Source organism: Nicotiana tomentosiformis, chromosome 1, assembly GCF_000390325.3.
Source record: "Nicotiana tomentosiformis chromosome 1, ASM39032v3, whole genome shotgun sequence".
NCBI classification, from domain to species: Eukaryota; Viridiplantae; Streptophyta; class Magnoliopsida; order Solanales; family Solanaceae; genus Nicotiana; species Nicotiana tomentosiformis.
In genome coordinates, this window is record NC_090812.1 from 49,134,177 (window position 1) to 49,206,265 (window position 72,089).

Sequence of the window (72,089 nt, forward strand, 5' to 3'; positions counted from 1 at the left end):
TAGGGAGAACTTATCATAACTTGGCTAGATGCGTACAAGTGTTGTTGTATATTAAATAATACATCACATACCAAATTTTATTTTGACAGTTTTGTTCCCATAACCAATGGTTTAGATCATAGGCATACAATTTCTGCTAAATCAACTTGGATTTAAACCAATATTATCAAGATAAATCATCATAATTTATATTCTGGAACCGTGCTCTAATAATTTGAGCAATCAATCTTGCAAAAGCCAAACTGCAAGTTGATAACAAATCCATATGTAATCATAGAATAGATGCATATAGTAAAATCATATAATAGTAAACGGTTCGCGTGGCAGGTGACTGAGCCCATATATTTATCACCTTTTATTCGTTCCAGAAATCAAGGGATTCAATCCCAACCTTAACTGGTATATCATGAGAATAAGCAGCACAAGAGAATTCTTGAAGAATCTTATATTTCTTCAATATATGCCAATGTAATTCTCAATTAATTTTTTGCATCATAATTGAACCGAGATGGTCAACTGGTCATACCAACTAATATTTGTTTCAGTAAACCTCTAGTTTACTTGTGACATGTGATTCCATCATCATGCTTATATTTGTGTAGTAAAAATAGAAAGAAAATTAGGTAATTTTCATATTTACCCGTTATGATTATAGAAATATGAAGATATTCAATATTCATTTCATCTATAGTCTCAATATGCCAACCACTTTGACTTATACATTTGAAACTCAAAAGTTTCTTTTGAGAGTTTACAATATCAATGTCGTGAATAATTTTATTCATCCGGATAGTAACAAATTAATTTTTCCGGAGCTCTTAACAATGTTTGTACTACAAGATCTTTTGTCATACCATTTATATGGTAAATGTCTCCTTCACGGAGAAAATTATATCATAATAAATTATCATGGTCAAAATCATCATAAACAAAATTATTTCTTGCTTTAATTTGCCTTTAATAACCTTTTATAAGGCACAACACAATATTTTTTGGCGTATCACATGTACGCGACCAATGGCATATTCATGTAACCACATAAAAATATTTATTCTCTTTATTTCACCCAAACCTCCCTTAGAGATGAGTTGTGCGGTATTCATTTAATCATGCATTGTATGTCTTTATTCATTACTTTTATCACATATTGCTACATTCACCTTTAAAAATAGGTCTACATTCTCAATGCTCATCACATGTCACATTCGCTTCAAGGAATGGATCATAATCAGCGGCGTGTTTTATTATTTTTCATACCAATTTGATGGTAAACATTGCCTTCACATTTTGAAGGACTATTTTGAGAATCCTCATTATTCTACTCATAGTGATTATTATTATTATTTTGATCTTTGGAACGTCCATGTTCATTATTCAACCACGCGTCTTCATTTAGACTAATTATGCGCCGCTACCACATTCACTTCAAGAATGGAACTTGTCTTCATTTAGACTGATTATGCGCCGCTACCACATTCACTTCAAGAACGGAGCAAATCAAGTAGGACAATATTCATGCCTTTTCATGAAAAATATATTATTTTTCTTTAGTCATCATTATATCATCAATATGGTATAGTGGGACACAGACCTAATGTCCTACCAATATAAAGACATGTTAGGCCATACTGAATTGGGATTCAAACCCAACTCCTATCATCATGGAGCATCAAGACTCGATCTTGATGTCTTACCCTTATGGTGCATTGTGACTTGAACTCATTGAAGTTGATATCATTAATAGTAAAGCACAAAAATAATTTCAAATACGAAGGAAATGCTTACCTTTTGAGTTAAACTCTTCATAATGTCATTTGGATATAATTCTCAACAATAGATTTTCGTTTACTCAGATCAGCTAAGTAATTAGTGTCAAACAGATATATGAAAATAAAAAATAATATTGAAAATTTACATGTGGTCTTTGCTGCAATAAGCTTACTTCAAGATGAAAGTGATATGACCAGAACATTAAAGAAAAATGATGTATCAAATAGAATAATATAGTACTACTAGTTACCATGCACTTTTGTGGAAACTAAGTATTATACTCTCTAGAAAAACAAAGAGATATAGCAGAACCTTTAGGTTAATCAGGGAATCAAAAAAAAAAAAATAGGGGACAAATCTCTGTCTACTATCTACTACTATATGCTTTCCATATAGAAATGATTCAACATATTAATTTGATAAGAACTATCATCAATGAAAATTTTGGTGTAGTACATACTTCATGTACTAATATTTTATCTTATTAAAATAAAATAGTTACGATTATTATTATTATTATTATTATTATTATTATTATTATTATTATTATTATTATTATTATTATTATTATTATTATTATTATATTATATTTGATAGTAAACTAATGTATAATCATTATACTAGGCATAGTAAAATCGTATTATAAGGTAAAACCATAAGCATACATAATAAAGTATAATTTTAATTTTGTAGATTATTTAGTATACCGCATGCCACCTATTATTTAGTTCATGAAAATTTAACAAGGTGACATCCTTAGCAGCCACATAAAAACTAATTTTCTAATAACCAGACCATTGCTTATTCTAAATAGTGGTACAAACTTATCTGATTTAAAGCTCGAACTTGTTGCTGTAGCATAAAGATGTGTCTGTAACATTACATACCTTTTTGAATAAAATCTGGATAGTGTTGACAATAGATCATCGAGATATACCTTACCAAAAGTGGAATTCAACCTCGAGGTTAGAGACTTCGCGCTGATAATGTGTTATAAAATATAGCTCAAAGTAACAATATAGAACAACGAAAAATAAGCTAAGAGATATAGAGAGAAAGAGAGGAGAAATTCTTATTTCTTCTTCAATTGTGTGTTTCTTCCTATCTATTACAAGACCTTTATATAGGCATGAAAAGTGAAGAAAAAAATATGTCATTGAATATGTCATTAAGCATTTGAAAAGATCATGGAGGAAGAGTAGACAGAGTTACCCAATATTTGCATGGACGGTAGATAGCAAGTATTGGTAAAATAGTCAGAGTGCATGTAAACTAGCTCGAATACTATCATCATAAACCATGATACCCTCCATATCAAAATAATTATATGTAAGAAGTTTTCTTGCGCTGAATAAATCTTAAGTCCACAATTTTCTTATGATTTTTTGTGTTGTATAATGTGTTTAGAAACATAGAAACATTTTTTACCACAAATAGAAAGGAATATGTGGATATTCATGTTCCAAATGAATGAAAGTTGAATTCCAACTTTTAGGTAATGAACTTAGAAGAGTATCTACGTTAATACAAGTAAAAATAATGTCGAACGATCTAGTCGTCTTTTTGGACCCACTAAAGTTAATGTAGACAGTGCTATCAAGCAAAGGAAGCAAGTGTTTGTAATTAGTCTTGAACATTACTTTTGAGAATAATAAAATTTACAAAGAATTAGGCTATTGCCATAATAATACCTCTACCTCGTGTCGACCTCATGGTTGAAATAAATGGAGTCAACTGTGAAGAGAAAAACTTGGATACTGGAGGATACTTTGTTCATAGGTTTAGTGATTACTTTGTATTTTCGTTCACGAGATTGATACAATCAAATATTCAATGATATATAACATTAATCAAGTGGATGAGAATGAGAAACCGAGATGGTTAAATTGCCTGAGCAGTGTCTCTTGTCTTTGTTTCATTGAACCACCACTATGTGCTAAAAAAAAATCCAAGATTATATTTTATAATGAGTCTTTTATGCAGCCTATATTAATCAACCCAATTGGGAAGTTCTGTATGTTGTACAACACGAAAAACACTAGTGGAGGCTCAAAGGCCTCTGGGTTATTTGTTTCCAGTTTCAACTACAAATATATGTCCAAATGGGTAAAACAATCTCTCTGCCGTTGCTTACGAAAATGTTTCTTAGCTTTGACACCGGACTCAACAACTTAAAGATCTTGGAGTTGAACTGTGAATGCTGTAACTCTGGAAAATGGCAAACCTTTTTTTTTCTTCTGCTTTACTCACTTTCTTGTACTAATAGTAATCGCAAGTAAGTAACTAATTATATTTTGGAAGTGTGGACCAATCTCCATATCAGAGAAACTTATCCCTTGCGGCATAATGTATCTTTCTTCAACACACTAACCTTACACTCTTGAAAATGACACTTTTAAATAGACATTACATGCAATGTTCATTATTTTACAACCTACTAGTGTAAGAGTATTTACTAGACCGCGATAAAATGTCTCAGAACGCCTTAGGCCGTATAACACAACTCAATTATTCTATGACCTCACATGATTTACAAGGTAAGCAACGAATAATGGTCTACAAATTGTACTAAATTCAAGCACATATCTATGACAGACAGGAAAAGGGAAAAAAGGGTTCCAATTCACTGAAGATAATCAGACGTGGGATATCCAGCACCAGGTGGGGGATAATTGGCTGGTGGGTAACCATAAGGCTGCTGTTGTGGAGGTGGGTAACCCTGAGGCTGCTGCTGTGGTGGTGGGTAACCCTGAGGCTGCTGTTGTGGTGGTGGGTAACCATGGCGTTGCTGTGTTGGTGGATAAGCCTGGGGCTGTGCAGGTGGATATCCCACTGAAGGGGGAACAGGCTGATCTAACCGAGACATTTGTTGAGCAGGTGGCACTGCCATTGGCCGTGGTCCAAATTTTCCATCTCTTTTGTCCATTTCAACCTTGTGCTGTGTCTGAATAGAATTATGATGACCAAGAGTGAGTGCAAGCCAACATATACTAGTGCAAAAAAAAAAAAAAAAAAGAACGGAAAATGATCTCAACTTATAATACATTCACAGACACCAGTAACTGATGTTATGACTAAAGTTTTACAAGCATAATTAGTTCCATCAATAGTCATGATCAGATATTTACTCAAAAAAGAAGATTTTCATACGTTGTATGATAAACTCTGCCTATGTGAGTTTTGCAAAGCATAGCTGGTCCTAAGTTTGATAAATGTTTTGGCTTGGAGGCTAATTGACTATTTCAATGGAACTCTTTTTTTAAGAAGATAAGATAATTTGACTATTTCAATGGAACTATGCTCATGCTAATGATTTCCCAGATGAAGAATGTGTTCAAGTTATCACAAACCTGCATACAGCTGCAAACCCTGCCGATAGAAGAGAAAAGTAAATGAAGATGAAAATAGAACTCGGAACAAAAAATGTTTTTGATACTTAAAACCATGCGTCTTACGTGCAGTAAACAAAGTCCGACAGACAGTTCAGAAGCTGAGCAGCATCTTGAATTTCTTCACTTCCTGTGAGACAAGCAATAATGCTACATATACATGCTAACTGCTGTAGGCAAAACATGAATCCCTACAACAAGAGGCAATGTAAATTAGATAAAGAGTTTTAAGTTTTCTGGATTGACGGTGTAAAAACTATTTATAGAGTCAGGTCATTTATGAGGTAATCCTTGATAACTCCATGATAAGTAGTATTAGTTTGTAACTTGATAAAAATGATAGCTTACATGCTATAATAGGTGAAACTAACTAATATGTCATTTAAAAAATATTTACATTTGCAAATAACTTAAATCCTTAGATAAAATGATGAGCATGTCACAAGAATAGACAAGTGGGAGGAGAGATGGAGAAGAGTTGAAATTACTATTATGCAATTATCGCATTTCGTTGTCTGCAGATTGAACTCATCTTGCAACATAAAGCGTGTCGAAGCAACAGAATTTGCAAAGCAAAGAAAAACCTGACAACAAAAGCATGTTTGAGAAACAAATTAGGAGAAAATAAAGATACAGGCTCAGAGATTTTCAGGAAAAATATCTAAATATCTGCCTGACAATGAAGAGATATATCATATAATCCTGAAATTGATGAAGAATTTCGAGGATCAACAGAATAAAACCAGACCTCCGTACAAAGGCAGAATTCAGGGCAGTGACTTTCTCCACATCTGCCGCTACAAGGCATATAGCCTCCACAACATGTATATCTATAAAAGAAAGAGTCTTTAACTGATATAGGTACTTCAAGACACAGCAACTTTTACAAACAAACAAAAAACAAAACAATTACCTAGACATATCATTGTATAGAGCTCGTTTGCGGAGGATGTATGATGCACATGGGGCGCTATAGCATTCAAAGTAAAGAAAGAATCAGTTTTGAGTAGTAGCACCACCAGTTAGACGAAAGTTCATACTACCACTTTGTGCGCAAAACAAACAAGAAACCAAGGAAAATCTTGTGACCTTCAAGTTTCTGAGCAATATTCTCTCTTTCATTAGTGATAGCAGGGGATATGGAAGAGCAATTTCACTGGATGAGCCAAGCAATCAACTGGATTTCTAAACCATCAAGAAGGAATTAAGTAATTTGAAGTAGATCGGACTTAAGTGACTCTTCCAGACTGAGACTTTTATCCACTTTCATACCGACAGTAGGCATTTTGATAAAACCATTACATTATCAGTTTGAGTTGATAACATTTCTCGTTAGTTGTCACTCACTAAGAATCTTCCCGACATATTGCATGAAGAAAATAAACTTCAAAGAACTGTTATGCAACAACTACTATGTAGTTTTCGGAAAGAAAGCTAACCGAACTCAGAGATTGATACGTAGTATTTGTAGAATTTGGAACGAAAGCTAACTGAACTCAGACGTCTGAACATTGTCACAGCATTCATTGATTTAAAATCTTCGATCCTCCTTTGTTCAAAAGGGTACGACAATTAATTAATTTTTGTCTGTTATCTAACAGAGACAAACTTAAGAGTCGGATATCAAAATTCAGAAATTTGATATTCTCAATAAGACAAAAGAAGTGGAACTTCCACCTTCTTGTACTGAATAAAGCACCAGCAATTGTCCAAAGAAGTCGCACTCTTTAGAGATAGACAAAACTTAAAATGATTCACACTAACATGATTCACTAACCAGTACTAGGAAAGGCTAGCAGCTTAAAATTATAACAATAAACCAAAAGAAATAGACAATGTATACTGAAGGCACCTTTGTCTCCTCGATATAAATTTTAAAAACATTTTTTTATAATAGGTCCAGATCCTTTGTTAGTGAATGTAGTCAGTCCACTGCTGAAGTAAAATCCTAGATCTGCGTCTGCAAAAATGACCTTACATGCCACAGAAGAAAGGTAAAGAACTAAAATAAACATAATTTTCAAAAGGATTGCTTGACAAGCTTCAATTTTCAATTCTATTTACCACATTCCCTCTAAATAGTCTTAATTTGATGTTTTCCAAGTTACAAGCAATCATAATAACAAACACCAGTTCTAGTTATTCAGCAAACAAACAAGCTATAGAAATTAAGCTCAAACCTCATAATTCATAATCATAATCCATAAAATAAATGAGTGAACATAATAGAAGCACTCACCACCAAAGCGAGAAACAGCAAACTGCAAAAGGCACAAAACACAGAGATCAGTGTAAGTCGAACGCTATAATGCTATATATACCACAAAAGAACTCAAAAGTCGAGCCCAAGAAAAGGAAAATCCAAGTGAAGGGAGACTATACAAAGAGGATCAGACTGAGTGGCACGCATGAGATCAGTGTGCCAGTGATTCGGATAGTTCTGACGTAACTTCATCTTCTCCATTTGATCCGCCATTTTCCCGTACACTAAAAACACGCACTGATTGTGAAAGACTTTAAAATAAAGTACGTGCGTTTTCTTGACGAAATTGGAAAAAAGAGAAGGAAGAGGAATGTTCTGTGTATGGACTATGGACTATGGAGTCAGAGGAGAACATTATTGAGTACTCCTATTATACATGTGGAGCGATACAGATATTTCCGATGTCCATTGTACACGTGGAGTTTTCTGATTGGTGACTCTGGACGCTCGCATTTTCTGCTGTATTTAATGTACACCTACCGCATTCCAATTTCCACTGCAACTGGTTTAGCTACTTTTATTAATTTAATTTACTTCCTTTTTAATCAATTTAAAAAAGAATGTTTAGCTACTTTTATTAATTTAATTTACTTCCTTTTTAATCAATTTAAAAAAGAATGTTTCCTTTTAGTACTATATATATATTTAATAAGTTTTTACTTCAATATTTTAATATACTCTTTATATTTTAATCTAAGTGTTTTATTTTTATTTTTAGTCTTTTTTTATTCTTTTTTTTTTTAGAAGAATGTCTCTTTCTATACTTGGATCAATGTATCTATGAACCCTAAAAAAATCTCGAAGGATAATTGTCTAATCCTAACATTCTATATGGCTGGTTCAAAACCACAAGATCCATAGGATATTTTGGTACATAATAATCACTAGATTCAACATTATTCTTTATTTTCTTAAAATGCGTGTTTAGTCAAACTAAGACACTTAAATTAAATAAAAAAGGACCATGGTGAAATCCATCTAGGTAAATCCACAACGTGAGCCTATCGTCCTGCACTTACCTTACCCACAACCTTTAGCAAGGGAGAAGAGAAAAGGCAAACAAATAAAAGGAAAAGTACAAAGAGAAATCAAAGAATCTATTGCAGAGCTTTAGTTTCGGAACTGAATTTGAAGTGAGAAAACGACTTGAGAATCAAAGGAATATACAAAAGCAAGATACCTACATTTTCTTTGAGCAAGCGGTGAGCCTACAAATATGTTACGAAATGCTTTGAGGTCAGAGATCAAGATTCTTAAGAAGGAGTGAAGTAGATTCTCGAATTCCAAGCATGACAAATTTCGAAAACGATATATTCAAAGGTCAAGTTTGCTGAGAACTCAGCCAAATTTCAGATTTGTGGTAGGTTCGAATCCACAATGCCTGTCTAATTCACACATTACGTTGCACTTTTACTACTAGACTAAACCGTTAGGGCAATTTTTTGGCTAATAATCGAGAGCTCCCGAGGCGCTTCTAACAAATTCGCTTAATTTTTTATTTTATTTTGTGGTTTAACTCCCATCAGCTTATTTCGCCGTTTCCTATACATATCACGGCAAACACATTTTTCTGAAGCGTCAACTTATGTGTTCAATTTCATATCTCTGGAAAGAGTGAATCACTTTCTGAGACTTGTATACACGAGACCTATAGTTAATTTTTTAAAAAAGAAATTAGAAAAGCAAAAACAGGTCGCAGTTGAAAGGCGAGACCTACAGGAAAATACGTTTTACACTAGTCGTGAATGAAGAGGTTTTGAGTTTGGGGGGTGGGGGGGGGTGGGGGCGTTTCCTTTTATATGTCGAATCCCGTATAACAAGCGAGCTCTTTACTCTCAAATTAAGAATGATAGTTATACATAGGAATAAATATCAAGATTTCTAGGAAGCTCGCACTGGCCAGCCCATCCTGTTCCAACCACTACTACTCTCTTCTTCTATGGTTCTGATTCATTCTCTTTAACTGCTTCTTCAATTCTGCATATGCCATTACATCTCCCGTACTGAAACAAGTAACAATCAACAGAGAAGTATAAGTAGCAAAATTCTCAACAAAATATGACAGAAAAAGATCAGTCTCTAAAAGAACCACAACATACATTCACTAAACATCAATTCTTTAAGTGAGTCCTAGCCGAGATTGTAATTTAGTAGATCAGAAGTTCAGAACTGATTATAAGTGCATTATCCTGTTGTGAATTCTATAAACATAAATCACCTCATATGAACAATAAGAAATGTAGACAATGAAGTAAAATACGGATAACATAAATCACCTCATATTAACAACTGCTTAAATGAAATCTCATTATTTGTCGACATTTGTCAAGCCAGGCTAAACTCTACTCCCACTTTTGAATCCATCAGGACACAATTTCCTTTTGTAAAGCATCCAATTTATTTGAGCTATAATCCACAAAATTTGATATAAAAAAATCTCCAAGAGTTGACATTATTTTAGTACAACTTTACACCTATTAGACCAACATTTGTAGTCTTAGCAACATATGATTCATTCATCTTTCTTTTGTTAAATCATACTAATGAGTTTCGGAATGGACATAGACACAGCTAAACAAAAAACGCCTACCAACTGAATAACATTTCTAAATAGTTAGCCAAATCCATATTAAGATTCAAAAGATATCTTCTTTTGTTCTAGAAGGAAAATTGTCAAAACGCTCAACTACCTTGTTAGTTGTCTATTTATTTGATACTTAACGTGAAAGGAACAGTTCTTTTCCGATCTTTAACTTCTTCGGGCTTGTGCATAGAGGGCCTTCCAACTTGTATTACAAACTTCAAGGCAAGGTGAAAAATGAGGACATATATGTTCCAGTGTCAAGAACTTCAGAAGTTCTCCTTTATTACAAAAAGCAAGAACCCAAACGGATGAGAGGGGAAAAAATGGAAATCAAAATAAGCATCAATAATGCACATTGACAGAATTCACACCTTACTGCAGAAAATGGTATTAGAAAAAGAACAAAGACGTGATAAATCAGCAAGCAAAACAAAAGTCACAAAATTTGGAACGAAAACTGAAGAGATGAAAAAAAAAGAATAAGGAGATTGGCTACAGAGAGCTCTGCAGAGATATGTGTAATCCCACATCTTCTTACTGTCATTTCTTAAGTGAATAGGCTCTAATTGGGTTGTCTGAAAAGAGTATAAGACTGACAAAAAATTCAGAATTTGTTGATGCATTTTTTAGGACTGTAAAATAATCTGAAACCTCTCGGACATTCCTTATTAATTTTATACTTATCTGATAAGGTAATGTAAATTCAAAAGTAGCCAACTTTAAGAGACAAAAAACTGAAGAAGTTTAATGTGTATGGAACCTAAGAATGAAGAGCATTTCCCAATCATATAAATCAACCATCTAAGCCACATCACATATACTTGAACACAGGAAAATTTCAAATGACAACTAATTGCAAGTGACAGTATCAGTTTCTAATAATACTGTCAAGTAAATTTAGTACAACTGGATAATACACACACATTCGCGCGGAAACATAGACCAAGTAGTTCTATCAAGTAAATACAGTACATAACTTGCAGGATAATACTATATATAACCGTATATAAAGTTAGAACAGCTAGCATACAGTATTTCCTTTGACACAAATTATCAAACAACAACTATACAGGTTCCAATTAAGAAAAAAGCAAGTGTGCGAAGCTTACAGTAACGAATTTTAGTCGTCATTATCATCAGGTTCGTCAAGCTTTTGACCAAAGCCTTTAGGTCCAGCTCTAGCAGATCTAGCTACAATTTTGCCCTTGCGACCACTACTCTTCTTTTTCTTAGCTACCTCTTCTTTCTCAAACTTCTCTTTCTCCCTTTTCTGCAAGAAATCTGTAACCGCTATGTAGATTACCTGTATCAACACAAAGAAAATGCACAATTAACAACAACGTCCATAATTTCACCTCTATTAAAGAAAAAGAAACTTAAATAAATTACCCCAATAGTGAGAATGGATAAGCCAACGAAAGCAACGAAAAGAAGAGCTGATATGATGGTTGACACTCCATCATCGCTGGTGGAAGAAACTATTTGCTCGGTAGTTTCAGCTGTAGAAACTATTTGCTCGGTAGTCTCAGCTGGGTTTGCTTCTGATAGCAAGAAATTTCCCGAAATAGCGGAAATTTTCCAACAACTTCGGACATTGGTTTTGGAGGAAATTAATGGTAGATTGTGAATCTTGTGGGGGTGGAACTTTCTAACTTGTGAAATTTGAAAGACATTTTTGGAAAAGAAAAGAGATGCTTTAGGCTTAGCAAGAAAGGAGAGAGATAAGGATGTAGCAGTAGCAGTAGCAGCCATATCTGTCTCTCATCCCAAAATACTTCATTCATTCTTGATATGCATACAATCTAGTGTGGGGACCGGGTAACATAATGATTTTTTTTATAAATATTTTTTTACTTCTGTTTTCATTTACCTAATATGTGTACGATCAAATTATAGAAATTATAATTTAAAATAAGTCATAAAAATTTATATGATTATAAATTATTTCCGATGAGAATTTTAAAGTTAATTATTTTTAATATAAAAACATAATATTCTTTTTTAAACATACTAAAAAAAAAGTATGTCATATGTATTGGTACATAAAAATATGTCATGTATTGGCGCGCGCGCATATATATATATATATATGAGAAAATATGAAAAACTTCAATTATAAAGGAGTTAAAGATAAAACTTCACAAATCTCTTAAATTTGCAAACATATGAGAACATGCTTAATACGCTATTGCTAGAAAACAGGGGCGGCTTAACAATATTTGAGGCCTAAAGTCATGTTGGTAAGAGATCTTAAACTTTTTTAAAAAAAAATAAATCACACATATACGTGATATATATATATATATATATTTGAATTCTATTTTTTTTAATATTTTGAGATATAAAATTATTAATAACTTTTTATAATCGATCTCTCCTAAAAATATTTTGGACAATATTAAAATAGTTTTTAACTCTTTTATTTTAGCTTTGAACAACTTGATTCATATTTTTCGTGGCATATTTAAATTCTAATAAATGAATAAAAGATAATATATAACTATGAAGTAAGAATAAAATGAGATGATAATAATATTTGAAAGTTTTAATAATAGAATTTAATTCAAGAAAAATGATGATTTGACTTCAAGATATTTTTTTGTCGATAACACAAAATGCTTGAAACTTCACGAAAATACAAAAAAGAATGCACGATATATGATATCAATAGTACTTTTAAGCTATGTGACTTTTCGAATAATACTACTCCTACTAAGTTATCAGACTTAAACCCGAAAAAGCAAGAAACAGAATATATAAGAGTATAAAGTTATGCGAGCGATTAACTCTTGGACAAACCATCTTAAAAGTATTTTTAAGCTAATAGCCGGCAAAATTACAAGTACCCAAGTTTTCTATTTTTCTCAAACTTGTTCTTTTTCAGCTTATACTTTCATACCGGAAGTTATTATTACTCCTTATATCTGGTATTCATATTTAAAAGGAAAAAAATTAATGTATATTACGAGATCAACAAAAGTTATAACTACAATCCATCCAAATTAATAATATAACTAACTTTATTTGAATTTATAAATATAAATTAATGCTATTTCCCATAATTGGAGTATCAATTTGTTAAGTATACTAAATTCACACAACAAAAAAAGAAACTAATCTTTCATTTTCAGACATAATTAATAATTAATTGAGATTACTTTTCTTCTCCAACTTTGTCCCCTCATCTTTTTCCCACTAGCGTGTCTATTACACCATCCTATGACTCATCGACCTCCACGAGGCGCGTGAACTTACTCACATCCTTCTTGCCAAGGAAATGGTGGCGTGTTTATTTGACGTAATAAAATAATGCAGAGTCTTTTTTTAGTCCAATTTCAATTAAACACTAGTCAACCCACAAATCCAAGAACATACTCCAAAAATTCAACAAACGCCAATTTAATACTACTCATTTATTTTGTACTACAATTTATTTATTATATACCCAAAATTCTGATTCACTGAACTCCATTATAAAAATCTAATTTTTTTTCTTTCCTAATGTATATTTATAGGAGAATGATTCAATAAAAACATCCTTATTCTTTGTACTAAGAATGAGGAAAACAAACATGTTTATGATTCTGGGTCATTCTTATTCGAATCTTTGTCTAGTAGTATTTGTAGTAGTGTTTACAGCTACTTGTTTTAGTTCACAACAAGTGGAAGGTGGGGATGATGATGGTCGGCACAACAGTGTCACTCTTTCTAGTTTCACATATGCAACAACTCTGCTCAAACCTTATGAATGGCGATACATTAGTGGTAATTTATTGCATCATTTGATTAAAGTTTGTTTTTCTCCCTCTTTCCCTGAGGGATTTTGCTTCTTTCTTCTTTTTTAGTTTTTGGAGGGTGGGGGTGTTTGATGGGGCACGAGAGGGATTGTGGTAGGTGATTTGAAGTTTCATTTTGACGAATTTGGAATACTGGGTTTTGATTCTTTTAGTGTTCTTGACATCTTACCATGATATTTAAGCCTTATTTGGGTGGTTTTCTGAACTTGCTGCTATATCTTGTATTCATCGATACAAGAATAGATTAATGCAACGACACATGTACGAAAGCAATATTCCGAGTTGCTTATTCTGTTTTTGTTCTTGTTGTGTCGTTGTTGTAACTGATTGATGGTCTGTGGATAATTTGTTTCACTGACGTATAAGTTGCTTTGATGTGATGCTTGTTCTGATTCAACAATCTGGTCATGTTTATCTATTCCTGTTAATATCTCCTTAGTCATGAGCTGCTTGCTTTTTTATTCAGCAGTTGCGGGTTTAGCTTGGTCTTTGCCTTGAGTGCTTTCTAATGTTTAACTATGAACATTTTATCTATCTTGGTTGTGTTTGTGAAGAGAATATCAGTATTTACATCTATGTAGATATTTGAGAAATGTTGTTTTTTACAGGCATATTAGTGCTTTCTTATTTTGTTAGTCTCTCAGTTTTTCAAATCTTTCCTAGCTGGATTTCCTCATTTGATGGCTATCTTTTGATAAGTCACTTTCGTTCAGTTTTGATTGCATCACAGATAATTGTGTGAGGAAGTGTTAAGTACAAAGTAACATGTGTAGCAAGGGTTTCTTTCTATTTTCATTAATGGCTTACTGGTTTTGGTTTCCATGCCTTTCTGCAGTGGACTTACCACCATGGTTCTCTTCAGTGACTATTGATTTGGAATCCAATGTTGGCCTTGTAAGTTCACGGCCAATACCTTTGTCATTGAAGTTTTTCTTATAACTTTACAACTTTGTTAACTCTTCTTGTTTGTGCTAAATATATGATAATGTAATTTGCTCCTTTTGTGCACTACAATTTTCTCCCTTTACTTCCTTGATATTGGTATTTAAGAATTTTTCCCGCCTGACCATACCATGCTTTTAATCCCAATTTTTATCCTTTTACAATCTTTAATTCCTGAATCTAACTGCAAGCAGGACCTGAAAAAAATAGGAAAAGCAAGTACTTTGCCGATGATCTGCTTCCGAGAAGGAAGTCCACCCCTTCCAGATGTTTATAACACTTCTCTTACAGGTTTAGGTATGATCTTTTAACTGACCCTTCTCATTTGACATACCAAATTATGTGGTTGTGATGATTTTGTAGCAGGATGTAACCGCAAACTAGTAAACTTATTTTTTTCTCTGTAGTGATAGATCATATCTTGAATAGTTCCTTTGGAGGGTCACAAGACCTTCAAATTGTTGAGAAGTGCTATCCCATGCAAAAAAATATATTCTTGAAGTTGACAAATGAGCAGGTTTATTCTTAATTTTCTAATATTATTGGTGTAGTTTATTATTTGTGTTATACTTGCTTTTATCATCTGACAGATAAAATTCTCTTCAATGGTGGTCTTATGCATGTTTACTTGGGTTTGAATAAGCTTTTTCACAGATTTCTCCAGGAATATGGTATTTTGGTCTATTTAACGGCATCGGCCCTATAAGGACACAGTCAAAAATGGTACTCGCTCTAACTTATTTATATTCCATGTTTTAGCCAGAATCCTTTTGCGCTTCTTTCTTATGGACACAAGTATTCGAGTTTTCAACATATGATCAAGTAGGCATTTTTTCTTTGTTTGAATACTCTTCTGATATATCTGAAAATTTTCTCTGGGCGTCTCTATGTGATCAATTAATACCCTGTATTTGTAAATTTCCTGTAAAAATGAAGAGTTAGGCTATTTCTCTCCTATTTACTACGTCGATGAAGAATCAAATTATCACTATGTTTATTCCTTTTTCTACTTCGCCAGAGGGGAAGTAAAAGATGAAAGGTCTACTACTCGTCTTGTTTGGCTATATATTAAAGGATAGGTTGAATTGAAAAAGGAGAGTTAACATGATTGATCTCGTTTGGGATTATATGAAACTGGTGAAAAAGATTTGCTGGTGGAAGAAAATATGGAAATGGTAGAGGTGAGGACGTTGTAGTTTATGTTGCTAATAAAGGAGCCACAGCTGCTATGTTAAAAACGGGCTAAGCAATCTGCCAAATCTGTGAAATGTAAAAATACATGGGTAACGAAGAGTTCCGCCTGAGAGAGAATCCTGTGTTCTTTCCCTTTGGGCTGGTCATGGGTGAGGAGGGATTTGATACATACTGAAAATTATTTGCTTAAAAAGGTAGCAGTTGTGTTTTAAGTTCGCTGTGCTGTTCACTTGTGTGATGAAGATTATTGTTCCTTCATCATAACAATGAGAAATACTATTCTAGCCATAAACCTGGAGGTTCTAAGATCTCATACTATTGTCCCTTGGAGCCTAGCTTACCACTACGAAAGAAGAACCATTGAAGTCCTAATACCCATTATTTCAATGGCGTAATATCTTAGGCTCTTAGCTAGCTAATTTCCATTCATTGATTTCTTTTTGCAGATTAATCGAGGACATTCTTACTCATTCAGTGGTAATATAACTGTGGAAGGGTGTACAAATTCAGCTGTGTTGGGCAAATTCTGCAACCAAACAATTAGTTTACTCTCATGTTTGGACACCTATATATCGTCTGAAAGTGGAATAGGTAGTCGATCTTACAACACAACTGCAGAGAATGTGATGCCCTGTGGAGGTACCGAGGAGAGTTGTCTTGACGTTGCTGGGTCAAAAGTCTACTCCTTGGATGTAGTGAGTATCGCGGAGGAGCTAATAATCACAGCATTAAATATCACATTCACTCAATCACAGCGGTCTAATGGAACCATCAGCGGCAGTGGAATTTCCCTTATGTGCTATGTTCGGCATGGGGCTATACCGCTGCCACAAGTGTATGATTATTCTGCTGATATAAACAGATCCCCGTTGGTCATACCTTTACCTAGACTTGGTCGTTGGTATATTAAAATTCAGCAAGCAAACCTGTCAGAAAGCATGGTGGTAATCCAAGAAATGAACACTACAATATGTTATTCATTGGAATGGCAAGTACTTCGGTGTCCTGCAGATAATGCTGGATTGAACTGTACATCAGTGAAATACACACTTCAGGTGAACTTTTAATGAGCTTGGGCTGCTTCCATCTTTCTCAAATCTTTTCATTAATTCCATATACTTGTTTACTTGCAAATTAATATTGAACATTATGCATTGTTTTTTTGACAAGGAATATTGAACATTATGCATGGTCATGTGTCATGTTCATTATGGTTTTGGATAACTGAGTTTCCTGCTTAATAAAAGAAAATGATATGCTAGATGTACAGTTCGCATTTTCTCTTCTAATGCAAACTGCACAGGTCAAAGATGACCTGATTAGTTTTGTCAATCTTTCCATGTCTCTTTCTTTTTTTTTTTGAATTCTTGAAGCAGTAGCAGGAGTGCAGAACTGTCCATTGACAACCTCATACTGGTTCTGTGCAGACGTTTCTGAGGAAAAACCCATCTGTCGCTTTTGAATCCTATTATCTACCAATCAATGGAGAAGTTTCCTCAGACTCTGCTAATTTCCCTTTGGGACCTCTTTTAAGTAATTCCTCTGATGAGGATATGAGGGATTACGCTTGGACCTTTTTCCTTCTGGACATCCCCTATGCCGCTGCTGGCGGAAATATCCATGTCCGCCTTACATCAGATGCAAAGATAAGTGGGGAAATATATGCCAGATATGGTGGATTGCCGTCTCTTAGTAACTGGGATTACTTCTATGCAAATAGCACAAGCAACAGCAATGGTTCCATGTTTTTTAAGATATATGATGCAAGTGAGAAGTCCATCAGCTTTTATATCATTTATGCTAGAGGAGGAACGTGGAGTTTTGGGTTAAGGCACCCAATATCTCACAGGCATAGTTCGAGAGTTGAAACTATCATGTCTATCTCACTAGAGAGATGCCCACAAAAATGCTCTTCGCATGGGACATGCCAGTCGGTGTTGGATGCAAGTGGTCTCACATTCTACAGGTTCGTATGTGATGACTTCTGAAGATTAAGCTATTGAGTCGTCATGTTCTGATGCAATCAAATCTGTCCTTTTCAGTTTCTGTGCTTGCGGTAGGCGCAATGGAGGCTTTGACTGCAGTATTGAACTTGTTTCTTCTTCAGGTAAAGCATTGTGTTTTTGTGACTTTCAGACTTGGCTCAGTGTCTTTTAGCCATTTTACGATAAGTGTTGCTATATCCTCTGCGTGTTAGTGTATTTTTGAATGTCTTAACTCAGCCCTTAAACTTGAACCTAGAACCAAGCATTCCAGGTTAGACTAACCGGCTACTGTCTTGCACAATCGGTACTATCTCGAGTAAACCTGTCAATTGATTCAACGTATGATAATCTGAGGAGTAACCTTTGTACTCAATATGCTTCATCTTTTTATATGCCACAATTATCTTTGCAGTGTTTTAGACAACTATCTCTTTGATTATGGATTTCTTAGTAATTTTTCTAAAAATTTTATCTTTTCAACTGTACTTAATAATACCTTATGAATGTACAAAATTTGACTTATAAGAAATCGGTGAATCAATGTCCAATATCAGCAAATTTTGGACAAATTGACCCTTAACTCCAAGCGCGTCTTTCATCTGGAAACTGAGGAATAATAATAATAATAATAATAATCCTGGCCTAATAATTATTCCCGTCACCCTTAAGGAGTAGAGATGGATGAATAACAGTAAACAGCTAGACGAGGCAACTATTGGATTCAGCCGGTCATTATTGTTGTTCTGAATGCTGATAGCATGTCCTGATCATGACTCAGTGTTAAACCATTTTATTGAAACACGTGTTTCAACATGCTCTCTGCTATTGCTAGTAAACTCTTGATTACTATTTGTTTGTTTATGGTTTTGCTAAAATTTCAACTCAGTAGTTTCTCATTCGTAACCAATTAATTATGCAATGGGTCGTTTAAAGGACAAGTGCTGAAAACTGATGTAGGGCACATGTGGCAATCAATTTCCCTTATTGCATCCAATGCTGCAGCTTTGCTCCCTGCTTACTGGGCCCTCCGTCATAAGGTAATGAGTATTAGTTAATCCGATAACCTCCTAAGACCATTAATTTCTTCTAATTGATATTCAAGTGAAAGGGCTATAAAAATCAGGTATCCAGGGTTATATTTTCAGCAGACAAGCGGAAAAACTCGAGGAAGAGCTTTTCCTTGGATTCTTCGTATTCTATGTTTAAAAGGTGAAACTCTCCTTTCTTCTGCAGGCATTTGCTGAATGGGTTCTTTACACATCAAGTGGTATCTCAAGTGGTCTGTATCATGCATGTGATGTTGGCACTTGGTGTGCACTGACTTTCCATGTCTTACAGGTATCACTGTTATGGATTTTGATATGTTGCATTTTTGCATCTGGTGGCTAAGTAATCTAGGGATATCTTTTTTGTTAACTGGCGCCAGTTCATGGATTTCTGGCTATCTTTCATGGCTGTTGTTAGTACTTTTGTATACTTGGCTGCTATCGATGAAGTTTCAAAGAGGACCATTCACACTGTTGTTGCAATCTTGACAGCCCTCATGGCTGAAAGTGGACCGACCAGGTAAAGTTCAATTGAGGCTCTCTCTTCATCAGGAAAAAAAAAAAAAAGTTTGGATGGGCTTCTAGTGATTGAACCGTGTGGATCACCTTTAACCTGGTCAAACATTTTACAGGTCCTCAAACATTATTCTAGTCGTGGCCATTGGGACCGTGGGTCTGTTAATTGGGTTCTTCGTTGAATTCTTTACTCATCATAGGTGGATTTCCTTTTCAACAGAAATTTGTTTGAACATGCTCAACAGGTAGGTGGATTTCTTGTTCTGAAAAATGTAGACCTGTAATTTAAACAAAGCTGAAAAATGATATTTCACTTTTCATATATGATCAAACTCTTATAGGAAAGTTTGGTTTTGCAAAACGTAGGATCTTTATAGAATTACATTCAAAGGTCCCTTGCAGTAGAAATCAGTGACCACATGTTCATTTTTAACTGATTTTCAACTAATTTTGTCAACAACTCCATACAGAATGTTGAGGCTGAACTTACGAACTTCTCTGAAAACTTTCCCCATAATCAAGCATATGATCCATGTTTATCTTCCATAAGCCATACCTACACTTTTCAATTGTTAAGGAAGAAAAAAACAGCAGGGATTCTAGCAATAAAAATATACGGATTACTTTATGATATTTTGTTTTAATCTCTACTATTTCGGCTAAGATGAACTGAATGCAGATGGGAAACTGTAAAAGCATGGATTCATAATTTCATTCGGTCACTTCTAAAGCGCTTTCGGTGGGGCTTTTTACTTGCGGGATTCACTGCATTAGCAATGGCTGCTATCAGCTGGAGATTAGAAACAAGTCAAAATTACTGGATTTGGCACAGGTATGAACATCTATAAAAAATTGTCCTTCTATGTCTCTCTCTATCCTCTTCCAGTCTTTCTCTGACATTTTAATGTGTCATTTCTGCAGCGTATGGCATGTTTCAATATATACTTCTTCATTTCTTTTCCTCTGTTCAAAAGCAGCAGCAGTAAACTGCGAGAACGAACAACCTCAAGCAGAAAATTATGAGTTGGCTCGTCAAAATTCTTTCAGTGGTAGTAATGAAAGAGATGGTAGATAGATCATACTAGAATCTACTTGAGCCCAAGCAATAACAAATAGAGCTGCTTGATGCTGAAAACAGACAATGAACTGCACCATCGGGAGGACACTTCTCCTATTAGGCAGGTGATTAGTGGATAAGGGGAACCAAATGTTTGTTAGTTGTTCTCAAATAGTTCTCTTTATTTTTCTTGAAGTTATCCTTTGGCTTAGGGATACTCAACCATTGGTGTCCTGTTTTACATAACATTGTTTATAGGAAGCAAAAGGAGGAAAGGTCCATTTTGTATAGTCAGGGAGGTTATAGCTTACAATAGGGAAGATGAAAAAGAAAAGCAAAATTGGTGCGAGAGAAAGGTCCAAGGTATACTAACTCTTATTCTTTCTCCGTCAAGTCCATTACGGTGGTGGAGATGCAAGTTAGACCCAACATGTTTAAATGTTGGTGAAGTCTGTAAACGCTGTTCCAATGTTATGCTCATAAAGTCCCTTATATGTACTGCTGCATGGCTCACTGCATCAATTGTTTGTACGTATATGCTCTATTACACTTTTAGAAGATGTTACATGGAATGAGGTTCCCAGTTTTTAGCTTTTCCCTATTGGAGGAAAGGGAAGAAGTAAAGTTTCTGGTTCTTTCTTTATGTATTTACTTTTTGGTTATGATCTTAGACATCCATATGATAGCCTCAATCCAAAAGGGGGATAATATCAACTTTGGGTGTTGGGGATCAATGTGCAACCTCATGGTTAACAATTCCATTTCCAATAGCACCGAGTCTCATCAATTTCCTCTTAATCGTAATTGAAGGAGTTGTTGATTATGGTTAAGCAATGAAAAGTTTAGTATCAAAAGTATGAGGGGGAAAACATACATCCTCTGAATGGAAGTGTGAATCTTCTGAAATATACGGATCCTAATGAAGGTACAGATAAGATCTGAGTTTCCTTCTCAAATAAATCTCTATAGACAAGAAGCCAACAGTATAGACAATTACCCTTCACATTTTTTGCAAATTTTTTCGTGTAGGAGGCTATAACATGCTTTACACCACTGTTGTGCAGACAGCCTAAAGTGTTCTCTTGCATTTTCATGCTAAAGACAGCCTAAGTGTTAGCAACTGCAGTGAAGGATTTGTCACCTCATGCTAATATGTTAATTCCACCAGCAATTTCAACGCTACAGCCTGGCAACTTGTTATGCAACCTCTCTCTTGCCATTTTCCAGATCAAGGCTGCATCAAGCCAATTACTATCAGAGGCATACAAGTTTGACATAAGGACGTAAGTAGCAGTATCATTCGGATCTATAACAAAAAGCTTTTCTGCTGCCCATTTTGCCAATTTCATATTTCCATGGATATTACAAGCGCCAATGAAAGCCTTCAGGGCATCTGCTTGGGATTCAACTGGCATTGAGTTTACAACTTCATAAGCCTCATTCAGAAGGCCTAATCGTCCAAAAAGATCTACGAGACAGGTATAGTGTTCTGAGCTTGGCATAATTTTGTAGTAATTAGTCATCAAGCTGAAGTACTGCATCCCTTTAGAAAAAAGACCACCGTGACTACAAGCGGAGAGAACCTCTAGAAATACAATTCTATCTGGCTTCACATCATTTACCAACATTGTGTCAAAAAGTTGAATAGCTTCCTTTGAAAAGCCGTGAGATGCATAAGCTCCAATCATTGAGGTCCATGAGACAAGATCTGGTGCTTTTATTGAGCTGAAGGACTGGTAAGCATGAGCAATACTACCACACTTTGAGTATGCATTTATCAATGCGTTTCCAATTGATAAAGAATTTGAGCATACATATTTTACTGCATAAGCATGTACTTGTATAACTTCAGGGGCCATTGATAAGTTACCACATGAACTAAGGACACTAGCCAAAGTGAGTTCATCAGGGACAAAATCCTCTCTTAACATCCTTTTCAGAAGGTCAACAGCTTCCTTCCCATCTCCACGGCGTCCATAACCTACAATAATAGTATTCCAAGAGACCACATTTCTGAAGGCCATTGCGTCAAAAACCTTGCGAGCATCGGTTATATGTTCATTCTTGGCATACATATCAACAAGTGCACTTTCAACCACCACATCCATGTTAAGGCAAATTTTAATGGCAAGTCCTTGTATCTGCCTACCTAAGTCATAAAACCCCAAACTCGCGCAGGAATTAAGTAGACTAGCAAATGTAAACTCATCCCCCTCAAACCCCTCAAATCTCATCAAATTGAATAACCAGAAAGCCTCTTCACCCAAACCATTCAGTACATAGCAAGAAACCATAACATTCCATAACACCAAATCACGTGCTAAAATCCCATCAAGAACACACCTAGCCTCTCCAACCAACCCAAACTTTCCATACAAATCAACAAGAGTGGCACCAAGAAAACAACTTTGAGCATATCCCAACTTCACAATTGCACAATGCAACTCCTTACCCAACCAAACACCATCCTTTAACTCCACACACAGTCGGAGCAACCCACATAAAGTAAGGCAATCAGGGGGCACCGGTTCCATCAACATTTGCTTGAAATAACGGAACCCCAGATGAACCTTTGCATTAAAACGCCTGGTAGAATACCTTAAACCACATATCAACGTATTCCAAGTTACAACATTTCTAACGCACGTTTCATCGAACAGCTTGCATGCACCAGCAAGCTCTTTGCATTTTACATAAACAAGCAAGAGCTGGTTTCCCAGGGAAAGCACGTTAGTCATACCCAACTTAATTATATTTGCGTGTATGTGTTTTCCTTCATCAAGATTGCCCATTTTTGCTGAATTTTTAAGGGAATTGGAAATACAAGTGTGGGATTTACTTGAATCATTATAATGAGTAAGCTTAACAGTAGGAACTGAAGCTTCTACTATAGCTAAAGGTGAACTAGTGGTGGCGGCAGTGGTCGTTAGAAATAATAACTGCTGGTTAAATGAAATGGTTGGAATTGGAATGTAGCGGTATTTGATAATAATCATGGATTACGGAAAATAGCCACACTAGTGCCCCGAAGAAATGACTGGCCATACAATCTTTTGATGGTTATAGCAGTTAAGATTGAGCAATTTTTTGTACTGTATTATCTTACTATTTTTTGTACTGTATTATCTTACTACCATTCACTTTAATTGATTTTTTATTATTTTTACACATATTAAAGAATTTATTTTTTAATATTAATTAACAATGAAATTAACCATACTAACCTTAATTTGTTCATTGAAAACATAATAGATACTTCAATACTCTTTACTCCAAGGCCAACTTCGGAAAAGGAAAGTTAATTTCTTCTTAATATCTGAAAAAATTAAATATTGTGAACTACAAAAAAAACCCAAAAAATCAATTAAAGTGGATCAAAGGGAGTAATAAGTGTAACATTTTTCTTGAAGGTTTGACCATAATAAATTAGTGTAATGAGATAGTAAAGTGGCTGGAAGAAAAAATATGTGTACATCCAAACCTCTCTACAGTTGTTGAATTTATCTGACACTATAGTATGTACGTGTTACAATAACGTCACTTATAATTGTATTATTATTCAAGTTAGAAATGCAAAAAAAAAAAAAAAAAAAAAATAAATAAAGAGTTAGATTTCTGATATCAGATTAGGGCAATGGTGTATTTGAATTAGAAGCATTTTAATGCATGTAATTCACTTAATCATGATTCATTTGAACTTAATAAGAATAGTTTGATATGGCAAAAAAAATAAAAGGGAGGAATAATTTGTAACGAAGAAAACTAATTAAGTACCGCACTAGTTTATAAAGCATGTTTGGTGCGATAGAAAAATATTTTCAGGGCAGTGATTTATTTCTTTAAACGAATTCTAAATAAATGTTTTACACTATATATATACATTTAAAATTTTCGATTGATTTTTCCCAAAAAAAAAAGTTAAAATTTGAAAAAAATAGAGCTACTAGGATCACTTCTAGGCATATTATTGAAGCAAACGAATAACCAAGTTGTATTATCACTTTTAGCCCGCGCCAGAAATTATTTACATTTGGTAGCAAAAAAAGTATATAAAATTTGTATAATTTTTGTATATTAACATACAAAATATATATATATATATATATATATATATACACACACACACAAAAAAAAATATATAAATTTTATACATTTTTTCGGCTATTATTTTTACAGCGGCTATACAACATCATTTTCTCATTGAAAATTGGCACAGAATGGGACATTTTCAAGGTCAAAATTTTAGAAGACATTATCTAAAAATGAGGAATTAAAGTGATAATTTGTGTTATCCAATAAAAGGAGAGGAAACGTTTTGCTTCAGAGCAGAAGATTTGCTTCATGAATCAGAGTTGGGTAACACCGTTAGTTTTTGAACACATTGTGTTAGTGATACTAAAGGTGCTCCACTTTAGCATACTTAAGGGACAAAATATGCTCATGGATATATTTGAGGGACCAAAATAGACCTACCCTCAAAGATTAGAGGCAATATTGGCCAAAAACTCTATTAGAGTAGTGTGAGTTATAGAGATAATAGAGAAGAGTAGACATCCACCATAATTTATTTTTTCTTATAACACTCCCCCTTGGATGTTCGTATATAATGTGCCTCGTTAAAACCTTATTAGAAAAAAACTCTATGGAAAAAAAAATCATAGTGAAGGAAAAATAATACACATGTTTAGAAATACGCCATTACATTATACATATACAGCTATGAACTATGTCGTAGCTAAACATGAAAATTTCTGTGGCTAAACACTTTAGCCACAATAATTTTTTCCGTAGCATCTGTAGGTAGAAGTAGCGTAACTAAAAGTTAGCTACAAACTTTAATATTTCGTAGCTAAGGATTAGTACTTATTGCTACAAGAATTTTTCTGATGTAGCTATATTAATAAAAAAAATTACCACAAAAAATATATATTTATAGCTAATGATTTTATTCTTTTGCCACGATAAATCAATTTTGTAGCTATCTTCTATACTTTGGCCACAAAGGGATATTCTGTGGCAAAAGATAGTATTTAGCCACAAAATTCAAATACTAGTTGTGCTCACATATTAGATTTGTATTATAGTATTTATATTTAGCTACGAACCCATAATTTCATAGCTATAAATCGTCAAAATATTCATGATTTTTTTTTTTTTATGTTTTAAGGGGAGAATGTAACGACCCGATCGATCGTTTTGAGCTATAGCGTGTCGTTCGGCGATTTGAGACCTTGAGTAGCTTCATTTAAGGTATTATGACTTGTACGCATGGTCGGAATCGGATTTTGGGAAGTTCAGAGTTGATTTGGGAAGAAAAATCTAAATTTGGAAGTTTAAAGTTGGAAGAGTTGATCAAATTTTGACTTTTGAGTAAACGACCTAGGAATCGAGCTTTGAAGGTTCCAATAGGTCTGTATGATGATTTCAGACTTAGGCGTATGTTCGGGTCGAGTATCGGGTGGCCCGGGAGTATTTCAGCACCTATTAATGAAGGTTGGCATTTTTAAAGTTTAAGAATTTCCTTAGTTTGGGTTGAAGTGGATTTTGATGTTATCGATGTCCGTTTGGGATTCCGAGCCTGGGAATAGCTCCGCACGGTGATTCTGGTCCTAGGAGCACGTCCGAGTGTGGATTTGGAGGTCTGTAGGTCATTTCGGGATCATTTGGCGAAAGTTGAAAAATTGAAGGTTTTTGGAAAGTTTGACCGGGAGTGGACTTTTTGATATCGGGGTCGGATTCCAATTCCGAAAGTGGGAGTAGGTCTGTAATGTCAATTATGACTTGTGTGCAAAATTTAAGGTCAATCGAATTTGATTTGATAGGTTTCGGCGTCGAATGTAGAAGTTTGAAGTTCTAAAGTTCATAAAGCTTGGGTGCAATTCTTGGTTTTGATGTTGTTTGATGTGATTTGAGGCCTCGAGCAGGTTCGTGTTATGTATTGGGACTGGTTGGTACGATTGGACGGGGTCCCGGGGGCCTCGGGTATGATTCAGGGTGATTCCGGACCAAGTTTGGGTGTTTTGATGTTATTGGTTGCTGTTAGTATTGTTTTTCGTATTCGCGAGGAGCCTCTCACGTTCGCGAAGAAGGATTTTGCTGCTGGGACTTTGTTCTTCACGTTCGCGAAGAAGGAATTTCTGTTGTCCGTCGTCTGACTTTGGAAGCTTATATCTCATAATATATAATAAATCTGGGGATGATCCAAAAATAAAAGTTGTAGCCCTTGGTGTCTAATTTTCAGAAAAGAAAACCATTTGTCATTTGGAGTTGTATACAGAAATTTATGGTGGATACACTACAGGCTATCTGGGAAGAGTTTGGAAATCTCTGCTGTACAGGGTTGACTTTGAAAGCTTATATGTCGCAATCTATAAGGAATTGGGAGATGATCAACATATGAAAGTCATAACCCTTGATGTACAGTTTTCAGAAAGTCAAACCATTTGTGATTTGGAGTTTGGTACAAAAAGTTATGACCATTATACTAGAGGCTGTCTGAGAAGAGTTTGAAAATGGCTTTTGAGAATTTTGTTCATCGCGAACGCGAAGAAGGAAATCGGGGCAGTGTTATAAGTCCTCTATTTCGGACCTTTGAGCCATTATTTCGTATTTTTAGTTGGGAACCTCAGGATTTAGCGATTTGAAGAGGAATTTCACTACAAAACTTGGAGTATGCATTCTTGACTCATTTTGTGATTATATTTCATGGATTAATCTTCATTTTCGGCGTTAGATTATTGATTTTTCATGAAGAAATTAGAAGAAATTTCTTTAATTTCACAAAATAAATTTTCGAGTTTTGAATACCGATTCGGAGTCGGATTTGAATGAAATTAGTATGGTTGAACTCGTAGTTGAATGGGCTGTCGGATTTTGTGAGTTTCGTCGTGTTCCGAGACGTGAGTCCCACTGCCAACTTTCCGAGCGGAATTGAGAATTTTTATAAATTGTTAAATTTCAAGCATTTGAGTATACATTTTAATTGGTTTGCACATTGTTTGCATAGTTTTGGATCGACAAGCATCGGTTTGAGGTGTTAGAGTGGCGTTGGAGCCGGCTATGGAACTTCGGAGCGAGGTAAGTCTCTTGTCTAACCTTGTAAGAGAAAATTTACCCCATAGGTGATTAAAATTAATATTTATTGCTAATTGTGGGGGGGGCTACGTACGCACGAGGTGACGAGAGTCCGTACGTAGCTACTAATTATGCTACGTCCGGGTAGTTTAAGACTCAAATCATAAATTACTTGTAATAATTGCATCCTTTATTTAATTAAAGTACTGGAATTATATTGAAAATTGTTAGAGAAAATAGTAAAAGACCAAAATTTCGCATACTTGAATTTTTGTGCAAATTACTTGATTGTTAATAGAAATTGTACATCCTTATGTGTTAGCCTTATAATAACTTCTCATTCTGGAGGTTCATAAGAAAATGTCCTCATTTGTTGTGGAGCGGGCCGAACGCCTCGGCATTATAGATGCATCTATGGATCATGTCGCACGTCCCTCGGTAGTGTACACGACACGTTGGATCGGGTCGTATGACCTCGGCAGAAATCGTGCTTAATAATAATAATTACACGATACCTTGACATCCTATTGCAGCTTGTGAAGATAAATGATTAATTAAAAATTATTGAATTTGAAAGAATTATTTATTCTCGCTTGTTAAGAAAATTATTGTTATTCACATAAACCATGTCTATTTTAATATTTCTATTTTAATATTATTGACTTATAGTGAGTGTCAAAGTCGACCTCTCGTCACTACTTCTTCGAAATTAGACTTGATACTTACTGGGTACACGTTGTTTACGTACTCATGCTACGCTTGCTACACTTTTTGTGCAGGATCTGAGACAGGAACCTTAGGCGGTCCTGCCGGTGCGCACCCACGCTATCCCGAGGCCTAGTGGTGAACTGCTTCTCCTGAGTCATTCCGCAGCACCTAGTGTCTCCCTTTGTATTTGTTTTCTGTTTATTTTGTGTTCATGCAGTATTTTGGATTTCTTTTGTATAATCTACTAGATACCCATATACTTGTGACACCAGGTTTTGGCATACACACTAGTAGAATTGTGGATTAAGTATTTTCTTGGTTTTATTTAATTAGAACCTTTTATATTTTTCTTAAATCTTGCAAGTAAGAAGAGTTTAATTACTCGAAAAATTATTAAAAGAAATAATATATGTTTGATTCACTAGTTGGCTTGACCAGCTGTGATGTTGAGCGTCATCACGACCTATAGGTAAAATTTGGGCTGTGACAGTGACTAGATTATTATTACATTTTATTTATATTTATGAAAAATTTATTTATTAGAGATAACAAATGCTTATGTCCTATGCGTTGCTATTTTTCTTTTTTACCTCACTAAATATTTTTAAAATTTTCAAATATTCCATATCCATACATCTTTGATCAGACCATATAACACACAATAATAAACTTTGATACAAATTTACATCAAAAAGTTTCAAAAATTAATTCTAAAATATACATGTATCTATCTAAAGTACACTCGATTATTCAACTATAATCTATAAAATTCTGAAGGGTTCCACATCGAAACAAAACTAAGTTCTAAGTATTTGATCTGGGGATTGAAGATGTTGCCACCAGATGATCTGCGGTCAAGGATGAAGTAATTTCACTCTTTGCATCAAGACTGATCTTTGATCTACTTGCATTCAATATATTAAAATGCACCTTGTAAATTCAAAAGAAACAAAAATTAGCACAAAAGAAAGAGCGAACCAATAATACAAATATGCAAGTTTGATTTATAAAAATGCAAATAGTGTTAGTCCCGCCAATATTGCTGTATGTAAATAATAATTCTGCAAAATAAAAGTTATCGTAATGAAACAGTAATAAATTCAAGCCCACTGAATTCACAGTGTTTTCTTAAGGAATTTAATCCCCTCATAATACCCAAGGTAATGGATTATTTCCTCCCAGGATAGAACGAATAACACACTGGTATAGCGGTACTTCAAACCCCAGTGTTTCAGCGAACACAAAGTTCGGTAGCAAATCACACTTACAGTTGCTTTGTTTGAAGTTAAAAACAATGCAGAACGAAGGAGTAGAAACTCAGAAAATCGTATGGAAATGCTGAGAGGAAGGAGTGCAATGTATAGCCAATTTGTTGAGCGAATTGTGTGTTGTGTGTTGAGCGTCTTTCTTCAACATCTGCTGCACATATATATAGCAGCCAGTGTTGAAGAAGACCAAACGTCCACCCTCCATGGTGGAGCAAGCATTAGCTTGTTTGTGGAGCAAGCACATTCATGGTGGGAAGAGCATTAGGCGGCTGCCAAATGGTCAATACACGGATTGAAAAATATCCGTTACAAATGCGGATAATCTTACGTTAATATTTACTATTAACAAATAAATTTGGTCCAAAATATTAATCAATCAATCGATCATTTGACCGAATCCGAATCCGAATCCGAAGCCGAATCCGAATCCGAATCCGAATCCGAAGCAAAAGCAAAAGCCGAATCCGAAGCCGTAGCCGTAGCCGTAGCCGTAGCCGAAGCCGAAGCCGAGCGAGCGACGACGACGACGGCGCGAGGCTTGCTTTCTTCTTAACTCTTTAAGAGATACAAGAAGAACAATTATATATATACCCACCAAAAATCTTTTCCTCTTCCAATATGGGACAATGTCTCATTGTCAAGAGGGGAAAACTTAAAATTTTACTCAAAATTTCATTTTCCCTTCATTTCCCATTCACCCTCATTTTAAGATTATTTCATCTTAAAAAGCAAAAACTCAACAATCCCCCACATGAATGGGGAATGGCTATATCACGAAAGTATGCATGAAAAAACTGTGTGATTTACAAGCAAGGATTAATCGCATCTGGATAAGTAGGTTTCCCTTTGAACTTTCCGTAGTAAACTTATGTCGGATATACGCGGTCAATCGGTAGATTTGATATCTTTGAACCATCGATCTTTGGTGTATACCTAGACAACCATAAGTCACACAATCAACCCTTAGCCATCTTTGGTTCTCATTGTTGTGTTCGTTTCAGCCATGAACACCGCCTGGTTTCATAAGTGCGTAGAGAACTGGCCTTACAAAGTTCTCTTTGAAGCGGCTAACACTTTACACTTACATAGGTGATTCCTAAATGTGTCATCCTGTAGATACACTATTTGGTATACCCCGTATCAAATTTAGAAATCATTAAAAAGCCCTAATGTTTTGTCCTTGGTACTGAACATTGTCTCATCACGAGAACGGACTAAAATTTTGACAATGTTGAACCGTCATTAATGACTTTGTTTGATCTCTTTGAACCTAGATCTTGGGATCTCCAGTCTTCTAGGTAAAGTTACCGCCACAATGACTTGTTCTCAGCCATAGCCCCATTCCCCTTGATGATTTCTCAACTACCTCTCTAGTTAGGCCTTTTGTAAGTGGATCCGACACATTATCACTTGACTTTACATAGTCAATCGTGATAATTCCTCTAGAGAGTAATTGCCTAACGATTTTATGTCTTCGTCGTATATGACGAGATTTACCGTTATACATAACGCTCCCAGCCCTTCCAATTGCCGCTTGACTATCACAATGTATGCATATTGGTGCCAACGGTTTGGGCCAAAATGGAATGTCTTCCAAGAAATTCCGGAGCCATTCAGCTTCTTCACCGGCTTTATCTAAGGCTATGAATTCAGCCTCCATTGTAGAGCGGGCAATACATGTTTGTTTGGACGACTTCCAAGATACCGCTCCTCCACCAATAGTGAATACATATCCACTCGTGGACTTAGAATCAGTTGAACCGGTGATCCAATTTGCATCACAGTATCCCTCAATCACCGCAGGGAAATTACTGTAGTGCAATTCAAAGTTCTGGGTATGTTCTAAATATCCCAAAACTCGTTTCATTGCCATCCAATGAGATTGGCCTGGATTGCTCGTATATCGACTCAGTTTACTTATAGCACAAGCTATATCTGGTCGTGTACAATTCATGATATACATTAAGCATCCCAACACACGAGCATAATCCAATTGTGATATGCTTTGGCCTTTGTTCTTTGCTAATGCAAGATTCACGTCAATTGGAGTCTTTGCAACTTTAAAGCCCAAGTGCTTGAATTTTTCAAGTACTGTCTTAATATAATGAGATTGTGACAATGCCAGACCTTGAGGAGTCTTATGGATCTTAATTCCCAGAATTAAATCAGCAACTCCCAAGTCTTTCATATCAAACTTGCTATTGAGCATACGCTTAGTAGCATTTATATTGGCAATGTCATTACTCATTATCAGCATATCATCCACATATAGGCAAACAATGACTATGTGATTTGGAACATTTTTAATGTACACACATTTATCATATTCATTTATCTTAAAACCATTTGACAACATTATTTGGTCAAATTTCGCATGCCATTGTTTGGGTGCTTGTTTTAGTCTGTAAAGAGACTTAACAAGTCTACATACCTTCTTTTCTTTACCTGGAACCACAAACCCTTCAGGTTGTTCCATGTAAATTTCTTCCTCCAACTCTCCATTTAAGAAGGCCGTCTTAACATCCATTTGATGAATTTCAAGACCATACACTGCAGCTAATGCTACTAACATTCGTATGGACGTAATTCTTATAACTGGAGAGTATGTATCAAAATGGTCTAGACCTTCTCGTTGTCTATACCCTTTGACTACGAGCCTTGCCTTGAATTTATCAATAGTGCCATCATCTTTGATTTTTCTCTTAAAAATCCATTTAGAACCCAAAGGTTTATTTCCAGGAGGAAGATCAACCAATTCCCATGTATGGTTGTTCAATATGGATTCTATTTCACTATTGACTGCCTCTTTCCAAAACAATGATTCCGAAGAAGTCATAGCTTCTTTAAATGTTTGAGGCTCATTCTCCAATAAGAAAGTCACAAAATCTGGTCCAAATGAAGTAGACGTTCTTTGACGTTTACTACGTCTTGGATTCTCCTGATTACATGTACTTTCTTTTGTTTCTTCCCGAGGTCGTTTAGATCCTTCACCAAACGACTCACATTCCTTTTTATACGGATATATATTTTCAAAGAACTCAGCATTATCTGATTCTATAACCGTATTATTATGAATGTCGGGATTTTCTGATTTATGAACCAGAAATCGATATGCTTTACTATTTGTCGCATATCCTATGAAAACACAATCAACGGTTTTCGGTCCTATCTTTACCCTTTTGGGTTTAGGAACTTGTACTTTTGCCAAACACCCTCACACTTTAAAATAATTCAAGTTGGGCTTCCTTCCTTTCCATTTTTCATATGGAATGGATTGTGTTTTGCTATGGGGCACTCGATTTAATATTCGATTAGCCGTAAGAATGGCTTCCCCCACAAGTTCTGTGGCAAACCAGAACTTATCAACAACGCATTCATCATCTCCTTTAATGTGCGATTCTTTCTTTCCGCAATCCCATTAGATTGGGGCGTGTAAGGGGCTGTTGTTTGATGAATAATTCCATATTCTAAACATATTTCTTCAAAAGGAGATTCATATTCACCACCCCTATCACTTCTTATCATTTTTACTTTCTTGTTAAGTTGCGTTTCAACTTCATTTTTGTATTGCCTGAATGCGTCTATTGCTTCATCTTTACTATTCAGTAAGTAAACATAGCAATATCGAGTACCATCGTCAATAAAAGTTATGAAATACTTCTTTCCACCGCGAGATGGTATTGACTTCATGTCACAAATATCTGTGTGAATTAAGTCTAAAGGATTTGAATTCCTTTCAACTGACTTATAAGGATGTTTAACATACTTAGATTCCACACATGTTTGACATTTTGATTTTTCGCATTCAAACTTGGGCAGTACTTCCAAGTTAATCATTTTCCGCAAGGTTTTATAATTGACATGACCCAAACGTACATGCCATAAATCATTTGACTCAAGTAAGTAAGAAGAAGCTGAAATATTATTATTATTTTCCATAACCATTACATTTAGATTGAAAAGACCCTCGGTGAGGTAACCTTTTCCTACAAATATTTCATTCTTACTAATGACAACCTTGTTGGACACAAAAACGCACTTAAAACCGTGCTTAACAAGGAGTCCAGTAGAGACTAAATTCTTTCTCATTTCGGGAACATGAAGGACATTGTTCAAAGTCATGACCTTGCCAGAAGTCATTTTCAGAAATATCTTCCCATATCCTTCAACTTTTGCTGTTGAAGCATTTCCCATATAAACTGTCTCTCCGGGTTCAGTAAGAGCATAAGTAGCAAAAGCCTCTCTAACTGCACAAACATGGCGAGTGGCTCCTGAATCAAACCACCACAGTTTAGGATTTCCCACCAAGTTACATTCAGAAAGCATGACACACAAGTTATCAACATCATCATGGTTTACTACCATGTTTGCTTGACCTCTTTTCTTGTCTTTCTTCGGAGCACGACACTCCGTAGATTTGTGTCCGGTTTTCCCACAGTTGTAGCAGTTTCCACTGAACCGCTTCTTGCTTAGGTTGTATTTCGGACCAGAAGCCTTCTTCCTCTTTTTGTTAGCTTCAACAATATTTGCTCCCATTATTGTTGAATTTCCATGGCCTCTCCTTTCAGCAGCTTTATTGTCCTCTTCGATTCTCAACCGAACAATGAGATCTTCAAGGGACATTTCCTTTCGTTTGTGTTTCAAATAATTTTTGAAGTCCTTCCACAACGGAGGCAACTTCTCAATCATTGCTGCTACTTGGAATGCTTCGTTGATGACAAGACCTTCAGCAAGTAGATCATGAATAATCACTTGTAATTCCTGGACTTGGGTAATAACAGACTTGCTATCTACCATTTTGTAGTCCAAAAATTTTGCGGCAACGAATTTCTTCATTCCGGCATCTTCAGTTTTATATTTCTTTTCAAGCGCATTCCACAATTCTTTTGACGTCTCCATGCTACTGTATAAATTATACAGATTATCATCCAGTCCGCTAAGAATATAATTCTTGCATAAAAAATCAGAATGCTTCCACACTTCAATCACGAGAAAACGTTCATTCTCTGGAGTTTTATCTGGCAGATCAGGAACATCTTCCTTGATGAACTTCTGTAGACATAACGTAGTTAAGTAGAAGAATATCTTCTACTGCCAGCGCTTGAAATCAATCCCGGAAAATTTTCAGGGTTTTTCTGCCGGTGCCAACGCCGGTGTTCAGCTTGTCGATGCGTTGGCAGTCACCGTCGGAACAGCTTGGTTTTCGCTATCAGTCATCATTTTTTCTGTAAAACGAAATGACACAAACAAGCGTTTAATACACGTTTTCAAACTGGAGTAAAAAATCACATAGATTTTAATCTTCCAACAAAACGCCACGAAGGCTTTACTCTCCAAAATGGGAGTACAAAAACCACAAAGGTTTTAGTTTGCAGAATAATAAGAATAACACAAATACAGAAATAAATAATAAATTCCTTAAGATTGTTAGTCCCGCCAATATTGCTGTATTTGCAAATAATAACTCTGCAAAATAAAAGTTATCGTAATGAAACAGTAATAAATTCGAGCCCACTGAATTCACAGTGTTTTCTTAAGGAATTTAATCCCCTCCTAGTACCCAAGGTAATGGATTATTTCCTCCCAGGATAGAACGAATAACACACTGGTATAACGGTACTTCAAACCCCAGTGTTTCAGCGAACACAAAGTTCGGTAGCAAATCACACTTACAGTTGCTTTGTTTGAAGTTAAAAACAATGCAGAACGAAGGAGTAGAAACTCAGAAAATCATATGGAAATACTGAGAGGAAGGAGTGCAATGTATAGCCAATTTGTTGAGCGAATTGTGTGTTGTGTGTTGAGCGTCTTTCTTCAACATCTGCTGCACATATATATAGAAGCCAGTGTTGAAGAAGACCAAACGTCCACCCTCCATGGTGGAGCAAGCATTAGCTTGTTTGTGGAGAAAACACATTCATGGTGGGAAGAGCATTAGGCGGCTGCCAAATGGTCAATACACGGATTGAAAAATATCCGTTACAAATGCGGATAATCTTACGTTAATATTTACTAGTAACAAATAAATTTGGTCCAAAATATTAATCAATCAATCGATCATTTGACCGAATCCGAATCCGAATCCGAAGCCGAAGCCGAAACTGAAGCCGAAGCCGAAGCCGTAGCCGAAGCCGAGCCGAGCGAGCGACGACGACGGCGGCGCGAGGCTTGCTTTCTTCTTAACTCTTTAAGAGATACAAGAAGAGCAATTATATATATACCCACCAAAAATCTTTTCCTCTTCCAATATGTGACAATGTCTCATTGTCAAGAGGGGGAAACTTAAAATTTTACTCAAAATTTTATTTTCCCTCCATTTCTCATTCACCCTCATTTTAAGATTATTTCATCTTAAAAAACAAAAACTCAACAATCCCCCACATGAATGGGGAATGGCTATATCACGGAAGTATGCATGAAAAAACTGTGTGATTTACAAGCAAGGATTAATCGCATCTGGATAAGTAGGTTTCCCTTTGAACTTTCCGTAGTAAACTTATGTCGGATATACGCGGTCAATCGGTAGATTTGATATCTTTGAACCATCGATCTTTGGTGTATACCTAGACAACCATAAGTCACACAATCAATCCTTAACCATCTTTGGTTCTCATTGTTGTGTTCGTTTCAGCCATGAACACCGCCTGGTTTCATAAGTGCGTAGAGAACTGGCCTTACAAAGTTCTCCTTGAAGCGGCTAACACTTTACACTTACATAGGTGATTCCTAAACGTGTCATCCTGTAGATATACTATTTGATATACCCCGTATCAAATTTAGAAATCATTAAAAAGCCCTAATGTTTTATCCTTGGTACTGAACATTGTCTCATCACGAGAACGGACTAAAATTTTGACAATGTTGAACCGTCATTAATGACTTTGTTTGATCTCTTTGAACCTAGATCTTGGGATCTCCAGTCTTCTAAGTAGAGTTACCGCCACAATGACTTGTTCTCGGCCATAGCCCCATTCCCCTTGATGATTTCTCAACTACCTCTCTAGTTAGGCCTTTTGCAAGTGGATCCGACACATTATCACTTGACTTTACATAGTCAATCGTGATAATTCCTCTAGAGAGTAATTGCCTAACGGTTTTATGTCTTCGTCGTATATGACGAGATTTACCGTTATACATAACGCTCCCAGCCCTTCCAATTGCCGCTTGACTATCACAATGTATGCATATTGGTGCCAACGGTTTGGGCCAAAATGGAATGTCTTCCAAGAAATTCTGGAGCCATTCAGCTTCTTCACCGGCTTTATCTAAGGCTATGAATTCAGCCTCCATTGTAGAGCGGGCAATACATGTTTGTTTGGACGACTTCCAAGATACCGCTCCTCCACCAATAGTGAATACATATCCACTCGTGGACTTAGAATCAGTTGAACCGGTGATCCAATTTGCATCACAGTATCCCTCAATCACCGCAGGGAAATTACTGTAGTGCAATTCAAAGTTCTGGGTATGTTCTAAATATCCCAAAACTCGTTTCATTGCCATCCAATGAGATTGGCCTGGATTGCTCGTATATCGACTCAGTTTACTTATAGCACAAGCTATATCTGGTCGTGTACAATTCATGATATACATTAAGCATCCTAACACACGAGCATAATCCAATTGTGATATGATTTGGCCTTTGTTCTTTGCTAATGCAAGATTCACGTCAATTGGAGTCTTTGCAACTTTAAAGCCCAAGTGCTTGAATTTTTTAAGTACTGTCTTAATATAATGAGATTGTGACAATGCCAGACCTTGAGGAGTCTTATGGATCTTAATTCCCAGAATTAAATCAGCAACTCCCAAGTCTTTCATATCAAACTTGCTATTGAGCATACGCTTAGTAGCATTTATGTTGGCAATGTCATTACTCATTATCAGCATATCATCCACATATAGGCAAACAATGACTATGTGATTTGGAATATTTTTAATGTACACACATTTATCACATTCATTTATCTTAAAACCATTTGATAACATTGTTTGGTCAAATTTCGCATGTCATTGTTTGAGTGCTTGTTTTAGTCCGTAAAGAGACTTAACAAGTCTACATACCTTCTTTTCTTTACCTGGAACCACAAACCCTTCAGGTTGTTTCGTATGGAAATGCTGAGAGGAAGGAGTGCAATGTATAGCCAATTGTGTGTTGTGTGTTGAGCGTCTTTCTTCAACATCTGCTGCACATATATATAGCAGCCAGTGTTGAAGAAGACCAAACGTCCACCCTCCATGGTGGAGCAAGCATTAGCTTGTTTGTGGAGCAAGCACATTCATGGTGGGAAGAGCATTAGGCGGCTGCTAAATGGTCAATACACGGATTGAAAAATATCCGTTATAAATGCGGATAATCTTACGTTAATATTTACTATTAACAAATACATTTGGTCCAAAACATTAATCAATCAATTGACCAAATCCGAATCCGAATCCGAAGCCGTAGCCGTAGCCGAAGCCGAGCCGAGCGAGCGACGACGGCGCGAGGCTTGCTTTCTTCTTAACTCTTTAAGAAATACAAGAATAGCAAATATATATATACCCACCAAAAATCTTTTCCTCTTCCAATATGGGACAATGTCTCATTGTCAAGAGGGAAAACTTAAAATTTTACTCAAAATTTTATTTTCCTCAATTTTCCATTCACCCTCATTTTAAGATTATTTCATCTTAAAAAATAAAAACTCAACAAATAGAAGTTCAGAGAGAGAAAAATTATGTCTAGATAATTCTTTTACAAGAATTCTTAGCAGCAACAAGATAAGAAAACAAACCTGTATACTTTTCTAAAAACTTTTGAAAGGATTTTCATCTAATTTTTATTTGTAACGTCTTTTCGACGAATTGTGGCTCCTCCCAACATTACATTATAATCTTCTAGGTTCCACTCAATACCTATCACAATACAGCAAAATATCGATCAAATTGTTAGAATATAAATCCAAAAATTCAAATCAAGTAGGTGTATGAGATTGAGAAATTCTAAGATGTAAATACATAAACATACCTAGAAAGAGAGAAGGCGTCGGGCTATCTAGCCAATGATTCCGTTGGTTTGCTATGTACATGTGAAGAGAGAAAGTGTTGTTGAAGAAGGAAATGAGAAAATGGAGGAAAGGGGGAGGCGGCTGGGAAGGGAACGCAGGGGAGGCGACCGGGAATGGGACGCACAAAGTGAGTTTGAAGGGCTTTTATTAGGTTTTGGGGGTTTTGGTTTGGACCAATTGGCCTTTATGTTCCTTTTCTTTTTGTTAATATATTATTTGCTTCCTTTTATTTCTTACTTAACATAAATACCATAAATGAGAGAAATGTAAGTACTAACAAATACAAGTAAGTAAGAAACTTATCTAGGAAAAATGCAAAAAATTAAATACATAATTTACACTAAATAAAATAGAAAAATCAACTTGCATGAAATAAAGATATTCTATAATATATTGTATTCTTTACAATATTTTTCGTCCTATACGATATTGTTAGCTTTGTTATTTACTCCTATTTCAATTATATTAACTTCTTCATTTTAGTGTTTAGTTAGATTATGATAGTTATTAAGTTATTAAAATAGTATTAGACCATTAAATATACAACTTTTCTATCTATTTTAACTTGAGTGTAATTAGTAATCAATGTACATAGATACAAACATATTGTCTAAATTTGATATTGCTTATTCAAATCTAATGAAAATTAATTACATGTTTATTTAAATTGTATAGAAAATTACAAGTACAATTTGTTTAATATGAATTAAGATATAATAATTAGTTTTGTTATACACTCCTATATCAACCATATTAAAAAAAAATTAAAAGTGAAACTTAATAATATCAAATTATGTAAACATTATAAAATATCAAATAATAGTCACAGGAGAAACATGATCTTCTTCATGTATCTTTATCATATTTAATTCTCAATTCCTATATTCAATGTATAATTTAATTTATGACAATTAGAAACTTATTAAGATAGTAAATATATATATATATATATATATATATATATATATATATATATATATATATATATATATATATATATATATATATATATAATGTAATTGGTGCAAGATTATAGTTTTTTAAATTCTATAAAATTAGTCATCCACACATTAATTAGCTATAATTCCATTATATTGAATATGAATTATAATATAATTAGTTTTCCTGTAGACTTAAGTATCAATTAATTTCGTAATTCTTTGAAATAGTTATAACAGAATTATATAAATATTAATATGAATTATAATGTCGTAAAAATATTTGTAGTGTTAAATATGCTCATATGTATTTGGAGCTTTGGTCATTTATCAAAACTAAATACACCAAAACCATCACAAAGTTCTTCAATATATGAGCACTTATTTAAAAGTGAATCATTAGTTATATGAAATTATTCTAAGTACTTATTAAAAACTCTTAAAGTCTTCAATACATGAGGACCTATTTAAAATAAATACTTAAATATAAGAAATTATTCTAATTACTTATATAAAATAAATAGTTAAGTACCAGACATACATAAATTCTCCACAAATATTTATATATTTTGAATTTTTACACCAAATATATATATAATTAACATCCAAAAATAACAAGGTGCAATAAAATAAAATATGAGTTTGATAAATAAAGTAAATTGATAAGTTTAGAGACTACAAGTAGGCATACAAATGGTCTATTAAAATTAACTTTTGCATATTTAAAGTTTATTAAAATTTAACTCGTGGCTAAAAACTAATGATTAGCTACATAAGTCAATTATATCAATAAATCTGTGGCTATATCATTTAACTATTGCCACAAATTTTTAGACTTGAAGCTAAAATATTCATTTAGCTACAATGTTTTGTTTTAAATAATTTATTGTGGCTAAAAGGTATCTATTGATGCGTAGCAAAAATTTATGATTATCTACCAAACTTTATTTGTAGCAATAAATTTGTAGCTATTTAGGTAGTCATTGCCATGATTGTTAGCAATTATAGCTAATACGAGGAATTAGCTTTACCAACTTAATTTTCGAGGCAAATAAATTTTACAGTTTTGCAAATAGCCATAGAATTCTAATTTTTGTGGCTATTATTAGGCATTAGCTATAATTTTTAAATTCGTAGCTAAGATTTCGTAGCTATAGATGCATAATGTTGTAGTGTGCCTTTTGGTTGCCTCATTAAAAACCTTCCAAGGAAAACCTAGTGGGACAAAACCTTGTGAGGGGAAAAAGAGTACAACGCGTATTAACTCCCCCTGATGAGAGCATCAATTCACAGTCTTAAGCTTTCGCATCCCAATTTTGTACACTAATTTTGTGAAGGTTTACGTCAGTAGAGATTTGGTGAACAAATCAGTCATATTATCACTTGAACGGATCTGTTGTATATTGATATCACCATTCTTTTGAAGATCATGTGTGAAAAATAATTTTGGTGAAATGTGCTTTATCATTTCTCCTTTTATGAATCCTCCCTTCAATTGGACTATGCATGAAGTACTATCTTCATACAAAATTGTAGGTAATTTATAATATGTATTATAGACCTCAACCATACACATTCTCGACTTGCTTAACGAATAATTATCTCGGCATGATTAGATGAAGTAGTCACAGTTGATTGCTTAGTCGATCACCAAGATATGGCAGTGCCTCCACATGTAAACACATAGCATGTTTAAGATCGAGCCTTGTGTTGGTCATATAAATAGCATGCATCGGCATGGCAAATCATTTCTGACTTGAATTCATTAGAATAACAATCTCATATCCAGAGTTCCCCGGAGATATCTAAATATATGCTTAACACCATTCCAATATCTTCTTGTTGGGGAGGAGCTGAATTTTGCTAATAAGCTTACTGCAAAAGCAATATCGGACCGGGTATTGTTGGCAAGATACATCAGTACCCCAATTGCACTAAGATATCATCACCAACGAGCTTTTCATCATTTTCTTGAGGCCAAAATGGATCTTTATTTATGTCGAGCGATCTCACAACCATTGGGGTACTCAATGGATGTGCATTATTTATGTAAAATCGCTTTAAAACCTTTTCAGTGTATATTGATTAATGGACAAAATTTTTATTTGTTACATGTTCAATTTGTAGGCCAAGACAAAATTTTGTCTTACCAAGATCTTTCATTTCAAATTATTTCTTCAAACACTCTACAGCCTTTGAAAGCTCTTTAGAAGTGCCAATGATATTCAAGGCATCAACATACACAGTTATGATGACAAATTCAGATCCAGACCTCTTAATAAAGACACAAGGGCAAATAGGATCATTTTTGTACCCTTCCTTTAACAAATACTCGCTAAGGCAATTGTACCACATCCTCTGTGATTGCTTCAATCCGTACAAGGATTTCTGAAGCTTTATTGAACAAGTTTCCCTTAAAGTTTTATGTGCTTCAGGAACTTTAAATCCTTCAGAAATTTTCATAAAACTTTTATTGTCCAATGAGCCATATAAGTATACTGTGACAACATCCATTAACCGCATATCAAGCTTTTCATAGACTGCCAAATTTATTAGATACCTGACGGTAATTGCATCTACCACAGGAGAATATGTCTCCATATAATCAATACCAGGCCTTAGCGAAAAACCTTGTGCCACAAGTCGTGCTTTATATCTTACGACTTCACATTTCTCATTTCGTTTTCGCACAAAAACCCATTTGTACCCCACTGGCTTGACATCTTCAGGCGTTCGGACTACTGGTCCGAAAAATTCACGTTTTTCGAGTGAAGCCAATTCCGGTTGAATTGTATTTTTTTATTTTGGCCAATCATTTATCTGTCCAAATTTCATGATAGATTTGAGCTCAAGATCCTCGTCAATATTAATAATATTGAGCGCTACATTATATTAACAATATTGTCGACGATCATTTTACATCGGTTCCATCATCACTCAATAAAGACATAACTTACTGAGATCTCAATAGTTTCAGGTACTTTAGCCTCTCCCATTAGGTCTTATAAAGTGTTATGCTGTGGTGCTCTTATAAAGCACTTGCCTCCTTGGTATGACCATCTTTATCATTTACTCCTCTCATTCTTCAAGGAGTTTTATCTTTGGAACCGATTGGTCTGTTACGCTTCTTGCGTGTCATAGACTCTGTCCCTCATGGACTTTATTCTATTTGGAGTATTAGCAGCTGACAATATAACATTTAGCTTTGGGTCAGCAAATGTGTCTGGCAACAATTTGTAAAGGAATTATCACTTGAACTTCAAGTTCATATTTTCTTGTACGAAGATCTATATATATTCATAATAATTCATTTCACGTATCACTTTCTCAGTTGCCCATTTTCTCCCCTAATGTTGGGATCACCAACACATTTTCCAACCTTCTTTGAGAACCCATCTTTGTGCATTGTGGTGACTTAATTAAATCATATAGTATATCCATATTTTTAAATGGAAATTATTTGGTTCCTGACCCTGAACCGATTGTGATAGGGAAAAATTTTCATAACTTGGCTAGATACGTACAAGTGTTGTTATATATTAAATAATACATCTCATACCAAATTTTATTTTGGGAGTTTTATTCTCATAATCAATGGTTTAGCTATAATTGGAGGCATACAATTTCTGCTAAACCAACTTGGATTTAAACCAACATTATCAAGTTAAATCACCATATTTATATTCTGGAACTGTGCTCTAATAGTTTGAGCAAACAACCTTGCAAAAGTCACACTGCAAGTTGATAACAAATGCACATATGACCATACAATAGATGCATCGATTAAAATCATATAATAGTAAACGGTCCACATGGCAGGTGACTCGGCCCATATATTTATCACATTTTATTCATTTTAGAAATCAAAGGATTCAATCTCAGCCTTAACTGATATATCATGAGAATAAGCAGCATAAGAGAATTCTTGAAGAATCTTCTATTTCTTCAATATACGTGAATTCTCAATTAATTTTCGCATCATAATTGAACCGGAATGGCCAACCGGTCATGCCAACTAATATTTGTTTCAGTAAACCTCTAGTTTACTTGTGGCATGAAATTCCATCATCATGCTTATGCTTGTGTAGTACAAAATACAAATAGAAGAAAAGTCAGGTAACCTTTTATATTTACCTAGTATGATTATAGTAATTTGAAGATATTCAATCTTCCTTTCATTTATAATCTCAATATGCCAACCACTTTGGCTTGTACATTTGAAACTCAAAAAGTTTCTTTTGAGACTTACTACAATATTAATGTCATGAATAATTTTACCCATCCAGGTAGTAATAAATTAGCTCTTCTGGAACTCTTAATTGATTTTGTACTAGATCTTTTGTCACACCATCCATATGGTGAATATCTCCTTTACAGAAAAAATCATATAATAATAATTGTCATGGTCAAATCATCATAAGCAAAATCATTTCTTGCTTTAATTTTGCCTTTAATAACTTTTATAAGGCATGCCAAAATATTTTTGGCGTATCACATGTACGCGACCAATGACATATTCATGTAACTACACCGTAATATTTATTATCTTTACTTCTCTCAAATCTCTCGTATAGGTGAGTTGTAGTATTGATTCAATCATGTATAAATATATTTTTGTGCATAATTTGTATCACATATACATTTTCACATTCACTTTCAGAAATGGGTCTGCATTTACAATGCTTATCACAAGTCACATTTTCAAAGAATGGACCATAATCATCTTAATGTGCCTCATATTTACAGACCATATTGATACACATTTCCTTGACTTTTGAAGGATTATCTTGAGAACCCTTATTGTTTTCTTTATTATAATTGCCATAATGATGACTATCATTATTTTGGTCTTTGGCACGCCCACATTCATTCGTCAATCACTTGTCTTCATTTAGACTTATTATACACCGCTACCACATCCACTTCAAGAATGGAGCAAATCAAGTGGGACACGCTTCATGCCTTTTCATGAAAAATATATTATTTTTCTTTAGTCATCATTATATCATCAATATAGTACATTGGGACTCAAACCGAATGCATTACTAATATAAAGGCATGTTAGACCATAAGGAATTGGGACTCAAACCCAACTCTTATCATCATGGAGCATCAGGATTTGATCCTGATGTCTTACCCTTATGGTGCATTGTGACTTGAACTCATTGAAGTTGATATAATTAATAGCAAAGGACAAAAATAATTTCAAATACGGAGGAAATGCTTACCTCTTGAGTTAAACTCTTAATAATGTCATTTGGATATAATTCTCAACAATAGACTTTCGTTTACTCAAATCAGCTAAGTAATTAGTGTTAAACAGATATATAAAAATACAAAATAATATTAAAAATTCACATGTGGTCTTTGCTGCAATAAGCCTACTTCAAGATGAAAGTGATATGACCAGAACATTAGGGGAAAATGATGTATCAAATAGAATAATATTACTACTAGTTACCATGCACTTTTGTGAAAACTAAGTATTATGCTCTCTAGAAAAACAAAGAGATATAGCATAACCTTTAAGTCAATCAGGGAATTGTCACGACCCAAAAAAGTCACCACAGGTGTCGTGATGGCACTTAGTCTCTAAGACTAAGTAAGCCGATTATAATTACAATTCAAGCCAATTATTTTTTAAAATATAGTGTCAAAACCAACATCGGAAATAATTCTATCAACTTCCCAAGACTGGTAATACTAAGTCACGAACTCTAACTGATTACATGAAATGATCTCAAGGATCGAATACTCAATACTGTTTGATTAATAATTAACAGTACAATAAAATGGAAAGACTCCAAGGTACTGCGACGACCAAGTAGCTCTACCTTGAATCCTTGCGATCACACTCTAACTCTGTCTGAGTCTGATATCTCCAATACATGGCTATGCACAAAAATGTGTAGAAGTATAGTATGAGTACACCACAGTCGGTACCCAGTAAGTATCAAGACTAACCTCAGTGGAGTAGAGACGAGGTACAATCAAGACACTCACTAGTCTAATAACCTGTGCAATATAGTATACAAAATAATAGAAAACAAATAATAATAAGGGCAACACAAATCAACCAGTGATATGCACAACAGGGCAACAAGAACACCATTAATATTGCTCAACAAATAATAAATACAAGTACATCCAATTAAATCAAGTCCTTCAACTATAAATCTTTCGCCTATATGCTTCTCAAATAATACTCTTCAGAATAAAATTCTTTCAAATAAATCTCTTTCTAATATGATTCCTTCAAATAGATATCTTACGAATATAATTCTTTCCAATAATATTTTGAATATAATCCTTTCAAATAAAAGTCATCTTGTGACACCTCATCTCATAATCATAAAAATATGGGTCTCAGCCACTTTCATATTTTTACGGCACCTCGTGCCCATATCTCTATCACAACTGCACGGATAACTCTAGTGCCAAATATGTCTATACATAAAATCCGCACGATTAATTTATTTTCAATAAAGTAAGGTTATAAACTAAGTACGTACTCGTCACCTTGCGTACATGGTTTTCAATTACACAAATTGCACATAAGACTCAATGTCTAAGGGAAATTTTCTCCACTCAATGTTAGGCAAGATACTTACCCTTTTGAAGTTATGTTGATATTCCAAAATCGTCTTCTTGCTTGAATTGATCTCCGGACAGCTCAAATCTAACCAAATTAATTCAATTCAGTACTAATTATAGGAATTAATTCCATATGAAAATACTAATTTTCTAACAAAATCCAAAATTTAACTCAAAAATCGCATGTGGGGACCACATCTCGGAATCCAACAAAACTCATAAAATCCGACAACCCATTCAATTACAAGTCCACCCATACCAATTTTATTAAATTCCGATAACAACTCGACCTTCAAATCTAAAATTTTCGTTCTTGAAACGTTTTGCAAAAATCTTGATTTCTTCCATTTAAATCCGAAATAAATGATGAATATGACCATGGATTTATGAAATATAATCACTTTTGGATATAGGACATTTATCCAAGTTGAAGTCTTGAAGAAATCCTCAAAATCGCCCAAGAATCGTGCTTCAAAAATCCAAAACGAAATGAAGGAAATGACCATATTTGGTCCTTAAGTTTCTGCCCAAAAAACACTATTCCGGTTGCTAAAAGTCCAATCTTGTCGCTAAAAGTGTCAAATCTGACCGCTAAAGGTGCGCACCAAGATTGTTTACACCAGCAGTTTTGTTTTCACTAAAAAAGCTCTAACTCCATCATACGAACTCGGAATTTGACGATTCTTATTCCTATGAGTCACAAATAATAATACGAACCTAATCGTTCAATCGAAACTCAATTCAGAACTCATTTGCTTAATGCGATATCAATTTTGCTCGTTAAACAGTTAACTCATGTTTCGCACTAAAAACTCAATCGCGACTTGCTGAAATTAGACCAAACTTTTCAGATCACTCCTATAATTCATTATCAAAATCTTGAAAGTCTCAAAATCGAATTTCGATCTCTAGAACTAAAAATGGACCTTTGGATCATTATATGTTTATGTTGAAAACATCAACCTCTTCTTCAACATCCTATAGTGTATCAACCATAACTTCTTGTACTCAACTCCAACTGGCAAACGGTTTAAATTTCTGCAAACTAGATACAAAGCGATACAACTTTTTTGTTTTGCTCATCGCCCAAATTCTAATAGATTGCGAGATATAAGCTCCCAAAGTGAGCCCTATGCAGCAGAAATTTCTGGCGATGCACACTGTTATAGCCAAAATTTGCAGTACCAGCTTCAGTCAATCAGCCATAACTTTTTGTAAACATATTCGAATAATAAATGGTTTATCATTATGGAAACTAGAATCAAAGAGCTACAACTTTCATGTTTTGATAATTTCCAGATTCTTTATAGATTTCGAGATATAAGCTTTCAAAGTCATCTGTGCGCATCAGAAATTCCGTATATTGCTGTCCAAAAAAACCCCAGCAAGCTGTCAGCTTCACTTCTGCGTGTTCCAACCAGCCTTTGCCAAGCTCCCTTTCATGTCGCTTCTGCAATGATTTTCTCGCTTTTGCGAGGTCGCTTCTGCGATGAAACTTTCGCAGAAGCGAAAGCATCAGCTGCTGCCTAGATATTCCAGCAGCTTTTCTTCAAGTCCGAATTGATCCGTTAACCTTCCGAAATCCACCCGAGGCCCTCGGGACCTTAACCAAATATACCAACATGTCCCAAAATACAATACGAACTTAGTTGAGGCTTCAAACCACGCCAAACAACGCCGAAATTACGAATCGCGCATCAAATCGAATTATGAGTTTTCAAATCTTCCAACTTCTATATTTTGCGCCAAAACGTATCAAATCAATTCTGATTGACCTCTAATTTTGCACACAAGTCATAAATGACATAACTAATATAAAAAAAAATTCAGAACTGAATTCCGACTCCGATATCAAAAAGTCAACTCACTAGTAAAACTTTCCAAAAATTCAACTTTCGTTATTTCAAGCAAAATTTCACTACGGACTTCCAAATATTTTTTCGGACACGCTCCTAAGTCCAAAATTACCATACGGAGCTATTGAAATCATCAAAATTCTATTCTGGGGTCGTTTACTCAAAAGTCAACTCTCCGATCAACTCTTTCTATTTAAGCTTAAAAATGAGAATTGTTCTTTAAATTAAATTCCGAAACTTTCGAAAACCAAACTCGACAACACACACGGGTCATAATACATTTTACGAAGCTACTCGAGACCTTAAGTCGCTGAACGGGGCGTAAATTCTTAAAACGACAAGTTGGGTCGTTACATGAGTAAAAAAAATAGTGGACAAATCACTGTCTACTATCTACTACTATATGCTTTCCATATGAAAATGATTCAACATGTTAACTTGATAAGAACTATCATCAATGAAAAATTTAGTGTAGTACATCTTGTACTAATATTTTATCAATAGTTACGAGTATTATTATTATTATTATTATATTATATTTGACAGTAAACTAATGTATAATCATTATACTAGGCATACTAAAATCGTATTATAAGGTAAAATCATAAGCATACATAATAAGGTATAATTTAAATTTTATAGATTATTTAGTCTACCGTATGCCACCTATTATTTAGCTCATAAAAATTTAACAATACTACATTCATGAACAAGATGTTCAAGTTTATATTATGATGAAATATCACAACAAAACAAAAATGAAGGAACCAACATTCATTCGGCGGAATATACTCATATGTACATCTGATACCAAAATCTAAAAGAATTATTAGACTTAATAATTTTGATAATAGATAATTGAGATATACCTTATCAGAAGTGGAATTCAACCTTGAGGTTAGAGAATTCGTGCTGATAACGTGTTATAAAATATAAGTCAAAGTAACAATATAGAACAATGAAAAACAAGCTAAGAGATATAGAGAGAAAGAGATATAGAGAGATTCTTATTTCTTTTTCAATTTATTACAAGGCCTTTATATAGACATGAAAAGTGAATAATCACTATTGTAAAATATATCATTGAACATGTTACTAAGCATTTGAGAGGAAGATCATGGGAGAGGTTATGGAGTTACAATCATAACTCCATAAATATTAGAGTAGTGTGAGTGGAGAAGAGTAAACATCCACCATAATTTAACTTTTCTTATAATACTCTCATTTTTTATTTCATTCGGAGCACATATCTTTTCTTAACAATATACTATATGTTGTCATCAAGCATATTCCGTTAGAGTTCCAGTCTTTGTATATGAATTATCATAGATAATTAGGGGTGGCAAACGGGGTCAGATATAAAAATGGGTAATGCAAAACAGATAAATTATCCAACTCGATCCATATTTAATACGGATAAAAATTAAGTTAGCCGGCGGATAATATGAATATCCATATTATTCACGGCTTCTTGAATATGATCAATTTTGGGAGAATTCCTAGTCTCCGAAACTTGAGGAACCCCCAATTTGAAGGTTTACAAATGTAAAAGTTAAACTTATTAGTTACCCATTTTCTAAATGAATAATATGATTCTTATTCATATTTGACCCGTTTTTAAAAAAATTTATTATCCAACCCATTTTTAATAAATAATTTGAGTGAATATATAGCTACACATAATAAGATAAATGGACGCAGTAGGAATGGAGGAACAGACAAGGTGACTTTGCTTAAAGGTGACGAAGAAAGAACAATTGTCTGTAGTTTTACCTGCTAATTACCATCATTAATATTATACCTACAATAAGATGTGTCAGCCGCAACACCATTAAAGTGGTTATCTTTTTAAGCAACTTGGGTACAATATTGACAAGAATGTTATCTCCACTTTCCACCATTTGTTATTATTATGTAAAATGCCTTTTTAGGCCTGCAAATACATTGATGGTTACACCTTTAAATACTTTAGCACATATTCTTTCACTTTCGCCGTGATTTTCTATTATTATTCTCCTGCGTTGCGGCTAAGCAGCTGCCCTCTACAGTCTATTGGATGATTTCTTTGGCGGGCTGTGCATGAGATCTTTTTTTTCTTCATCAAAATAGTTCAAAATCCCTATAGGCTATGGTAATAGTGTTTAATTGTTTATACAATTTAATTTATGACATTTTCATCATTATAAATAATATAGTGACTGCCACGAGGCTAAAATCTCACAGAACTACGTCCTAAAAGTCGAGGCGCATTAGCTACATTAACACTTGACGTAGTAATATGTCTCACTATACATATTTTGTGCGCATTTTGCTTATTGGGTTGTTTGCACCATACTCAACGAACGTTATCTTGATAATTTTTGTTTAAGTATATGACTATATATAATAATCACATTATTTACAATTCAGTGACTTAATATATTTTTTATGTATTCATGTTATTTTAAGTAGATATTTGAATAATTCTTTGGTAAAGTGTTTTTATTTTTCAAACACATTAATTGTATTTTAAATATTTTTAAAAGAAAGCATCCAATGGTGTCGTGGTGTAGTTGGTTATCACGTCAGTCTAACACACTGAAGGTCTCCGGTTCAAGTCCGGGCGATGCCAGTTTTTGCGTATCTATTTTTTTAATCGTCAATTGCCACTTTAATATTGGGAGAAAACAGGAAAAAACATCACCATAGAATAGCTTTATTGTGTTATGAAAATAATTATATTGTGGATGTCCATTTATTACTCCGCTATAGGTAATCTTCCTAAAAAAGATTATCCATTTAGTACTCTGTTGAAGTTTATCTACAAGCAGCTGATGCAGGCAGGTTGCAAGCAGCTCATGCAGACAGCTTACAAGCAGCTAAAGAAAAACCTTGCAACTGCTTCCTGAAAAGCCTCGCAGCTGCTTCCTTTCTTCTATAAATAGAGGAGTTTTTAGTTCATTATGTACATAAGTTTGAAGTTTGAATAATATATCAGTTTCTCTCTATACTTGTCTTTACTTTACTGTCTTTATTTTATAACACGTTATCAGCACGAGACTCTGCCATCTCGAAAAAATACTTTGAAAGTATCAGAGGTACGAACTTTCTTTTTCTAAATAATGTCAAATCTTTCTAAACTTGAGTTTGTAACCCTAGATATATCGGGCAAAAGCTACATGTCTTGGGTGCTTGATGCCGAAATTCATCTTGATGCGATGGGTCTAGCAGACACCATCAAAGATAAAAATCAGGCATCAAACCAAGACCGTGCCAAAGCAATGATATTCCTATGCCATCACCTTGATGAGGGCCTGAAAATGGAATATCTTACTGTTAAAGATCCAGTCATACTGTGGAATAATTTGAAAAATAGATATGACCACCCGAAGATGGTCGTTCTTCCACATGCATGTTATGATTGGACTCATCTAAGGCTACAAGATTTTAAATCTACCAGTGAGTATAATTCTGCTATGTTCAAAATTATTTCCCAATTGAAACTATGTGGTGACAATATTACTGATCATGATATGTTGGAGAAAACTTTCATCATTTTTCATGCCATATGCTCCTACATCAGCAATATCGAGAGATGGGATTCAAAAAGTATTCTGAACTTATCTCACATCTTCTTGTAGCCGAGCAACATAATGGGCTATTAATGAAAAACCATGAAAGCCGACCTACTGGTTCTTGTCCATTCCCTGAAGTGAATGAGACGAACTTCCACCAAGCTAAGCGTGGAAGAGGACGTGGCCCCAGTCGTGGTCATGGCCGTGGTCGGGGAGGAAACTCTAATCGTGGTAATAACAATGCACCAAAGAACCCTCCTCACCACCAGCAGTGGAAAAGGAATGAACAAAAGCATGAAGCGGTGCAAGCAGCAAAGCCAGAAAATGCATACTATAGATGTGGAGGAAAAGGGCACTGGTCACGTATATGTCGTACGTCAAAACACCTGGTAGAGCTATATCAAGCCTCTCTGAAGAAGACAGAGAAAAATGCTGAAGTAAATTTTATTTCTGAAGATAATTTAGACTTCATGCATTTGGATATAACTGATTATTTTACACTCCTAGAAGGAGAAACAAGTCATGTGATCGGTGATAAATCATGAGAGATGTAAATATTTTAATTTTTGTTGTTTGTAGTAGATAGTATGGTTATGCAATTGTTGTACATAAATAAAAGTTATGCTTTGAAAGTGATGTTTACTATCATATTTATTTTGTTTATGTCATTTTGAAGAATATGGATAATTCTCAAATTATGTTTTATTAAAGAACAATCATGAAGATATTTGTGTAATTGATAATAGAACAACTCATGCCATATTCAAAGATCAGAAATACTTTTCTTATTTGCATAAGGAAAAAGCAAATGTTTCTACAATTTCTAGTAATATAAGTTTGATTGAAGGCTCCGGAAGAACTACTGTACTTCTGCCTAAGGGAACAAAACTTATTATCGACAATGCATTGTTCTCCTCCAAGTCCCGAATAAAGTTGTTGAGTTTTATAGATATTCGCCGAAATGGATATCATGTTGAGACAATAGATGAAATGAACGTGGAATATCTTTGTATTACAAAGAATATTTCTGGCCAGAAATGCATTGTAGAAAAGTTACCAACTTTATCTTCTCGCTTATACTATTCAAAGATTAGTACAGTTGAAGTACACTCTATCGTAAATCGGAAGTTTACTGATTCAAATACCTTTGTGCTTTGGCATGGCCGTTTGGGCCATCCCGAATCAATAATGATGAGATGAATTACTGAAAATTCGAGTGGACATCCATTAAAGAACCTGAAGATTCTTACAAATAATGAATTTTCTTGTGATGCTTGTTATCAAGGCAAAATGATCACTAGACCATCACCAATGAAGGTTGGCATTGAATCCCCTGCCCTTTTAGAACGTATACATGGGGATATATGTTGACCTATTCACCCACCAAGTGTGCTGTTTAGATATTTGATGGTCCTAATATATGCATCTTCAAGATGGTCTCATGTGTGCCTACTATCATCTCACAACCTGGCGTTTGTAAAGTTATTAGCTCAAATAATTCGATTAAGGGTACAATTCCCAGATTATCATATAAAGGCTATTCGCCTTGATAATGCTGGAGAATTCTCATCTCAAGCTTTTGATAATTACTGTCTATCAGTTGGAATAAAAGTTGAACATCCTGTAGCTTATGTTCATACTCAAAATGGCCTTGCAGAGTCATTTATTAAACGACTGCAATTGATAGCAAGACCACTACTTATGAAAACAAAATTGCCCATTACTGTTTGGGGCCATACTATCTTGCACGCAACATCACTTATCAGTCTCAGACCGACACATTATAATAAATATTCTATGTCACAATTAGTTTTTGGTCATGAACCAAATATTGTCCATCTACGAATTTTTGGATGTGCTGTATATGTGCCAGTAGCACCACCATAGCGCAATAAGATGGGCCCCCAAAGAAGGTTAGGAATATATATTGGGTTTGAATAACCCTCTATTATTCGCTATCTTGAACCATTGACGAGAGATTTATTTACTGCTTGATTTGCAGATTGTTGATTTGATGAAATAAATTTCCCATAATTAGGGGGAGAGAAAAAGGAAATCAAAAGAGAAATTATGTGGAAAGTTTTATCATTATCTCACTTTGATCCACATACCCCTATATATAATCAGGAGGTCCAGAAGATCATCCATTTACAAAATATAGCAAATCAAATGCTAGACGCATTTAATAATTTGAAAAGGATAACTAAGTCACATATCCCTGCAGAGAATATTCCTATTCGAATTGATGTCCCAACAAGACCATCTACTAGCATGAGAGCTAGTGAACCTAAAGCACGCCTGAAGTGTGGTAGGCCTTTTGGTTCTAAGGATCGAAATCCTAGAAAAAGAAAATCGATAAATAATCAAAATGATATTATGAAGGGATCTCCTTAAGAGACGCAATATCTGATTAGTTCTGAGATTCCTAAAGAAATCAATAAACCCGGGACTCAAGTGAGTGAGCAACTTTTAATAAGTTCTACTGGTGATAGGATTAATTTAAATCGATCTGAAATAGTGGTGGATAATATTTTTGCATATAATATTGCACTTAACATTATGCAAGATAGTGAGAATCTTGAACTCCGATCTGTCGAATAATGTCGACAAAGATATGATTGGCAAAAATGGCAAGAGTCAATTCAATCGGAATTGAAGTCACTTGCTAAAAGAAAGGTCTTTGGACCAGTAGTCCAAACACCTGCTGGTATAAAACCAATTGGTCATAAATGAGTTTTTGTACGAAAAAGGAATGATAAAAATGAAGTTGAAATATACAAGGCTCGGCTTGTTGCACAAGGATTCTCACAACGACCTGGAGTCGATTATGAAGAAACATATTCACCCGTTATGGATTCCATAACATTTCGATATCTTATCAGTTTAGCCTTACGTGAAAGGCTTGAAATACACCTAATGGATGTGGTTACAGTTTATCTGTACGGGGTCACTTGATAATGAAATTTACATTAAAATCCCTAAAGGATTTAAAATGCCTGAAGCATATTCAAAATCTCGGAAAATGTACTCAATCAGATTACAAAGATATTTGTACGGTTTAAAACAATCTGGGCGCATGTGGTATAATCGCCTCAGTGAATATTTGCTGAAAGAGGGTTACATAAATGATGTTATTTTTTCATGTATTTTTATAAAGAAAATGGCTTCAGAATTTGTTATACTTGCTGTTTATGTTGATGACATAAATCTTGTTGGAACTCCAGAAGAGCTCCAAAAAGCAATTGAATATCTTAAGAAAGAATTTGAGATGAAAGATCTTGGAAAGACAAAACTTTGTCTTGGTCTGCAAATTGAACATTTAGCAGACGAAATCTTTATCCATCAATCTGCCTATACAAAAAGAGTATTAAAACGCTTTTACATGGACAAAGCACACCCATTAAGTACACTAATGGCTGTTCGATCACTTGAAGTGAATAAAGATTTATTCCGACCTCCAGAAAAGGATGAGGAACTCCTTGGTCCCGAAGTACCCTATCTTAGTGCAATTGGTGCACTAATGTATCGTGCTAATGCTACAAGGCCTGACATAACATTTTCTGTTAATTTACTTGCAAGATATAGTTCTTTTCCTACACGGAGACATTGGAACGGGATTAAGCATATATTGCTATATTTAAAGGGAACTCTTGATATGAGTTTATTTTATTCTAACAAAGGTAGTGCAGATCTTGTTGGTTATGCAGATGCAGATTATTTATCTGATCCCCATAAAGCTAGATCTCAAACCGGGTACGTATTTACATATGAAGGTATTATCATATCACATCGCTCCACAAAGCAATCTATTGTTGCTACTTCTTCAAATCATGCTGAAATAATAGCTATTCATGAAGCAAGTAGGGAATGCATATGGTTGAGATCAATAATTTATTTTATTCGAGAAAAATGTGGTTTGGAATGTGAGAAAAGACTCAGAATTTTATACGAAGACAATGCTGCATGCATAGCCCAATTGAAGGGAGGATTTATAAAAGGAGATAGAATGAAGCACATTTTACCAAAATTATTCTACACACACGATCTTCAGAAAAATGGTGACATTGATGTGCAACAAATCCGTTCAAGTGACAATCCGACAGATTTATTCACTAAATCTTTACCAACTTCAACTTTTGAGAAAATGGTATACAAGATTGGAATGCGGAGACTCAAATATTTGAAACAAGGTTTTCATTAGGGGGAGTAAAATACGCGATGTATTCTTTTTTCCTTACTAAGGTTTTTTCCCATAGGGTTTTCCTTATAAGGTTTTTAATGAGGCAACTAGCAATGCGTATTACTAAATATGTGTACTTTTTTCCTTCACTAGGATTTTTTCCACAGGATTTTTTCCTAGTAAGGTTTTAACGAGGCACAATATCTTTTAATGAACATCCAAGGGGGAGTGTTATGAAAATAATTATATTGTGGATGTCCATTTATTACTCCGCTATAGATAATTTTCCTGAACAAGATTATCCATTTAATACTCTGTTGAAATTTATCTACAAGCAGCTGATGTAGGCAGGTTGCAAGCAGCTCAATAAAATGATTTGCAGTACCTTCTTATTAAACAGACATGTTGCAAGCAGCAGTTCATGCAGACAGCTTACAAGTAACTAAAGAAAAGCCTCGCATCTGCTTCCTTTCTTCTATAAATAGAAAAATTTTCAGTTCATTATGTACATAAGTTTCAAATTTGAATAATATATCAGTTTTTCTATAGTTGTCTTTTACTTTATTGTATTTATTTTATAATATATTGTACTTTTTGTGTCCCGATAGCTTATTGTACTTGTCGAATCCAAAAACATCGCGAATTTTCTATACAAATCATTTTGTTTTTTTCTATGCCGACCCCTAAACTTTGTACTATTCGCATTAACTCACATCTCTACCAAAAAGTTTGAAAAAGGTGACAAAACAATGAATGGAACTCCTTTTGTTCAGTTTTTTTCCTTGTCCTTCTCAAAAGTCAAGCAGCAGCCCCTTCACCATTCACTGTCTTAGATTCTTCTTCATCCCATTAATTTCCATTTCAAGCTTGTTCTTTCACCAAACACAAAAAAGAAGAATCTTTAGTAAGGTAAAGGTTCTGTTTTTAGGTATTGCCGCTGCCTCTTTATTATACATATGTTTTTAAATTTTCTGAAATTTATTTGGGTGTGGTCTATTTATCAGGTTTCTTCAGTAAAGATTCTGTTTTTCACCTATCTAGTTACTAATTTCAAGCAGAAACCTTTTTCAGAAGAAAGAAGAAGCAAGATATTTGGCGAGGTAAAGCTTCTGTTTTTCCTCAGTTTGTCTTCTTTTTGGTGTGCAGTTGACTGTGTATGTTTGTGCTTTTGAAACTGAAAGTGGGTGTAGTTTAGCCTTCTGAAACTTATTGTGTCTGGTCTATGGGTCAGGTTTAGTGTGTAAAGATTCTGTTTTTCTGAGTTTGTCCTATTAATTCTATTGTCTTTTAGCAAAGTGATTCTATTTTTTCTCTCTAGGTATTTCTGGTGTGCCACTGCTTCTTTATGTATGTGCTTTTGAAACTGAAGGTGGTTTTAGTTAATTTTCTGAAATTTGTTTGGATGAGGGTTTATATAGCCTACCCCAACTAGCTTAGAATTGAGGTGAAGTTTTTGTTGTTGTCCGGTTGGTTTATTAATTGAGTATAGATTCTGCTTTTCTTAGTTTGTAATTTTCCTCAATGGTCTTTCTGGTGTGCCACTGCCTGTATATGTGCATGCTTCTGAAACTGAAGATGGTGTAGTTAGAATTTGTGAAATTTTATTTGGTTGTGGTCTACTGATCAGGTTTCTTGTGTAAAGCTTCTGTTTTCTCAGTTTGTGCTATCATTTCAGTATTTCACCTTTCGTGAGTTAACATTTCCTCAAAGGATTAGTTTGTTTGAATTAACAAGTGCTAGTGCTTGTTGGTGAAGTAGTTGTAACCAGAAAATGTTGTTGAAGTCTTGTGGTTTGTAAATATATAGCATAATCAATGATTCTTAGGCAAAGTTCAAGTCCATAGGAAAGACCATCACTAATCTCCCAAATTAATTGGGTTACTATAAGCCTGATTTATACATATTAGATAATTTGCTTCTATAAGTCGGTCCATATGCAATCTTTGGAACATGTTTAGTACAAAGTTTCCATATCGAAATGGGCAGGCTCAATCAGATGACGAGATCAGTATTCTAATGGTGGATTGCCAAGCCTGTACATGACCTTGTATTCTGTGACTCCTGTGGTGTTATTCCATGACTAGTTTTTTTTAAGCGTTATTCCGTAACTTGTTTTAATTAGGAAACATGTTGGTTGACAGTTGGTACAAAGAGCGTCTCAGCCTGTATTAACATCAATGTTTTCGTGCAAAGAAGTGAGTTTAACCACCTATGATTTGTCTTTGTTGTTTTAATTAGGAAACATGTTGGTTGAGAGTCGGTACAAAGAGTGTCTCAGCCTGTATTAACATCAATGTTTTCGTGCAAAGAAGTGAGTTTAACCACCTATGATTTGTCTTTGTTATCATAGAATTAGGGACTTTCAGTATAGAAATTGAAGAAAAGCAAAAATGTTTCTTCAAACTATGCGGAGGAGCATAAACTAAGTACTTAGCTTGGTCCTAAATTGTTATAGCTGACGTGTATTACGTGAGATCCAACAGAAAGTAGTTTTATGTTGTTGTTTCAAGAAGCTCTTTTGTGCAGTATTCTTGATCCTTGTCTTCATATCTCTGTTGTCTTACTCCTTGTTAACCGAGCATTTCTTTTTTGTGATTACTCTGTATATTTTCTAAATGGCCACCCACTCTCCCTTTTTTGTTTCAGCAGTGCCTTGCCTATACATACGAAAGGAGAAGATAATGTGTCAGGAAATACGACATATACATTGACAACTAAAATAACTGCTAGGAATGGGAGGTTGCTGTTGCTCTTCAAGGAAGCCGCCCCAGCTTCATGGAACACCAATCTTTTACTATGTTAGTAATGATTCCGATCAGTCTACATATGGAAACATCCAACTAGCATAAGTTCTTCCAGATTTTGTCCTATTGATGCATTCACTTTCTATAACATTGTCCTTTTTGGACTTGTCTGTGCTTGCTGATATTATGATATTTCTTAAAATGATGGCTTATTGAATGTAAGTGTGTTACCTGCTAAAACAGTTCCTCAAAATATTGTACTAATAGTAAGTTCGGCTCATGCATTGTTCTATTAAGCAACATCGAAAGACCTCTACTGATTTTATATAAGGAGAAACTTGAATACTTGATTCAGTTCTTGGTTCCTTATAAACCTGAACGCAGTGATTGTATTCGTGATGAAACTCAAACTTGAAGGAAAAAGAAAGCAACTGATTTTGTATATACTGTATGCTCTCTGAAGTCATACGCATCAGTTTTACTACTCGTGTCCTCTGCAGATGGACTCGCACCTTTTTTGTTCATTGATCGCTCTTCCTAATATAACCTTTTTCCTATGGCCTTCTTTTCTTCTCAAGCTCTGACCATAGAGTTCCCGTCTTCTTTCTGCAGTTCCCACCAGCTTCTGAAGAGTATGAGTCCTTGACATCTGATGATAGCGCTGCTACTGCACTTACCTCTGGCTTCCTGGATGATTTGAACCTAGACAGATCAACACCTGACACTTACCGTGCTCCTCCTGCACCAATTCCGTTTGAAGTAGTTTTGGGGCATCCACAGTCCAGGGGTTCCGAGTTCACAGAAGAACCATTACTTCACAATAGCTATGAGAGTACTTGTAAAGATATTAAGCAATCTGATTGCAAAGCTGAAACAGAATTTCTTCTTGCCTCCCTAAAGAAAACAGGGATTGGCCTTGTAAAATCAAATCCACCTATTATTCAATCAGCTGACGAAGAGGATGTTTGTCCCACATGTCTTGAAGGTATATACAATGGACATTTTTGGAGAGGCGACTTCACTTTTGCCCTCCTCCGTACCTTTTGCTTTTTTAATCAACCTGTTTGTGATTGGCTTATAGTCTTGGTGTCTATCCTTTGCACTTGTTTTGCAGAATATGATGCTGACAATCCAAGAATAGTTGCAAAATGTAACCACCATTTTCATCTTTCATGCATTCTTGAGTGGATGGAAAGAAGTCAAACATGCCCAATATGCAATCAGGTCCACTTTGTTTTCCTTCTCTTCTACCCACCCCCTTCTTTTCCTCTTTCTACCTTCCACTGTTTGGTCATCATTTTTCCAAGATGTATATGAGGAAAAGGATGGAGTTTCTCTTGATTCACATTACCGCTCTTCATTATATTTTTCATTTGACAACGAACCACGTTCATCCTTTCTTTTTATCATTAATTTTGTCGCTGAGATCCATAAAATGAGCAATTGCTGATTTTCTTGATGCAGGATATGATTTATGAACACCTATGAAACTTTTGTAACCGAACTTGATTGGTCATTGTCTATACCTGCCTACAGAAGCAGCACAAACACATGGCCGTTATTTTTCACTTGGAGGCTTGGCCTGTGTTCACTTATAAAATGTAAATTCTCAATGTATATGAAGCTTATGTTAGTAAATCCTACCCTTGAAGATGAATTGATGAACGCAGGCTGCATGTATGCTGAAGGGAGCTAATCACAGCCAAAGAACAGAAAGATTTGATGTCTGGAAAATTAAATTCTGAACACATCATTTTAGTCATGGCTTCTGAGTTCGAAGTGTTGTACCTGTACAACTCTTCTTTTGTAATCTTATGTTCAATTGCTGTACAGATTCTACTGTCAAAGATAATGGCAGTGGCATATTCCTCAAGTTTTATGGGCACATTTGATGATCCTGGGTCTTGTCTCTTATGGATAATTCCGTTTTCCCCTGCATAGAACCGAAATAGTACTCCCTCCATCTCCTTTTATTTCCTTATTAGTGCATTTTATAAAGATGGACACCTTTCAAATAGATGTTATTGCACTGCAAGTTCTACAACTACATTTAAGCGGAAGGAAGGAGTAATAAGTAAATTGTCAGTCATCCGTTAGTCTTCACTACCAATGCACGATTCCTGATGGCAAAAATAGGATGCTGTCTAGATTTTAGGTTTGAAATTCACCTACAGCACTTGGTCTGAGTTTATATCTTCTCCGCCTTAATCGGTCGAAGTACCTGCGACTGTGAGCCTATCTGCTCCCGCTATAATTTGCTTGTCTGTCGGACATATCGTCCGAAAAGAAGTACTGTATAAATAAGAAATTCTGTCGAGATATACAAATTTCTGTTCTCATTTCTTGAAAACTTGCTGAAGTAGTATAAAAGTTCCTTCATTTTATTGAACATAAATCTGTATATCTCGACAGAATTTCTTAGATAAGTTGTCCGTGGCCACGTCTTTTAGACCCATACGTTAATCCAGCGATCAATTATTTTTGAGTCGAACCTTGAGGATTTTGCTTGAATATTTTTAAAGCTGAGATTTAATTAGACTGCAGTTTGAATTGCAAACAAGGGATAAACACAGCTTTTAAGTGATATGTGTTGATAATAAAAGAAAGTGAATCATCTCCTTTTCTTTTTTCACGGGTGAAATAAATTAAGACAGAATGTCATCGGCCAGGGCACTTTTTGAAAAAGTATATGAGAGATTGATAAAGACTTATAAATGTTGATTGGCTTAATGATATGAAGTTAAAAATTGAGATAATTATTGAAAAAAAAAATTTCTATCAATAAGTGACAAAAGTCATTTTTGTTATAAAATAAAAATTGTAAAGTAAATAAATCGAAGACAAGTATATATAGAGAGAGATATATTATTCAAACTTCATGTACATAATGAACTGAAAACTCTTCTATTTATAAAAGAAAGGAAGCAACTGCAAGGCTTTTCTTTAGCTGCTTGTAAGCTGTCTGCATGAACTGCTTGCAACCTGCCTGTTTAATAAGAAGCTGCTGCAAATAATTTCATTGAGCTGCTTGCAACCTGCCTGCATCAGCTGCTTGTAGATAAACTTCAACAAAGTACTAAATGGTGATCTTCTTTAGAAGATTATCTATAGCGGAGTAATAAATAGATATCCACAATATAATTATTTTCATAACACTCCCCTTGGATGTTCATTAAAAGTGCCTCGTTAAAACTTTACTAGGAAAAATCCAGTGAAAAAAATCCTAGTGAAGGAAAAAGAGTACACATATTTAGTAATACACATTTCTAACTGCCTCATTAAAAACCTTATAAGGAAAACCCTATGGGAAAAAACATCAGTAAGGAAAAAAGAGTACATCACGTATTTTACTCCCCCCGATGAAAATCTTGTTTCAAATATTTGAGTCTTCGCATTCCAATCTTGTATTCCATTTTCTCAAAAGTTGAAGTTGGTAAAGATTTAGTGAATAAATCTGTCGGATTGTCACTTGAACGGATTTGTTGCACATCAATGTCACCATTTTTTTGAAGATCGTGTGTGTAGAATAATTTTGGTGAAATGTACTTCGTTCTATCTCCTTTTATAAATCCTCCCTTCAATTGGGCTATGCATGCAACATTGTTTTCGTATAAAATTGTGGGTCTTTTCTCACATTCCAAACCACATTTTTCTCGAATAAAATAAATTATTGATCTCAACCATACGCATTCCCTACTTGCTTCATGAATAGCTATTATTTCAGCATGATTTGAAAAAGTAGCAACAATAGATTGCTTTGTGGAGCGCCATGATATGATAGTACCTCTATATGTAAACACGTACCCGGTTTGAGATCTAGCTTTATGGGGATCAAATAAATAACCTACATCTGCATAACCAACAAGATATGCACTATCTTTGTTAGCATAAAATAAACCCATATCAAAAGTTCCCTTTAAATATCGCAATATATGCTTAATCCCGTTCCAATATCGCAGTGTAAGAGAAGAACTATATCTTGCTAGTAAATTAACAAAAAATGCTTTGTTAGGCCTTGTAGCATTAGCAAGATATATTAGTGCACCAATTACACTAAGATAGGGTACTTCAGAACCAAGGAGTTCCTCATCCTCTTCTGGAGGTCGGAACAAATCTTTATTCACTTCAAGTGATCGAACAACCATTGGCGTACTCAATGAGTGCGCTTTGTCCATGTAAAAGCATTTTAAGACCCTTTCTGTATAAGCAGATTGATAGATAAAGATCCCGTCTGCTAAATGTTCAATTTGCAGACCAAGACAAAGTTTTGTCTTTCCAAGATCTTTCATCTCAAATTCTTTCTTAAGATATTCAATTGCCTTTTTGAGCTCTTCTAGAGTTCCAACAAGATTTATGTCATCAACATAAACAGCAAGTATGACAAATTCTGAAGCCATTTTCTTTATAAAAATATATGGACAAATAACATCATTTATGTAACCCTCTTTCAGCAAATATTCACTTAGGCGATTATACCACATGCGCCCAGATTGTTTTAAACCGTACAAAAATCTTTGTAATCTGATTGAGTATATTTCCCGAGATTTTGAATATGTTTCAGGCATTTTAAATCCTTCAGGGATTTTCATGTAAATTTCATTATCAAGTGACCCGTATAGATAAGCTGTAACCACATCCATTAGATATATTTCAAGCCTTTCACGTAAGGCTAAACTAATGAGATATCGAAATATTATGGCATCTATAACAGGTGAATATGTTTCTTCATAATCGACTCCAGGTCGTTGTGAGAATCCTTGTGCAACAAGGCGAGCCTTGTATCTTTCAACTTCATTTTTATCATTCCCTTTTCGCACAAAAATCTATTTATGACCAACTGGCTTTATACCAGCAGATGTTTGGACTACTGGTCCAAAGACCTCTCTTTTAGCAAGTGACTTCAATTCCTATTGAATTGACTCTTGCCATTTTTGCCAATCATATCTTTGTCGATATTATTCGACAGATCGAGGTTCAAGATTCTCACTATCTTGCATAATGTTAAGTGCAACATTATATGCAAAAATATTATCCACCACTATTTCGGATCGATTTAAATTAATCCCATCACCAGTAGAACTTATTAAAAGTTCCTCACTCACTTGAGTCTCGGGTTCATTGATTTCTTTAGGAATCTCAGAACTAATCAGATATTGGGTCTCTTCAGGAGATCCCTTCATAATATCATTTCGATCATTTGTCGATTTTCTTTTTCTAGGATTTCGATCCTTAGAACCCAAAGGCTTACCACGCTTCAGGCATTTTTTAGGTTCACTAGCTCTCATGCTAGTAGATGATCCTGCCGGGACATTAATTCGGATAGGAACATTCTCTGCGGGGATATGTGACTTAATTATCTTTTTCAAATCAGTAAATGCGTCTGGCATTTGATTTGCTATATTCTATAAATGGATGATCTTTTGGACCTCCTGATTACATATAGGGGTACGTGGATCAAAGTGAGATAATGATAAAACTTTTCACACAATTTCTCTTTTTGATTTCCTTTTTCTCTCCCCCTAATTGTGGGAAATTTGTTTTATTAAATCGACAATCTGCAAATCGAGCAGTAAATAAATCTTCCGTCAATGGTTTAAGATAGCGAATAATAGAGGATGATTCAAACCCAACATATATTTCTAACATTCTTTGCGGGCCCATCTTACTGCGCTGTGGTGGTGCTACTGGCACATATACAACACATCCAAAAATTTATAGATGGGCAATATTTGGTTCATGAATAAAAACTAATTGTGACGGAATATATTTATTATAATGTGTCGGTCTGAGACGAATAAGTGATGTTGCGTGCAAGATAGCATGGCCCCAAACAGTAGTGGGCAATTTTATTTTCATAAGTAGTGGTTTTGTTATCAACTGCAGGTGTTTAATAAATGATTCTTCAAGGCCATTTTGAGTATGAACATAAGCTACAAGATGTTCAACTTTTATCCCAACTAATAGACAGTAATCATCAAAAGCTTGAGATGAGAATTCTCCAACATTATCAAGGCGAATAGCCTTTATAGGATAATCTGGGAATTATGCCCTTAATTGAATTATTTGGGCTAATAACTTTGCAAACGCCCGGCTGCGAGATGATAGTAGGCACACATGAGACCATCTTGAAGATGTATATATTAGGACCATAAAATATCTGAACAACCCACTTGGTGAATAAATAAGTCCACATATATCCCCATGTATACGCTCTAAAAAGGCAGGAGACTCAATGCCAACCTTCATTGGTGATGGTCTAGTGATCGTTTTGCCTTGATAACAAACATCACAAGAAAATTCTTCATTTGTAAATATCTTCAACTTCTTTAATGGATGCCTACTCGAATTTTCAGTAATTCGTCTCATCATTATTAATCCAGGATGACACAAACGGCCATGCCAAAGTACAAAAGTATTTGAATAAGTAAACTTTCGGTTTACGATAGAGTGTGCTTCAACTTTACTAATCTTTGAATAGTATAAGCGAGAAGATAAAGTTGGCAACTTTTCTACAATGCACTTCTGGCCAGAAACATTCTTTGTAATACAAAGATATTCCATATTCATTTTATCTATCGTCTCAACATGATACCTATTTCGGAGGATATCCATAAAACTCAACAAGTTTCTTCGGGACTTGGAGGAGAATAATGCATTGTTTATAATAAGTTTTGTTCCCTTAGGCAGAAATACAGTAGCTCTTCCGGAGCCTTCAATCAAACTTATATTACTAGAAATTGTAGAAATATTTACTTTTTCCGTATGCAAATAAGAAAAGTATTTCTGATCTTTGAATATGACATGAATTGTTCCACTATCAATTACACAAATATCTTCATGATTGGTCTTTGATCCAAACATAATTTAAGAATTATCCATATTCTTCAAAATGACATAAACAAAATAAATATGATAGTAAACATTATTATCAAAGCATAAATTTTATTTATGTACAACTATTATATAACCATACTATCTACTACAAATAACAAAAATTAAAATATTTATATCTCTACAGATTCATCACCGATCACATGACTTGTTTCTCCTTTCGGGAGTGCAAAGTAATCAGTTACATCTAAATGCGTGAAGTCTATATTATCTTCAGAAATAAAATTTGCTTCAGCATTTTTCTCAGTCTTCTTCAGGGAGGCTTGATACAGCTCGACCAGGTGCTTTGGCGTACGACATGTACGTGACCAGTGCCCTTTTCCTCCACATCTATAGCATGCATTTTCTGCGTTTGCTGCTTGTACCGCTTCATACTTTTGTTCCTTCCTTTTCCACTGCTGGTGGTGGGGATGGTTCTTTGGTGCATTATTATTACCGTGATTAGTGTTTCTTCCCCGACCACGGCCATGATCACGACTGGGGCCACGTCCTCTTCCACGCTTAGCTTGGTGGAAGTTCGTCTCATTCACCTCAGGGAATGGACAAGAACCAGTAAGTCAGCTTTCATGATTTTTCATTAATAGCCCATTATGTTGCTCGGCTACAAGAAGATGTGAGATAAGTTCAGAATACTTTTTGAATCCCATCTCTCGATATTGTTACTGCAAGAGCATGTTCGAGGTATGAAAAGTGGTGAAAGTTTTCTCCAACATATCATGATCAGTAATATTATCACCACATAATTTTAATTGGGAAATAATTCTGAACATAACAGAATTATACTCACTGATAGATTTAAAATCTTGTAACCTTAAATGAGTCCAATCATATCGTGCCTGTGGAAGAACGACTATCTTCAAGTGGTCATATCCATCTTTCAAATTATCCCACAGTATGACTGGATCTTTAACAGTAAGATATTCCATTTTCATGCTCTCATCAAGGTGATGGCGTAGGAATATCATTGCTTTGACACGGTCTTGGTTTGATGCCTGATTTTTGTCCTTGATATTGTCTGTCAGACCCATCGCATCAAGATGAATTTCGTCATCAAGCACCCAAGACATGTAGCTTTTGCCCGATATATCCAGGGCTACAAATTCAAGTTTAGAAAGATTTGACATTATTTAGAAAAAGAAAGTTCGTACCTGTGATACTTTCAAAGTATTTGCTCGAGATGGCAGAGTCTCGTGCTGATAACGTGTTATAAAATAAAAACTGTAAAGTAAATAAACCGAAGACAAGTATAGAGAGAGATTGATATATTATTCAAATTTCAAACTTATGTACATAATGAACTGAAAACTCCTCTATTTATAGAAGAAATGAAGCAGTTGCGAGATTTTTCAGGAATCAGCTGCAAGACTTTTCTTTAGCTGCTTGTAAGCTGTCTGCATGAGCTGTTTGCAACCTCCCTGCTTAATAAGAAGCTGCTGCAAATCATTTCATTGAGCTGCTTGCAACCTGCCTGCATCAGCTGCTTGTAGATAAACTTCAACATCGTACTAAATGAATAATCTTTTTCAGGAAGATTATCTATAGCGGAGTAATAAATAAACATCCACAATATAATTATTTTCATAACAGTTTTTCTTTTTTCAGTGAAAATATTTTTTGATAACTAATACTACTACAAAATAATTTATTTGCTGAAAAATAGTTTTTGTCCTACCCAAAACACAGCGTCGTGTGGGATAAAGAGAAGTCAATATGATGATTCCAAAAGTTTGAGTAGCCCAAGAAAATGAATCCCAAAGGAACTCTGTTACATCAATATTGGTGTCTCAAAGCTGTAATCCAAACAAATCTTTTTGGATTACGTAATAAGTATATGTGATGTGTGACATGGAATCACAATCACCAAAAGTCCAACTCAAATTACATTATTCATCCGTTTCATTAATAATTTGTTTTACTAAGCGCAGAATTTAAGAAAAATAAAGATTTTTAAAATTTATAATCCTAAATAATTTAAAAAGGGGCTCAGCAAGGACGACCCAACCTCATCGAAGGCCTAAAACAAAATCTTAATAAGATGCCTTATATATATATATATATATATATATATATATATATATATATATAATGAACATCGTTTTTAAAAAAAATAGACAAGTGAGGATGTAGAATTAAAAAAAATGAGAACTTAGTTTTATAAAATACAGAAAATTAAATGAATTTAACGTTGATTGCATCACAACTGAAATGAGAGAACCCAGAAAACATAAGTGACTCCTTTTTTTTAGTAAGTCCCTTTCTATATTTGGTAACAATTCAACTTTATGTTTTTCTTTTTACCATTAATGAGATGATTTCTAGCCCAAAAACTTTTATGATTTATTTAAGATTACAAGTTTCAAAAGCCTTCCTTTATTTCATAAAATCCATGTCCAGTCAAATACTTTCATATAAATTGGGACGGAGAGAGTATAATTTATGTAAGAAAAATAAATAATAAGTTAGATTATTAGATATAGTTACGTGACCAACTAATGAATAGAGAAATATAATTAAGTAAAAAAGTAAAATAAAATTGACAGAAAACTATTTTAGTTATATTAATTAGAGGAAGAAATCGAGTTATTAAAAATTAATATGACAATAAAGAAATAAATTTATCAATAATAAAAGATAATTATATAAATAATATACTACTATATATAGAGAATACTAGTAATTTTGGGGCCCCTTAAATTTTTGGGGACTAAAGCAAGTGTTTTACTTGCTTTAGGGTTGGGCCGCCCCTGGGTTCATAGTATTTGTGTGATTATAAAAGCTTCTCATTAAGGGTAAAATTATAAATTTAAGCAAACTTGTTCTAAATTTAGAAAGAGGTCATTCTTTTTTGAACGGACCAAAAAAGAAATAGATTTAGATAAACTGGAACGGAGATAATATCATGTATTTTAGTTACGTTTCAAAGTTTCAATTCTTACGTTACTTATAATCATATAAATATACATTTTGTCCATTTAGTCAGCGTTTGGGAGGAGTATTCCCTTTGAATTATTGTTCGAATATTGTCTTGAATAAAATCTTTTTTTCCTTTCCAAAAATCAGGTGATTCTTGGTCCAATTGAAATATTTTCTCTACAATTTCATTTGTTTTTTGTTGCATCGACCCAACCAGCGCAATAATTAATTGAGGAAAAGCGCAAAACCATACATGATCTTTGACTTTATATTCAAAGTCATACATATTCTTTCACATGGATCACTAATAGTACATTTACTTTAACAAAGTGGTGCACTTTTAGTCATAACACTGAAAAAATCCAAAAACATATATTATCTTTGGCTTTAGACTCAAAGTCATACATATTCTTCCACATGGAGCACTAATAGTCCATTTACTTTAACAAAGTGATGCACTTTTAGTCATATCACTAAACATATTTTAATTTTTAACAAAAATCTAAGATCTGACAAAATATCTGTTCTCTTTATTTTCTTGTTTACCGAAAGAAATAAAGATGACAGATTTATCCAGATAGTAAATAGTAAATATACATAGAATTTATTTACTATTTATCTATTTACTATACGTAAAATATACATTTTACTAAGAAATGTTAAACACCGTTAATTTTTATTTGCAATGATTTTTATCTAGATAAATAGTAAATAAATTCTATGTATATTTACTATTTTCTATCTAGATAAATCTGTCATCTTTATTTTTTTCGGTAAACAAGAAAATAAAGGGAACAAATATTTTGTCAGATCTTAGATTTCTGTTAAAAAATAAAATGTGTTTAGTATTATGACTAAAAATGCACCACTTTGTTAAACTAAATAGACTATTAGTGCTCCATGTGAAAGAATATGTATGACTTTGAGTCTAAAATAAAAGATAATGTGTGTTTTTGGGTTTTTTTTTCAGTGTTATGACTAAAAGTGCATCACTTTGTTAAAGTAAATGTACTATTAGTGCTCCATGTAAAAAAATATGTATGACTTTGATTCTAAAGTTAAAGATAATGTATTGTTTTGATTTTTTCCTCATAATTAATTAAATTTAGATTGAGCTATGTAAATATCACTTAGTGATGTTAAGTTTTACTATAATCAATGCATATCAACTTGTATAATATCAACAATTTGGTGATAGCCAACGCCAAATATCAGTCTCTAAACATGAATTAGTTCCCGCTGGACAGACTTCTTATGACGTTTTCAAGCTAATTGACAATAATAAGAAAACGACAAAAAGAACATAAAAAATGTGTGAAAACAATAAATATTAAAACAAGTTCTACACCACTAAGAGTTAGTGGTGAAACAAATGAATTTTCTACTTTCTTAATTTAAAATTTTCGAATTTGAGTCCTGCGAATAATAATAATAAAAATAAATATTTTTTAAATAAGTCTTATGCTATACGAAATCAAATTTATAGATACCAGAAAGTGAGTGTTGATCACCAAGCGAGAAACCAAATACAAGGTCACATAAAATTGAAGGAAAAATAGAAACAACGAAGTAAAAAACACTTCGAGAATTGACCAACTGTTTAGATTGCTGCCTTTCATCCCAGACACGTGTTAAGTTTAATTTTCAGAAGCTCTTTCCTTCATTTCCTCGGACACGAGCCGCCTACCTCTCCACTCTCCAATAAAAAATAAAATTAAAAAAAAAATAAGATAAAGAAAATACTTCTGGTTTGATCATGGCAAAATCAAATATATTCTAGTGAGAATTAAGTGAAAACTCACTTATAGAATATTTATTTTACATTATAGTGGTGTGAGATTCAAATTTCATCCTACTCTCTGCTCTTTTAATCTTACCCCCCCCCCCCCCCCCCCCAAAAAAAAAAAAAAGAAAAATCAAACAAAATACATTATCTAATTAATTTAGGTGACTGTCTCATGTTTAAAAGTTATATACTAAAACATACAACTACGAGCAGCATTTGATTGATGTTTCGTAATATCTGGTAACTAGGAAATTTGTCACATATCAGTTACAACATATTACAAAGTCCATATTTGTCAACCCTATTTTAATCCTATTGAAAACTGAGACATTAAGACGTCTAGGGAAACTGATTTATTAAATATAAACATCATTGTTTCATCTAGAAGCAATTGGAAGTGTTAAAATATACCTCGAGAAGCATATCGGTCAAAGGTTTCACCAACTTTGCCAATACCTAATTGTTGCTTTTGCTACTTTTAAACACACAAGTTTTCTATGAAAACGCATGGCCAGCTACTCTTTTATATTTTAGTTTCCATTAATTTTTCCTATCTTTTATATAAGAAATGTTTTCTCTTTGGAACTTGTAGCCCTGAGCATAAAGCATTCCGCATTTACGCAGGGCTCACGATAGTGTTGCATCCCAAATAATGTAATGCAGATAATCCACCATAATCTAAGCATTGATGACTTCTTCTATGGCTCGAATTTCGTGACCAATAGATCACATGCCGAGGCGAATCTAGAACTTTTATGGTCCGACTTTGGCCACACTAGTGAAATTACATCAACGACCTCGTTCCTATTTGGCCCTATAATTTTCCCTCCAAAACAGAATACTATTAAATATGGAGAGCTTCTTCCTATTCCCAAGCATTGAGCAGCGTGAAATCATCCATGTTCACATACGGAGGAAGCTGAAAGGTCTTTACTTTCATTGTATTTTATGTGTATCGCAAATTATTGTATTTAAAAAAAATACGGTATACGATCACATTAACAGTTAGAATCCTTATCTTTTTCTTCCTTAATCTAAAAATGAATTCAAACCTAGAAAATTTAGCGATGCAAGAAAACATGAATCCAAATGAACATAACACAAATACAACAACCATGAATATGAACCAATATGATAGGTTTGATCGAGTTAGGGGCGAGTTGTACAGATCTTTAGGGATAACATCGGACGACAGTTTGTTGAATGAATATGAATGGGTCGATGTTGATTCTCACGGCAGTTTCAACAATGCTGTGCACTTAGATGATGATGATGAAGAACCCGATGGAGAATATTATGGAGAAGATGACAATGATGAGGAGCCGTTTTTAGGAAATAATTTAGAGCTATATGATGTTGATCAGGAAATGGAGAATGATTTCACTGAAGAGGATGTGGTTGTTGGTCCAATCTCCGGAATGAGATATAGAGATATAGATTCTTTGTTTGCATTCTACAAAGAACATGCACGATTGAAAGGATTCTCTGTCGTCAAAAGAAGTTCTAACAAGAAGGGACACTGCCAGGTATATAACTTATTGGTGTGATAGGGCTAGGATTCGCAAAACTAAGTTTACCACCAAGAGTAACAATTGTAAAGCTAGGCTCACTGCTATTTTGGATGATTCTGGTTGTTGGCGCGTCTATAAGGTCGTTCACGATCACAATCATGATTTGCTCCCTTCCATATTGCGCCTGATGGCTGGACATAGGTCCGTTTATGATTCTTTGAAGAGGGATCTTGCAGCTCACGATCGATCTGGCATTAGACCCTCCAAGAATATTAGACTTGCTGAGGTTCAACGTGGTGGACCGCAAAATTTGGGTTGCACTCTAAAAGATTGTAGAAATTTTATATTAAAGAGTTGGAGTTTTGGAATGCAAGAAGGGGACGCACAGTCATTGCTCAACTGTTTTCATGAAATGCAGGTAAAGGATAAAGAGTTTTTCTATTCAATACGCGTTGATAATATTGGTAGTCTGCGAAATGTGG

General features: G+C 34.4%; 5 protein-coding genes, 1 long non-coding RNA gene and 1 other non-coding gene across 14 annotated transcripts; 3 read left to right on the forward strand and 4 right to left on the reverse strand.

Moving 5' to 3' along the window:
* Positions 1 to 4,089: 4,089 nt before the first annotated feature.
* On the reverse strand, positions 4,090 to 7,766 carry LOC104113479 (uncharacterized). Of its 2 annotated transcripts, XM_009623646.4 has the most exons (8): positions 7,542 to 7,766; positions 7,399 to 7,420; positions 6,073 to 6,129; positions 5,908 to 5,989; positions 5,648 to 5,743; positions 5,226 to 5,350; positions 5,121 to 5,139; positions 4,090 to 4,714 (listed from the first exon to the last, which is right to left on the reverse strand). In XM_009623646.4, exons 1-8 carry the CDS (start codon positions 7,633 to 7,635, stop codon positions 4,394 to 4,396), a joined length of 816 nt encoding a protein of 271 aa, XP_009621941.1. In that variant the 5' UTR covers positions 7,636 to 7,766; the 3' UTR covers positions 4,090 to 4,393. The 2 variants fall into 2 exon arrangements, with proteins under 2 accessions (XP_009621941.1, XP_018632284.1); XM_018776768.3 differs by lacking the exon at positions 5,121 to 5,139.
* A 1,463-nt stretch (positions 7,767 to 9,229) lies between these two features.
* On the reverse strand, positions 9,230 to 11,780 carry LOC104113478 (uncharacterized). The gene is made up of 3 exons (XM_009623644.3): positions 11,396 to 11,780; positions 11,116 to 11,309; positions 9,230 to 9,425 (listed from the first exon to the last, which is right to left on the reverse strand). The coding sequence occupies exons 1-2, from the start codon at positions 11,756 to 11,758 to the stop codon at positions 11,127 to 11,129; spliced, it is 546 nt and encodes a 181-aa protein (XP_009621939.1). The 5' UTR covers positions 11,759 to 11,780; the 3' UTR covers positions 9,230 to 9,425; positions 11,116 to 11,126.
* Positions 11,781 to 13,319: 1,539 nt separating this feature from the next.
* LOC104113475 (uncharacterized) lies at positions 13,320 to 21,041 on the forward strand. Of its 2 annotated transcripts, none has more exons than XM_009623640.4 (14): positions 13,320 to 13,771; positions 14,639 to 14,697; positions 14,940 to 15,042; positions 15,153 to 15,262; positions 15,400 to 15,468; positions 16,386 to 16,994; positions 17,367 to 17,905; positions 17,982 to 18,046; positions 18,858 to 18,961; positions 19,158 to 19,262; positions 19,351 to 19,490; positions 19,603 to 19,731; positions 20,166 to 20,318; positions 20,408 to 21,041. In XM_009623640.4, the coding sequence occupies exons 1-14, from the start codon at positions 13,564 to 13,566 to the stop codon at positions 20,559 to 20,561; spliced, it is 2,547 nt and encodes an 848-aa protein (XP_009621935.1). In that variant the 5' UTR covers positions 13,320 to 13,563; the 3' UTR covers positions 20,562 to 21,041. The 2 variants fall into 2 exon arrangements, with proteins under 2 accessions (XP_009621935.1, XP_009621937.1); XM_009623642.4 differs by having other exon boundaries at positions 13,325 to 13,771; positions 18,882 to 18,961.
* Positions 21,042 to 21,330: 289 nt separating this feature from the next.
* On the reverse strand, positions 21,331 to 23,641 carry LOC104113477 (pentatricopeptide repeat-containing protein At2g46050, mitochondrial). Its single transcript, XM_009623643.4, has one exon. The coding sequence runs from the start codon at positions 23,537 to 23,539 to the stop codon at positions 21,686 to 21,688; it is 1,854 nt and encodes a 617-aa protein (XP_009621938.1). The 5' UTR covers positions 23,540 to 23,641; the 3' UTR covers positions 21,331 to 21,685.
* A 5,336-nt stretch (positions 23,642 to 28,977) lies between these two features.
* On the reverse strand, positions 28,978 to 38,755 carry LOC104111059 (uncharacterized). The gene is made up of 3 exons (XR_011410283.1): positions 38,601 to 38,755; positions 38,368 to 38,488; positions 28,978 to 29,255 (listed from the first exon to the last, which is right to left on the reverse strand). It is a non-coding gene; the product is annotated as an uncharacterized lncRNA (long non-coding RNA).
* Positions 38,756 to 50,565: 11,810 nt separating this feature from the next.
* Positions 50,566 to 50,639, forward strand: TRNAV-AAC (transfer RNA valine (anticodon AAC)). The gene has a single exon. It is a non-coding gene; the product is annotated as a tRNA-Val (tRNA).
* A 5,836-nt stretch (positions 50,640 to 56,475) lies between these two features.
* Positions 56,476 to 60,401, forward strand: LOC104108438 (probable E3 ubiquitin-protein ligase RHB1A). 6 transcript variants are annotated; one of them, XM_033659237.2, is made up of 7 exons: positions 56,476 to 56,671; positions 56,767 to 56,862; positions 58,001 to 58,073; positions 58,409 to 58,560; positions 59,119 to 59,491; positions 59,621 to 59,730; positions 59,971 to 60,401. In XM_033659237.2, the coding sequence occupies exons 4-7, from the start codon at positions 58,495 to 58,497 to the stop codon at positions 59,992 to 59,994; spliced, it is 573 nt and encodes a 190-aa protein (XP_033515128.1). In that variant the 5' UTR covers positions 56,476 to 56,671; positions 56,767 to 56,862; positions 58,001 to 58,073; positions 58,409 to 58,494; the 3' UTR covers positions 59,995 to 60,401. The 6 variants fall into 6 exon arrangements, with proteins under 6 accessions (XP_033515128.1, XP_033515129.1, XP_070038371.1 ...); XM_033659238.2 differs by having other exon boundaries at positions 58,412 to 58,560; XM_070182270.1 differs by lacking the exon at positions 58,001 to 58,073 and having other exon boundaries at positions 56,476 to 56,690.
* Positions 60,402 to 72,089: the final 11,688 nt, after the last annotated feature.

Excerpts from the sequence above, each read along its gene's own strand:
- LOC104113479 (XM_009623646.4), bottom strand. The coding sequence starts at position 7,635 with ATGGCGGATCAAATGGAGAAGATGAAGTTACGTCAGAACTATCCGAAT. Across the intron at positions 7,421-7,541 it reads CACTCAGTCTGATCCTCTTT|TTTGCTGTTTCTCGCTTTGG; the intron begins GTATAGTCTCCC and ends TGCCTTTTGCAG. Across the intron at positions 5,351-5,647 it reads AATGCGATAATTGCATAATA|GGATTCATGTTTTGCCTACA; the intron begins GTAATTTCAACT and ends CTCTTGTTGTAG.
- LOC104113478 (XM_009623644.3), bottom strand. The coding sequence starts at position 11,758 with ATGGCTGCTACTGCTACTGCTACATCCTTATCTCTCTCCTTTCTTGCT. Across the intron at positions 11,310-11,395 it reads TATCCATTCTCACTATTGGG|GTAATCTACATAGCGGTTAC; the intron begins GTAATTTATTTA and ends GTGTTGATACAG.
- LOC104113475 (XM_009623640.4), top strand. The coding sequence starts at position 13,564 with ATGAGGAAAACAAACATGTTTATGATTCTGGGTCATTCTTATTCGAAT. Across the intron at positions 17,906-17,981 it reads AGTGGTCTCACATTCTACAG|TTTCTGTGCTTGCGGTAGGC; the intron begins GTTCGTATGTGA and ends TGTCCTTTTCAG. Across the intron at positions 19,263-19,350 it reads TGACTTTCCATGTCTTACAG|TTCATGGATTTCTGGCTATC; the intron begins GTATCACTGTTA and ends AACTGGCGCCAG.
- LOC104113477 (XM_009623643.4), bottom strand. The coding sequence starts at position 23,539 with ATGATTATTATCAAATACCGCTACATTCCAATTCCAACCATTTCATTT.
- LOC104108438 (XM_070182270.1), top strand. The coding sequence starts at position 58,495 with ATGGGAGGTTGCTGTTGCTCTTCAAGGAAGCCGCCCCAGCTTCATGGA. Across the intron at positions 58,561-59,118 it reads GAACACCAATCTTTTACTAT|TTCCCACCAGCTTCTGAAGA; the intron begins GTTAGTAATGAT and ends TTCTTTCTGCAG. Across the intron at positions 59,492-59,620 it reads TTGTCCCACATGTCTTGAAG|AATATGATGCTGACAATCCA; the intron begins GTATATACAATG and ends CTTGTTTTGCAG.